At 45.6% G+C, this 71,309-nt stretch overlaps 6 protein-coding genes and 1 pseudogene across 6 annotated transcripts; 3 read left to right on the top strand and 4 right to left on the bottom strand.

Annotated features, from left to right (window-relative positions):
• The first annotated feature begins 24,156 nt into the window (after positions 1 to 24,156).
• On the top strand, positions 24,157 to 26,649 carry LOC109782745 (high mobility group B protein 13). Its single transcript, XM_020341363.4, has 7 exons — positions 24,157 to 24,754; positions 24,887 to 25,036; positions 25,129 to 25,524; positions 25,609 to 25,740; positions 25,822 to 25,926; positions 26,014 to 26,105; positions 26,210 to 26,649. Exons 1-7 carry the CDS (start codon positions 24,221 to 24,223, stop codon positions 26,418 to 26,420), a joined length of 1,620 nt encoding a protein of 539 aa, XP_020196952.1. The 5' UTR covers positions 24,157 to 24,220; the 3' UTR covers positions 26,421 to 26,649.
• Positions 26,650 to 27,626: 977 nt separating this feature from the next.
• Positions 27,627 to 30,834, top strand: LOC109782744 (CO(2)-response secreted protease). The gene is made up of 8 exons (XM_020341362.3): positions 27,627 to 27,887; positions 27,996 to 28,388; positions 28,470 to 29,001; positions 29,096 to 29,202; positions 29,332 to 29,574; positions 29,662 to 29,776; positions 29,863 to 30,070; positions 30,166 to 30,834. Exons 1-8 carry the CDS (start codon positions 27,712 to 27,714, stop codon positions 30,723 to 30,725), a joined length of 2,334 nt encoding a protein of 777 aa, XP_020196951.1. The 5' UTR covers positions 27,627 to 27,711; the 3' UTR covers positions 30,726 to 30,834.
• A 5,503-nt stretch (positions 30,835 to 36,337) lies between these two features.
• On the bottom strand, positions 36,338 to 45,340 carry LOC109782743 (uncharacterized; annotated as a pseudogene).
• Positions 45,341 to 50,462: 5,122 nt separating this feature from the next.
• On the bottom strand, positions 50,463 to 50,993 carry LOC141041254 (uncharacterized). The gene has a single exon (XM_073507380.1). The coding sequence runs from the start codon at positions 50,991 to 50,993 to the stop codon at positions 50,463 to 50,465; it is 531 nt and encodes a 176-aa protein (XP_073363481.1).
• Positions 50,994 to 56,017: 5,024 nt separating this feature from the next.
• LOC109782742 (uncharacterized) lies at positions 56,018 to 59,805 on the bottom strand. The gene is given in 6 exon segments (XM_045233607.1): positions 56,018 to 56,128; positions 57,946 to 58,382; positions 58,385 to 58,724; positions 58,832 to 58,971; positions 59,062 to 59,506; positions 59,737 to 59,805. Coding segments are annotated over 6 exon segments (1,542 nt in total).
• An 89-nt stretch (positions 59,806 to 59,894) lies between these two features.
• LOC109782741 (uncharacterized) lies at positions 59,895 to 61,493 on the top strand. The gene is made up of 3 exons (XM_045233606.2): positions 59,895 to 59,975; positions 60,043 to 60,228; positions 60,590 to 61,493. The coding sequence occupies exons 1-3, from the start codon at positions 59,895 to 59,897 to the stop codon at positions 61,259 to 61,261; spliced, it is 939 nt and encodes a 312-aa protein (XP_045089541.2). The 3' UTR covers positions 61,262 to 61,493.
• A 644-nt stretch (positions 61,494 to 62,137) lies between these two features.
• LOC141041253 (uncharacterized) lies at positions 62,138 to 63,663 on the bottom strand. The gene is made up of 3 exons (XM_073507379.1): positions 63,646 to 63,663; positions 62,642 to 63,531; positions 62,138 to 62,486 (listed from the first exon to the last, which is right to left on the bottom strand). Exons 1-3 carry the CDS (start codon positions 63,661 to 63,663, stop codon positions 62,138 to 62,140), a joined length of 1,257 nt encoding a protein of 418 aa, XP_073363480.1.
• Between the last annotated feature and the right edge of the window lie 7,646 nt (positions 63,664 to 71,309).

The raw sequence follows: 71,309 nt of genomic DNA, 5'->3' as shown, positions 1-71,309 counted from the left end.
GCACTCCAAGTCTCCCGTATTGCTTTCTTTCCGAAAATAACTTTTCCGAAGGTTTCATTCCGTTTGGACTCCGTTTGATATTCCTTTTTTGCGAAACACTGAAACAAGGGAAAAAACAGAAATTGGCACTGGGCTCTGGGTCAATAGGTTAGTCCCAAAAGTAATATAAAAGTGCATAGTAAAGCCCATAAAACATCCAAAATGGATAATATAATAGCATGGAACAATAAAAAATTATAGATACGTTGGAGACGTATCAGCATCCCCAAGCTTAATTCCTGCTCGTCCTCAAGTAGGTAAATGATAAAAACAGAATTTTTGATGTGGAATGCTATCTAACATAATTATCAATGTAATCTTCTTTATTGTGGCAAGAATATTCAGATCCATAAGATTCAAAACAAAAGTTTAATATTGACATGAAAACAATAATACTTCAAGCATACTAACAAAGCAATCATTTCTTCTCAAAATAACATGGCCAAAGCAAGCTATCCCTACAAAATCATATAGTCTGGTTATGCTCTATCTTCATCACACAAAATATTTAAATCATGCACAACCCCGATGACAAGCCAAGCAATTGTTTCATACTTTTGATGTTCTCAAACTTTTTCAATCTTCATGCAATACATGAGTGTGAGCCATGGACATAGCACTATAGGTGGAATAGAATGGTGGTTGTGGAGAGGACAAAAAGGAGAAGATAGTCTCACATCAACTAGGCGTATCGACGGGCTATGGAGATGCCCATCAATAGATATCAATGTGAGTGAGTAGGGATTGCCATGCAACGGATGCACTAGAGCTATAAGTATATGAAAGCTCAACGAAAGAAACTAAGTGGGTGTGCATCCAGCTCGCTTGCTCACGAAGACCTAGGGCATTTTGAGGAAGCCCATCATTGGAATATACAAGCCAAGTTCTATAATGAAAATTTCCCACTAGTATATGAAAGTGACAACATAGGAGACTCTCTATCATGAAGATCATGGTGCTACTTTGAAGCACAAGTGTGGTAAAAGGATAGTAGCATTGTCCCTTCTCTCTTTTTCTCTCATTTTTTTTAATTTTTTTATTTGGGCCTTCTCTTTTTTTTATGGCCTCTTTTTTTTCTTTTTTTCTGTCCGGAGTCTCATCCCGACTTGTGGGGGAATCATAGTCTCCATCATCCTTTCCTCACTTGGGACAATGCTCTAATAATGATAATCATCACACTTTTATTTACTTACAACACAATAATTACAACTCAATACTTAGAACAAGTATGACTCTATATGAATGCCTCCGACGGTGTATCGAGATATGCAATGACTCATGAGTGACATGTATGAAAGAATTACGAAAGGTGGCTTTGCCACAAATACGATGTCAACTACATGATCATGCAAAGCAATATGACAATGATGGAGCGTGTCATAATAAACGGAACGGTGGAAAGTTGCATGGCAATATATCTCGGAATGGCTATGGAAATGCCATAATAGGTAGGTATGGTGGCTGTTTTGAGGAAGATATATGGTGGGTGTATGATACCGGCGAAAGGTGCGCGGTATTTAGAGAGGCTAGCAATGGTGGAAGGGTGAGAGTGCGTATAATCCATGGACTCAACATTAGTCATAAAGAACTCACATACTTATTGCAAAAATCTATTAGTTATTGAAACAAAGTACTACGTGCATGCTCCTAGGGGGATAGATTGGTAGGAAAAGACCATCGCTCGTCCCCGACCGCCACTCATAAGGAGGATAATCAATAAATAAATCATGCTCCGACTTCATCACATAACGGTTCACCATACGTGCATGCTACGGGAATCACAAACTTTAGAACAAGTATTTCTCAAATTCACAACTACTCAACTAGCATGACTCTAATATTACCATCCTCATATCTCAAAACAATCATAAGGAATCAAACTTCTCATAGTATTCAATGCACTTTATATGATAGTTTTTATTATATCCCTCTTGGATGCCCATCATATTAGGACTAAATTCATAGCCAAAGCAAATTACCATGCTATTTAGGACTCTCAAAATAATATAAGTGAAGCATGAGAGTTCATCTTTTCTTCAAAATATAACCACCGCCGTGCTCTAAAAAGATATAAGTGAAGCAGTAGAGCAAATGACAAACTACTCCGAAAGATATAAGTGAAGATCAATGAGTAGTTGAATAATTGAAGACTCTCTAACATTTAAGAATTTCAGATCTTGATACTTTATTCAAACAGCAAGCAAAACAAAACAAAATAAAATGACGCTCCAAGCAAAACACATATCATGTGGTGAATAAAAATATAGCTCCAAGTAAAGTTGCCGATGAACGAAGACGAAAGAGGGGATGCCATCCGGGGCATCCCCAAGCTTAGGCTTTTGGTTATCCTTGAATATTACCTTGGGGTGCCTTGGGCATACCCAAGCTTAGGCTCTTGCCACTCCTTATTCCATAGTCCATCGAATCTTTACCCAAAACTTGAAAACTTCACAACACAAAACTTAACAGAAGATCTCGTGAGCTCCGTTAGCGAAAGAAAACAAAACACCACTTCAAGGTACTGTAATGAACTCATTCTTTATTTGTATTGGTGTTAAATATACTGTATTCCAACTTCTCTATGGTTTATAAACTATTTTACTAGCCATAGATTCATCAAAATAAGCAAACAACACATAGAAAACAGAATCTGTCAAAAACAGAACAGTCTGTAGTAATCTGTATCAAACGTATACTTCTGGAACTCCACAAATTCTACCAAAATAGGAAGGCCTAGATAATTTGTTTATTGATCTGCTGAAATTGGAATCAGTATTTTATCACGTTCTGGTGATTTTTAACAATTGTTTTCGTGAACAGAAAGTTTCTGGAATTTTCAGCAAGATCACATAACTATAATCCAAGAAGATCCTATAGGTCTTACTTGGCACAAACACTAATTAAAACACAAAACCACATCTAAACAGAAGCTAGATGGATTATTTATTCCTAAACAGAACCAAAAAGCAAGAAACTAAAATAAAATTGGGTTGCCTCCCAACAAGCGCTAACGTTTAACGCCCCTAGCTAGGCATGATGATTTCAATGATGCTCACATAAGAGATAAGAATTGAAACATAAAGAGAGCATTATGAAGAATATGAAAAGCATATTTAAATCTAACCCACTTCCTATGCATAGGGATTTTGTGAGCAAACAACTTATGGGAACAATAATCAACTAGCATAGGAAGGAAAAACAAGCATAACTTTAAAACTTTGAGCACATAGAGAGGAAACTTGAAATTATTGTAATTCCTACAAGCATATATTCCTCCCTCGTAATAATTTTCAGTAGCATCATGAATGAATTCAACAATATAACCAGCACCTAAAGCATTCTTTTCATGATCTACAAGCATAGAAAATTTACTACTCCCTACATAAGCAAATTTCTTCTCATGAATAGTAGTGGGAGCAAACTTAACAAAATAACTATCATGTGAAGCATAATCCACTTGAAAATTAAAATCATGATGACAAGTTTCATGGTTATGTTTATTCTTTATAGCATACGTGTCATCACAATAATCATCATAAATAGGAGGCATGCTTTCATCATAATAAATTTGCTCATCAAAACTTGGGGGACTAAACATATCATCTTCATCAAACATAGCATCCCCAAGCTTGTGGCTTTGCATATCATTAGCATCATGGGTATTCAAAGAATTCATACTAACAACATTGCAATCATGCTCATCATTCAAATATTTAGTGCCAAACATTCTAATGCATTCTTCCTCTAGCAATTGAGCACAATTATCAGAATCCTTATTTTCGCGGAAGACATTAAAAAGATGAAGCATATGAGGCACCCTCAATTCCATTTTTTTGTAGTTTTCCTTTATAGACTAAACTAGTGATAAAACAAGAAACTAAAAGATACAATTGCAAGATCTAAAGATATACCTTCAAGCACTAACCTCCCCGGCAACGGCGCCAGAAACTGCTTGATGTCTACTACGCAACCTTCTTCTTGTAGACGTTGTTGGGCCTCCAAGTGCAGAGGTTTGTAGGACAGTAGCAAATTTCCCTCAAGTGGATGACCTAAGGTTTATCAATCCGTGTGAGGCGTAGGATGAAGATGGTCTCTCTCAAACAACCCTGCAACCAAATAACAAAGAGTCTCTTGTGTCCCCAACACACCCAATACAATGGTAAATTGTATAGGTGCACTAGTTCGGCGAAGAGATGGTGATACAAGTGCAATATGGATGGTAGATATAGGTTTTTGTAATCTGAAAATATAAAAACAGCAAGGTAACAAGTGGTAAAAGTGAGCGTAAACGGTATTGCAATGCTAGGAAACAAGGCCTAGGGTTCATACTTTCACTAGTGCAAGTTCTCTCAACAATAATAACATAATTGGATCATATAACTATCCCTCAACATGCAACAAAGAGTCACTCCAAAGTCACTAATAGCGGAGAACAAACGAGGAGATTATGGTAGGGTACGAAACCACCTCAAAGTTATTCTTTCCGATCAATCCATTGGGCTATTCCTATAAGTGTCACAAACAGCCCTAGAGTTCGTAGTAAAATAACACCTTAAGACACACATCAACCAAAACCCTAATGTCACCTAGATACTCCAATGTCACCTCAAGTATCCGTGGGTATGATTATACGATATGTATCACACAATCTCAGATTCATCTATTCAAACCAACACAAAGTACTTCAAAGAGTGCCCCAAAGTTTCTACCGGAGAGTCAAGACCAAAACGTTTGCCAACCCCTATGCATAGGTTCATGGGCGGAACCCGCAAGTTGATCACCAAAACATACATCAAGTGAATCAATAGAATACCCCATTGTCACCACGGGTATCCCACGCAAGACATACATCAAGTGTTCTCAAATCCTTAAAGACTCAATCCGATAAGATAACTTCAAAGGGGAAACTCAATCCATTACAAGAGAGTAGAGGGGGAGAAACATCATAAGATCCAACTACAATAGCAAAGCTCGCGATACATCAAGATCGTATCACCTCAAGAACACGAGTGAGAGAGAGAGAGATCAAACACATAGCTACTGGTACATACCCTCAGCCCCGAGGGTGAACTACTCCCTCCTTGTCATGGAGAGCGCCGGGATGATGAAGATGGCCACCGGTGAGGGATCCCCCCCTCCGGCAGGGTGCCGGAACAGGGTCCCGATTGGTTTTTGGTGGCTACAGAGGCTTGCGGCGGCGGAACTCCCGATCTATTCTGTTCCCCGATGGTTTTAGGGTATATTGGTATATATAGGAGGAAGAAATACGTCAGGGGAGCCACGAGGGGCCCACGAGGGTGGAGGGCGCACCTAGGGGGGTGGGCGCGCCCCCCTGCCTCGTGCCTTCCTCGTTGATTCCCTGACGTGCACACCAAGTCTCCCGTATAGCTTTCTTTCCAAAAATAACTTTTCCAAAGGTTTCATTCCGTTTGGACTCCGTTTGATATTCCTTTTCTGCGAAACACTGAAACAAGGGAAAAAACAGAAACTGGCACTAGGCTCTGGGTCAATAGGTTAGTCCCAAAAGTATTATAAAAGTGCATAGTAAAGCCCATAAAACATCCAAGATGGATAATATAATAGCATGGTACAATCAAAAATTATAGATACGTTGGAGACGTATCACTTAGCTTAAAGCGCCAGGCCAATCCGGTAAATCTTTTAATATTTTCAAGGTATACCCTTCACCTGCATATTTTGAGGAAGGATTCTAAGCTCTTCTACCCACTCTGTTAAGCCTGGATCGAGGTGGCGGGGCAGATTAACTGTCCAGCTCCGCTTCCTGAGGAGAAAGAATTCCCACTTCTGACCAAGATGTTGTTTCCGACGCCTTATGACGTGCCGGAGAAGAAGGCCAGGAAAGCGGCCAAGGGGACCAGGAGTGGCCTTCGCCGGAAAGGAGCTTCGGACGCGATGTCCGGAGGCGAGACTCACTTTTCGTCCGCCGAAGATGACAACAGAGAGGAGGAAGAAGAAGATGATGACTCCCCACCTGAAGCGGGGAGGAAAAAGAGGGCGGCCTCCAAGAACCTGGAGGCAAAGGCACCCAAAAGGGGAAAAGGCTCCCCCGCGGATAACTCCTCATGGGATGTCGATAGCAGTTCGGAGTGGCCTTCCAGGGCCAAGCCTTGAGCTAAATAGTAAGTATCAAGAATCCTTACGCGCGCCCGAACATCCGTCCTTTCTGCCTTGCAATGTTTAAGTCGTGTTATTGCAGTCCGGCTCAGGACAGCTCTCCGCTATCTTCATCAGAAGGGTCGCTGGACCCAAAGGAGAGGGCCAGCATGTCGCCGCCGCCCTCTTACTCCCCCTCGGCCAAGGGTGATGACGAGGAGGCATCTCAAAGGGCCTCCTTCGACCGGGGGAAGACTCCGGAGATCGTTAGGGCGGCATGTTGGGGAACGTAGTAATTTCAAAAAAATTCCTACGCACACGCAAGATCATGGTGATGCATAGCAACGAGAGGGGAGAGTGTGTCCACGTACCCTCATAGACCGAAAGCGTAAGCGTTAGCACAATGCAGTTGATGTAGTCATACGTCTTCACGATCCGACTGATCAAGTACCGAACGCACGGCACCTACGAGTTCAGCACACGTTCAACTCGATGACGTCCCTCGAACTCCGATCCAGCCGAGCTTTGAGGGAGAGTTCCGTTAGCACGACGGCGTGGTGACGATGATGATGTTCTACCGATGCAGGGCTTCGCCTAAGCACCGCTACGATATGACCGAGGTGGATTATGGTGGAGGGGGGCACCGTACACGGCTAAGAGATCCAAGGGATCAATTGTTGTGTCTCTAGGGGGTGCCTCCCTCCCCGTATATAAAGGAGTGGAGGAGGGGGAGGGGCCGGCCACCCTTGGCGCGCCCCATGAGGAGTCCTACTCCCACCGGGAGTAGGAGTCCCCCCTTCCATGTTGGAGTAGGAGAGGAGAGGGAAGGAGAGAGAGGGGAAAGGAAAGGGGGCGCCGCCCCCCTCCTTGTCCAATTCGGACTTGGGGGGAGGGGCGCGCGGCTGCCCCTTGGCCGCCTCTCCTCTTCCACCACTTGGGCCCATGAGGCCCAATAACCTCCGGGGGGTTCCGGTAACCCCCGGTACTCCGGTATATATCCGATAACCCCTGGAACCATTCCGGTGTCCGAATATAGTCGTCCAATATATCAATCTTCATGTCTCGGCCATTTCGAGACTCCTCGTCATGTCCGTGATCACATCTGGGACTCCGAACTACCTTCGGTACATCAAAACACATAAACTCATAATATAACCGTCATCGAACTTTAAGCGTGCGGACCCTACGGGTTCGAGAACTATGTAGACATGACCGAGACACGTCTCCGGTCAATAACCAATAGCGGAACCTGGATGCTCATATTGGCTCCCACATATTCTACGAAGATCTTTATCGGTCAAACCGCATAACAACATACGTTGTTCCCTTTGTCATCGGTATGTTACTTGCCCGAGATTCGATCGTCGGTATCTACCTAGTTCAATCTCGTTACCGGCAAGTCTCTTTACTCGTTCCGTAATACATCATCCCGCAACTAACTCATTAGTTGCAATGCTTGCAAGGCTTAAGTGATGTGCATTACTGAGTGGTCCCAGAGATACCTCTCCGACAATCGGAGTGAGAAATCCTAATCTCGAAATATGCCAACCCAACAAGTACCTTCGGAGACACCTGTAGAGCACCTTTATAATCACCCAGTTACGTTGTGACGTTTGGTAGCACACAAAGTGTTCCTCTGGTAAACGGGAGTTGCATAATCTCATAGTCATAGGAACATGTATAAGTCATGAAGAAAGCAATAGCAACATACTAAACGATCAAGTGCTAAGCTAACAGAATGGGTCAAGTCAATCACATCATTCTCCTAATGATGTGATCCCATTAATCAAATGAAAACTCTTTGTCTATGGCTAGGAAACATAACCATCTTTGATTAACGAGCTAGTCAAGTAGAGGCATACTAGTGACACTCTGTTTGTCTATGTATTCACACATGTATCATGTTTTCGGTTAATACAATTCTAGCATGAATAATAAACATTTATCATGATATAAGGAAATAAATAATAACTTTATCATTACCTCTAGGGCATATTTCCTTCAGTCTCCCACTTGCACTAGAGTCAATAATCTAGATTACATAGTAATGATTCTAACACCCATGGAGTCTTGGTGTTGATCATGTTTTGCTCGTGGAAGAGGCTTAGTCAACGGGTCTGCAACATTCAGATCCGTATGTATCTTGCAAATCTCTATGTCTCCCACCTGGACTTAATCCTGCATGGAGTTGAAGCGTCTCTTTATGTGCTTGGTTCTCTTGTGAAATCTGGATTCCTTTGCCAAAGCAATTGCACCAGTATTGTCACAAAAGATTTTCATTGGACCCGATGCACTAGGTATGACACCTAGATCGGATATGAACTCCTTCATCCAGACTCCTTCATTTGCTGCTTTCGAAGCAGCTATGTACTCCGCTTCACATGTAGATCCCGCTACGACGCTTTGTTTAGAACTGCACCAACTGACAGCTCCACCATTTAATATAAACACATATCCGGTTTGCGATTTAGAATCGTCCGGATCAGTGTTAAAGCTTGCATCGACGTAACCATTTACGACGAGCTCTTTGTCACCTCCATAACCGAGAAACATATCCTTAGTCCTTCTCAAGTACTTCAGGATGTTCTTGACCGCTGTCCAGTGATCCACTCCTGGATTACTTTGGTACCTCCCTGCTAAACTAATAGCAAGGCACACATCAGGTCTGGTACACAGCATTGCATACATGATAGAGCCTATGGCTGAAGCATAGGGAACCCTTTCTTTGCTTGATCCATTTTGAACTTCTTCAAAACTTTGTCAAGGTATGTGCTTTGTGAAAGTCCTATTAAGCGTCTTGATCTATCTCTATAGATCTTGATGCCCAATATATAAGCAACTTCACCGAGGTCCTTCATTGAAAAACTCTTATTCAAATATCCCTTTATGCTATCCAGAAATTCTATATCATTTCCGATCAATAATATGTCATCCACATATAATATCAGAAATGCTACAGAGCTCCCACTCACTTTCTTGTAAATACAGGCTTCTCCAAAAGTCTGTATAAAACCATATGCTTTGATCACACTATCAAAACGTTTATTCCAACTCCGAGAGGCTTGCACCAGTCCATAAATGGATCGCTGGAGCTTGCACACTTTGTTAGCTTCCTTTGGATCGAGAAAACCTTCCGGTTGCATCATATACAACTCTTCTTCCAGAAATCCGTTCAGGAATGCAGTTTTGACATCCATTTGCCAAATTTCATAATCATAAAATGCGGCAATTGCTAACATGATTCGGACAGACTTAAGCATTGCTACGGGTGAGAAAGTCTCATCGTAGTCAACCCCTTGAACTTGTCGAAAACCTTTTGCAACAAGTCGAGCTTTATAGACAGTAACATTACCGTCAGCGTCAGTATTCTTCTTGAAGATCCATTTATTCTCGATGGCTTGCCGATCATCGGGCAAGTCAACCAAAGTGCACACTTTGTTCTCATACATGGATCCCATCTCAGATTTCATGGCCTCAAGCCATTTTTCGGAATCTGGGCTCACCATCGCTTCTTCATAGTTTGTAGGTTCGTCATGGTCCAGTAACATAACCTCCAGAACAGGATTACCGTACCACTCTGGTCCGGATCTTACTCTGGTTGACCTACGAGGTTCAGTAACAACTTGATCTGAAGTTTCATGATGATCATCATTAACTTCCACATTAATTGGTATAGACGTCACAGGAACCGGTTTCTGTGATGAACTACTTTCCAATAAGGGAGCAGGTACAATTACCTCATCAAGTTCTACTTTCCTGCCACTCACTTCTTTCGAGAGAAACTCCTTCTCTAGAAAGGATCCATTCTTGGCAACGAATGTCTTGCCTTCGGATCTGTGACAGAAGGTGTACCCAACAGTTTCCTTTGGGTATCCTATGAAGACACATTTCTCCGACTTGGGTTCGAGCTTATCAGGTTGAAGCTTTTTCACATAAGCATCGCAGCCCCAAACTTTAAGAAACAACAACTTTGGTTTCTTACCAAACCACAGTTCATAAGGCGTCGTCTCAACGGATTTTGATGGTGTCCTATTTAACGTGAATGCGGCCGTCTCTAAAGCATAACCCCAAAACGATAGCGGTAAATCAGTAAGAGACATCATAGATCGCACCATATCTAGTAAAGTACGATTACGACGTTCGGACACACCATTACGCTGTGGTGTTCCGGGTGGCGTGAGTTGCGAAACTATTCCGCATTGTTTCAAATGTAGACCAAACTCGTAACTCAAATATTCTCCTCCACGATCAGATCGTAGAAACTTTGTTTTCTTGTTACGATGATTTTCAACTTCACTCTGAAATTCTTTGAACTTTTCAAATGTTTCAGACTTATGTTTCATTAAGTAGATATACTCATATCTGCTTAAATCATCTGTGAAGGTGAGAAAATAACGATACCCGCCGCGAGCCTCAACATTCATTGGACCACATACATTAGTATGTATGATCTCCAATAAATCAGTTGCTCGCTCCATAGTTCCGGAGAACGGCGTTTTAGTCATCTTCCATGAGGCATGGTTTGCAAGTACCAAGTGATTCCAAAAGTCCATCAGTATGGAGTTTCTTCATGCGCTTTACACCAATATGACCCAAACGGCAGTGCCACAAATAAGTTGCACTATCATTATCAACTCTGCATCTTTTGGCTTCAACATTATGAATATGTGTATCACTACTATCGAGATTCATCAAAAATAGACCACTCTTCAAGGGTGCATGACCATAAAAGATATTACTCATATAAATAGAACAACCATTATTATCTGATTTAAATGAATAACTGTCTCGCATCAAACAAGATCCAGATATAATGTTCATGCTCAACGCTGGCACCAAATAACAATTATTTAGGTCTAATACTAATCCCGAAGGTAGATGTAGAGGTAGCGTGCCGACGGCGATCACATCGACTTTGGAACCGTTTCCCACGCGCATCGTCACCTCGTCCTTAGCCAGTGTCCGCTTAATCTGTAGTCCCTGTTTTGAGTTGCAAATATTTGCAACAGAACCAGTATCAAATACCCAGGTGCTACTGCGAGCTCTGGTAAGGTACACATCAATAACATGTATATCACATATACCTTTGTTCACCTTGCCATCCTTCTTATCCGCCAAATACTTGGGGCAGTTTCGCTTCCAGTGACCAGTCTGCTTGCAGTAGAAGCAATCAGTCTCAGGCTTAGGTCCAGACTTGGGTTTCTTCTCCTGAGCAGCAACTTGTTTGTTGTTCTTCTTGAAGTTCCCCTTCTTCTTCCCTTTGCCCTTTTTCTTGAAACTGGTGGTCTTATTGACCATCAACACTTGATGCTCTTTCTTGATTTCTTCCTCCGCAGCCTTTAGCATTGCGAAGAGCTCAGGAATTGTCTTATCCATCCCTTGCATGTTATAGTTCATCACAAAGCTCTTGTAGCTTGGTGGCAATGATTGAAGAATTCTGTCAATGACGCTATCATCCGGAAGATTAACTCCCAGTTGAATCAAGTGATTGTTATACCCAGACATTCTGAGTGTATGCTCACTGACAGAACTATTCTCCTCCATCTTGTAGCTGTAGAACTTATTGGAGACTTCATATCTCTCAATCCGGGCATTTGCTTGAAATATTAACTTCAACTCCTGGAACATCTCATATGCTCCATGACGTTCAAAACGTCGTTGAAGTCCCGGTTCTAAGCCGTAAAGCATGGCACACTGAACTATCGAGTAGTCATCAGCTTTGCTCTGCCAGACGTTCATAACATCTGGTGTTGCTCCTGCAGCAGGTTTGGCACCTAGCGGTGCTTCCAGGACATAATTCTTCTGTGCAGCAATGAGGATAATCCTCAAGTTACGGACCCAGTCTGTGTAATTGCTACCATCATCTTTCAACTTTGCTTTCTCAAGGAACGCATTAAAATTCAACGGAATAACAGCACGAGCCATCTATCTACAACAAACATAGACATGCAAAATACTATCAGGTACTAAGTTCATGATAAATTTAAGTTCAATTAATCATATTACTTAAGAACTCCCACTTAGATAGACATCCCTCTAATCATCTAAGTGATCACGTGATCCAAATCAACTAAACCATAACCGATCATCACGTGAAATGGAGTAGTTTTCAATGGTGAACATCACTATATTGATCATATCTACTATATGATTCATGCTCGACCTTTCGGTCTCAGTGTTCCGAGGCCATATCTGCATATGCTAGGCTCGTCAAGTTTAACCTGAGTATTTCTGCATGTGCAAAACTGGCTTGCACCTGTTGTAGATGGACGTAGAGCTTATCACACCCGATCATCACGTGGTGTCTGGGCACGACGAACTTTGGCAACGGTGCATACTCAGGGAGAACACTTTTATCTTGAAATTTAGTGAGAGATTATCTTATAATGCTACCGTCAATCAAAGCAAGATAAGATGCATAAAAGATAAACATCACATGCAATCAATATAAGTGATATGATATGGCCATCATCATCTTGTGCTTGTGATCTCCATCTCCGAAGCACCATCATGATCACCATTGTCACCGGTGCGACACCTTGATCTCCATCGTAGCATCGTTGTCGTCTTGCCAACTATTGCTTCTACGACTATCGCTACCGCTTAGTGATAAAGTAAAGCAATTACAGGGCGATTGTATTGCATACAATAAAGCGACAACCATATGGCTCCTGCCAATTGCCGATAACTCGGTTACAAAACATGATCATCTCATACAATAAAATATAGCATCATGCCTTGACCATATCACATCACAACATGCCCTGCAAAAACAAGTTAGACGTCTTGTACTTTGTTGCTGCAAGTTTTACGTGGCTGCTACGGGCTGAGCAAGAACCGTTCTTACCTACGCATCAAAACTACAACGATAGTTCGTCAAGTTAGTGCTGTTTTAACCTTCTCAAGGACCAGGCGTAGCCACACTCGGTTCAACTAAAGTTGGAGAAATTGACACCCGCCAGCCACCTGTGTGCAAAGCACGTCGGTAGAACCAGTCTCGCGTAAGCGTACACGTAATGTCAGTCCGGGCTGCTTCATCCAACAATACCGCCGAACCAAAGTATGACATGCTAGTAAGCAGTATGACTTGTATCGCCCACAACTCACTTGTGTTCTACTTGTGCATATAACATCAACGCATAAAACCTGGCTCGGATGCCACTGTTGGGGAACTTAGTAATTTCAAAAAAAATCCTACGCACACGCAACATCATGGTGATGCATAGCAATGAGAGGGGAGAGTGTGTCCATGTACCCTTGTAGACCGAAAGCGAAAGCGTTAGCACAACACGGTTGATGTAGTCGTACGTCTTCACGATCCGACCGATCATGTACCGAACGCACGGCACCTCCGAGTTCAGCACACGTTCAACTCGATGACGTCCCTCGAACTCCGATCCAGCCGAGCTTTGAGGGAGAGTTCCGTCAGCACGACGGCGTGGTGACGATGATGATGTTCTACCGACGCAGGGCTTCGCCTAAGCACCGCTACGATATGACCGAGGTGGATTATGGTGGAGGGGGGCACCGCACACGGCTAAGAGATCCAAGGGATCAATTGTTGTGTCTCTAGGGGGTGCCTCCCTCCCCGTATATAAAGGAGTAGAGGAGGGGGAGGGGCTGGCCACCCTTGGCGCGCCCCATGAGGAGTCCTACTCCCACCGGGAGTAGGACTCCCCCCCTTCCATGTTGGAGTAGGAGAGGAGAGGGAAGGAGACAGAGGGGGAAAGGAAAGGGGGGCGCCGCCCCCTCCTTGTCCAATTCGGACTTGGGGGGGAGGGGCGCGCGGCTGCCCCTTGGCCGCCTCTCCTCTTCCACCACTTGGGCCCATGAGGCCCAATAACCTCCGGGGGGTCCGGTAACCCCCGGTACTCCGGTATATATCCGATAACCCCCGGAACCATTCCGGTGTCCGAATATAGTCGTCCAATATATCAATCTTCATGTCTCGACCATTTCGAGACTCCTCGTCATGTCCGTGATCACATTCGGGACTCCGAACTACCTTTGGTACATCAAAACACATAAACTCATAATATAACTGTCATCGAACTTTAAGCGTGCGGACCCTACGGGTTCGAGAACTATGTAGACATGACCGAGACACGTCTCCGGTCAATAACCAATAGCGGAACCTGGATGCTCATATTGGCTCCCACATATTCTACGAAGATCTTTATCGGTCAAACCGCATAACAACATACGTTGTTCCCTTTGTCATCGGTATGTTACTTGCCCGAGATTCGATCGTCGGTATCTCAATACCTAGTTTAATCTCGTTACCGGCAAGTCTCTTTACTCGTTCCGTAATACATCATCCCGCAACTAACTCATTAGTTGCAATGCTTGCAAGGCTTAAGTGATGTGCATTACCGAGAGGGCCCAGAGATACCTCTCCGACAATCGGAGTGACAAATCCTAATCTCGAAATACGCCAACCCAACAAGTACCTTCGGAGACACTTGTAGAGCACCTTTATAATCACCCAGTTACGTTGTGACGTTTGGTAGCACACAAAGTGTTCCTCCGGTAAACGGGAGTTGCATAATCTCATAGTCATAGGAACATGTATAAGTCATGAAGAAAGCAATAGCAACATACTAAACGATCAAGTGCTAAGCTAACAGAATGGGTCAAGTCAATCACATCATTCTCCTAATGATGTGATCCCATTAATAAAATGACAACTCTTTGTCTATGGCTAGGAAACATAACCATCTTTGATTAACGAGCTAGTCAAGTAGAGGCATACTAGTGACACTCTGTTTGTCTATGTATTCACACATGTATCATGTTTCCGGTTAATACAATTCTAGCATGAATAATAAACATTTATCATGATATAAGGAAATAAATAATAACTTTATTATTGCCTCTAGGGCATATTTCCTTCACGGCGCCCCAGGATGACTCCCGGAGTGCCGGATACGTGGGGCAAAAAGCCCCTACGGAGACGGACGGTGCGGGCCGAGTTCTAGTCGACCCTCAACCGGATTCTATTCCGGAGACCTATACAGCTCCGGAGTCCGGCAAACGGCCCTTCCCAAAAGGAGGGGATGTGCTACCAGTGTCCTCTGTCCAACCAGTGGCGCCGGATCATCTACTAGAAGCGCTGCAAGGTGCCTCCATCGTGGATGAGCACCGCGCCCATACGGGTACGGTGGTTGAAAAGGTTCGGTCCGTCAAAAACGGGCGGACCGAAGCCTGTGCTAGCCTTCTAGCAGGTTTTGAGGTGAGCACATGATTGTAAGAAGAATATCACAACGTAGACAGTAGCCCCTGATGCTTTGTTCGGTGTCCGGAAAGAAAAGCCGAACAGAGGATCAAAATTAATTTTCGCAGGAGTGTAACATAAAGTGTCTATGTGAATGAGCAAGCCTCGTTGCGGGCTGCTACCGCTCAAACTGCGGAGGTCTCTGGACTGAAGCAGAAACTAGAGCGGGTCGAGGAAGAGCTCGGCCGCGTGAAGAAGCAGCTGCAGGATAGCGAAGGTATGCAGTAACCTGCGTGTATACTGAAGAGTAAATTGTTCAAGCTAACTAAAGTGTCATGAACTTTGTTAGGGGCCACGACCGAGGTGGCTGCCATAAAAAAGGTGTTAGCCGAGGCAGAGGACAAGGTGGCCAAGGAGCGCACCACGCGCGAGAAGCGCGAGGCCCAGGTGGGCGAGGCGCAGCAACAGCTCCAGGGCGCGATCGAGAGATTTGAGTCCTTGGAGCGTGATTGTAAGGCACAAGAGTCCGAACTGGCGAAGGTCTGCCAGAGCACACAGGATGCACGAGCCGAAGCCCAGAACGCCCTCCAGGAAATTCAGGCGGCCAAGGAGATTACGGCGGGTAAGTCTTTCACCGTGCGGGGCACGTATATAAAGAAACATTCCTTGTTCTTATCCGAATTTGGGTTTTCCAGGGGCGTTTACGGATCTGCCGCGCAGCGTATACGATGCTGCCGAGTATTATAGAGCCTAAGAAGGGATGTCCATGGAGAAGCTGTTCTGGTCCCAATATCTTGGACCCGAACATCCGGTACCCTTCAGCGACCAGCTGAATGTTGGGAATCGTTGCAGAATTTTAAAATTTTCTACGCATCACCAAGATCCATCTATGGAGTTTACTAGCAACGAGGGGAAAGGAGTGCATCTACATACCCATGTAGATCGCGAGCGGAAGCGTTCAAGTGAACGGGGTTGATGGAGTCGTACTCGTCGTGATCCAAATCACCGATGACCGAGCGCCGAACGGACGGCACCTCCGCGTTCAACACACGTACAGAGCAGCGACGTCTCCTCCTTCTTGATCCAGCAAGGGGAAGGAGAGGTTGATGGAGATCCAGCAGCACGACGGCGTGGTGGTGGAAGTAGCGAGGATCCCGGCAGGGCTTCGCCAAGCGCAAGCGGGAGGGAGAGGTGTCACGGGAGGGAGAGGGAGGCGCCAGGGGCTAGGGTACAGCAGCCCTCCCTCTCCCCCCCCTTTATATAGGCCCCCTGGGGGGGCCGGCCCCTGGGATCCCATCTACAGGGGGGCGGCGGCCAAGGGGGGGAAACTTCCCCCCCAAGTCAGGTGGGGCGCCCCCCACCCCCAGGGTTTCCAACCCTAGGCGCAGGGGGAGGCCCATGGGGGGTGCACCAGCCCACCAGGGGCTGGTTCCCCTCCCACTTCAGCCCATGGGGCCCTCCGGGATAGGTGGCCCCACCCGGTGGACCCCCGGGACCCTTCCGGTGGTCCCGGTACAATACCGATAACCCCCGAAACTTTCCCGGTGGCCGAAACTTGACTTCCTATATATAATTCTTCACCTCCAGACCATTCCGGAACTCCTCGTGACATCCGGGATCTCATCCGGGACTCCGAACAACTTTTGGGTTTCCGCATACTAATATCTCTACAACCCTAGCGTCACCGAACCTTAAGTGTGTAGACCCTACGGGTTCGGGAGACATGCAGACATGACCGAGACACCTCTCCGGTCAATAAACAATAGCGGGATCTGGATAACCATGTTGGCTCCCACATGTTCCACGATGATCTCATCGGATGAACCACGATGTCGAGGATTCAATCAATCCCATATACAATTCCCTTTGTCAATCGGTACGTTACTTGCCCGAGATTCGATCGTCGGTATCCCAATACCTTGTTCAATCTCGTTACCGGCAAGTCACTTTACTCGTACCGTAATGCATGATCCCGTGGCTAACTCCTTAGTCACATTGAGCTCATTATGATGATGCATTACCGAGTGGGCCCAGAGATACCTCTCCGTCATACGGAGTGACAAATCCCAGTCTCGATCCGTGCCAACCCAACAGACACTTTCGGAGATACCCGTAGTGTACCTTTATAGTCACCCAGTTACGTTGTGACGTTTGGCACACCCAAAGCACTCCTACGGTATCCGGGAGTTGCACGATCTCATGGTCTAAGGAAATGATACTTGACATTGGAAAAGCTCTAGCAAATGAACTACACGATCTTTGAGCTATGCTTAGGATTGGGTCTTGTCCATCACATCCTTCTCCTAATGATGTGATCCCGTTATCAATGACATCCAATGTCCATAGTCAGGAAACCATGACTATCTATTGATCAACGAGCTAGTCAACTAGAGGCTCACTAGGGACATGTTGTGGTCTATGTATTCACACATGTATTACGATTTTCGGATAACACAATTATAGCATGAACAATAGACAATTATCATGAACAAGGAAATATAATAATAACCATTTTATTATTGCCTCTAGGGCATATTTCCAACAGTCTCCCACTTGCACTAGAGTCAATAATCTAGTTACATTGTGATGAATCGAACACCCATAGAGTTCTGGTGCTGATCATGTTTTGCTCTAGGGAGAGGTTTAGTCAACGGATCTGCTACATTCAGGTCCGTATGTACTTTACAAATATCTATGTCTCCATTTTGAACACTTTCACGAATGGAGTTGAAGCGACGCTTGATATGCCTGGTCTTCCTGTGAAACCTGGGCTCCTTGGCAAGGGCAATAGCTCCAGTGTTGTCACAGAAGAGAGTCATCGGGCCCGACGCATTGGGAATCACCCCCAGGTCGGTAATGAACTCCTTCATCCAGATTGCTTCTTGCGCCGCCTCTGAGGCCGCCATGTACTCCGCTTCACATGTAGATCCCGCCACGACGCTTTGCTTGCAACTGCACCAGCTTACTGCCCCTCCATTCAAAATATACACGTATCCGGTTTGTGACTTCGAGTCATCCAGATCTGTGTCAAAGCTAGCGTCGACGTAACCCTTTACGACGAGCTCTTCATCACCTCCATAAACGAGAAACATATCCTTAGTCCTTTTCAGGTACTTCAGGATATTCTTGACCGCTGTCCAGTGTTCCATGCCGGGATTACTTTGGTACCTTCCTACCAAACTTACGGCAAGGTTTACATCAGGTCTGGTACACAGCATGGCATACATAATAGACCCTATGGCCGAGGCATAGGGGATGACACTCATCTTTTCTCTATCTTCTGCCGTGGTCGGGCATTGAGCCATGCTCAATTGCACACCATGCAATACAGGCAAGAACCCTTCTTGGACTGATCCATATTGAACTTCTTCAATATCTTGTCAAGGTACGTACTATGTGAAAGACCAATGAGGCGTCTTGACCTATCTCTATAGATCTTGATGCCTAATATATAAGCAGCTTCTCCAAGGTCCTTCATTGAAAAACACTTATTCAAGTAGGCCTTTATACTTTCCAAGAATTCTATATCATTTCCCATCAATAGTATGTCATCCACATATAATAAGAGAAATGCTACAGAGCTCCCACTCACTTTCTTGTAAACACAGGCTTCTCCATAAGTCTATCTAAACCCAAACGCTTTGATCATCTCATCAAATCGAATGTTCCAACTCCGAGATGCTTGCACCAGCCCATAGATGGAGCGCTGGAGCTTGCATACCTTGTTAGCATTCTTAGGATCGACAAAACCTTCCGGCTGCATCATATACAATTCTTCCTTAAGAAAGCCGTTAAGGAATGCCGTTTGGACGTCCATTTGCCATATCTCATAATCATAGAATGCGGCAATTGCTAACATGATTCGGACGGACTTCAGCTTCGCTACGGGTGAGAAAGTCTCATCGTAGTCAACCCCTTGAACTTGTCGATAACCCTTAGCGACAAGTCGAGCCTTATAGATGGTCACGTTACCATCCGCGTCTGTCTTCTTCTTAAAGATCCATTTATTTTCTATGGCTCGCCGATCATCAGGCAAGTCAGTCAAAGTCCATACTTCGTTTTCATGCATGGATCCAATCTCGGATTGCATGGCTTCAAGCCATTTGTTGGAATCCGGGCCCGCCATCGCTTCTTCATAGTTCGAAGGTTCACCGTTGTCTAACAACATGATTTCCAGGACAGGGTTGCCGTACCACTCTGGTGCGGAACGTGTCCTTGTGGACCTACGAAGTTCAGCAGTAACTTGATCTGAAGCTTCATGATCATCATCATTAACTTCCTCCCCAATTGGTGCAGGCACCACAGGAACATCTTCCCGCGCTGCGCTACTTTCCGGTTCGAAAGGGGTGACTATCACCTCATCAAGTTCCACTTTCCTCCCACTCACTTCTTTCGAGAGAAACTCTTTCTCTAGAAAGGACCCGTTCTTGGCAACAAAGATCTTGCCTTCGGATCTGAGGTAGAAGGTATACCCAATGGTTTCCTTAGGGTATCCTATGAAGACGCATTTTTCCGACTTGGGTTCGAGCTTTTCAGGTTGAAGTTTCTTGACATAAGCATCGCATCCCCAAACTTTTAGAAACGACAGCTTAGGTTTCTTCCCAAACCATAATTCATACGGTGTCGTCTCAACGGATTTCGACGGAGCCCTATTTAAAGTGAATGCGGCAGTCTCTAAAGCATAGCCCCAAAACGAGAGCGGTAGATCGGTAAGAGACATCATAGATCGCACCATATCCAATAGAGTGCGATTACGACGTTCGGACACACCATTTCGCTGAGGTGTTCCAGGCGGCGTGAGTTGTGAAACAATTCCACATTTCCTTAAGTGTGTACCAAATTCGTGACTTAAATATTCCCCTCCACGATCTGATCGCAGGAACTTTATTTTTCTGTCACGTTGATTCTCAACCTCACTCTGAAATTCCTTGAACTTTTCAAATGTTTCAGACTTGTGTTTCATTAGGTAGACATACCCATATCTACTTAAATCATCAGTGAGAGTGAGAACATAACGATGGCCTCCGCGAGCCTCAACACTCATTGGACCGCACACATCGGTATGTATGATTTCCAATAAGTTGGTTGCTCGCTCCATTGTTCCGGAGAACGGAGCCTTGGTCATCTTACCCATGAGGCATGGTTCGCACGTGTCAAATGATTCGTAATCAAAAGACTCCAAAAGTCCATCTGCATGGAGCTTCTTCATGCGTTTGACACCAATGTGACCAAGGCGGCAGTGCCACAAGTATGTGGGACTATCGTTATCAACTTTACATCTTTTGGTATTCACACTATGAATATGTGTAACATCACGTTCGAGATTCATTAAGAATAAACCATTGACCAGCGGGGCATGACCATAAAACATATCTCTCATATAAATAGAACAACCATTATTCTCGGATTTAAATGAGTAGCCATCTCGAATTAAACGAGATCCAGGTACAATGTTCATGCTGAAAGCTGGCACTAAATAACAATTATTGAGGTTTAAAACTAATCCCGTAGGTAAATGTAGAGGTAGCGTGCCGACGGCGATCACATCGACCTTGGAACCATTCCCGACGCGCATCGTCACCTCGTCCTTCGCCAGTCTCCGCTTATTCCACAGCTCCTGTTTTGAGTTACAAATATGAGCAACCGCACCGGTATCAAATACCCAGGAGCTACTACGAGTACTGGTAAGGTACACATCAATTACATGTATATCACATATACCTTTGGTGTTGCCGGCCTTCTTGTCCGCTAAGTATTTGGGGCAGTTCCGCTTCCAGCGACCACTTCCCTTGCAATAAAAGCACTCAGTCTCAGGCTTGGGTCCATTCTTTGACTTCTTCCCGGCAACTGGCTTACCGGGCGCGGCAACTCCCTTGCCGTCCTTCTTGAAGTTCTTCTTACCCTTGCCTTTCTCGAACTTAGTGGTTTTATTCACCATCAACACTTGATGTTCCTTTTTGATCTCCACCTCCGCTGATTTCAGCATTGAATATACCTCAGGAATGGTCTTTTCCATCCCCTACATATTGAAGTTCATCACAAAGCTCTTGTAGCTTGGTGGAAGCGACTGAAGGATTCTGTCAATGACCGCGTCATCCGGGAGATTAACTCCCAGCTGAGACAAGCGGTTGTGTAACCCAGACATTCTGAGTATGTGCTCACTGACAGAACTATTTTCCTCCATTTTACAACTGAAGAACTTGTCAGAGACTTCATATCTCTCGACCCGTGCATGAGCTTGGAAAACCATTTTCAGCTCTTTGAACATTTCATATGCTCCATATTTCTCAAAACGCTTTTGGAGCCCCGGTTCTAAGCTGTAAAGCATGCCACACTGAACGAGGGAGTAATCATAACGTCTAGGTTCTCTGGGATGGGTGCTTCACCTAGCGGTGCTTCTAGGACATAATCTTTCTTGGCAGCTATGAGGATGATCCTCAGGTTCCGGACCCAGTCCGTATAGTTGCTGCCATCATCTTTCAGCTTGGTTTTCTCTAGGAACGCGTTGAAGTTGAGGGCAACGTGGGCCATTTGATCTACAAGACATATTGTAAAGATTTTAGACTAAGTTCATGATAATTAAGTTCATCTAATCAAATTATTCAATGAACTCCCACTCAGATAGACATCCCTCTAGTCATCTAAGTGAAACATGATCCGAGTCAACTAGGCCGTGTCCGATCATCACGTGAGACGGACTAGTCAAGATCGGTGAACATCTCCATGTTGATCGTATCTTCTATACGACTCATGCTCGACCTTTCGGTCTTCCGTGTTCCGGGGCCATGTCTGTACATGCTAGGCTCGTCAAGTCAACCTCCTAATGATGTGATCCCGTTATCAAATGGCAACACATGTCTATGGTTAGAAAACCTTAACCATCTTTGATCAACGAGCTAGTCTAGTAGAGGCTTACTAGGGACACAGTATTTATTTATGTATTCACACATGTATTTAAGTTTCCGATCAATATAATTCTATCATGAATAATAAACCTTTATCATGATTTAGGAAATATAATAATAACCATTTTATTATTGCCTCTAGGGCATATTTCCATCATCATATATTGTTGCAAACGGTGGATGAGTTCATAGATCACCAAGCGGGTGCATGGGATGAAGATCTGATTAGAAATTTATTCTTATCCATTGGTGTCGAAAAAAACTTTTGAATCCCTCTCAGCCCACTTATGAAGGATGATTTTGTTGTCTGGAACAAAACAAAATAGTTTCCCTTCACTGTCTGGTCGGCATAATATGTTGAATGGGGCCATCGGTACAGTGTTAGAGGATGGACAAGGTGCAATGGAAACGAACACCGTATGGGAGATTCTATGGGATCTCAAGTTACCAAGTAAAATTAATATTTTTCCTTTGAAAATCTTTGCATGGAATTATTCCAGGATTGGATGTGTTAGCAAGTAAGCACATTAAAACATCATTTTTGCTAAAGCACATCTAGATGTGTTCTAAGTATTGTAGATCAAAATCCTATGTCATTGATTTTATACTAAGATTCGTGCAAGCATTATCTTTTGTCTATTTTCTTTTTTCTTTCTAGTTTGATTGAGTCACTTAGATGCGCAATAACTAGGACAGACCCTTAAACATCTCCACAATGTGGATGGGAAGCTGAGGATATTCTCCATCTACTCCCTCCGTCCCATAATGTAAGACGTATTTTGACACTAGTGTAGTGTGAAAAAACGTCTTACATTATGGGACGGAGGGAGTAATATTTACTTGTGGCCGTGCAAGAGAGGTATGGAGGGGCTTCGGCCTGCTGGATGAAGTGAACATGCTGCAAATTGTTGGTTGATCTGGTTATATGTGGTCCTTGAAGAAGCGCTAAGGAAAAATTGGCAGTTGCCGCCGGTGTTGGCCAATCTTGGAGTTCGTGGAAACGTTTGTCGTTGCGGCATCGTATATATGGTGGCGATGACGACAACTGATGAAAGGGTGAAAGTGTTGCTTCTACCACTAGCACAACCTTTTCTATTCAAGCACTCGCTGCAAATTTTGAGAGAGCACCTTCGACAGCTATACCACATGGAATAATATGGACAAAGCCACCTCCTGGTACGTGTAAACTCAATGTAGATGCGGCGTTCTTCGAGAATGGCTCAGGTGGAGCAGGTGCTATTCTGAGAAACTACCGAGGAGAAGCAAGCAATGTCAGGTGCATATTGGGAGCTTGATCACCTAATGGATGCAGCCACGACAGAGGCTACTGCTCTTTTAAAGGGGTTGCATCTTATTGAAACTCTGGAATGTTCTCCAACAATTATCGACACTGACTATTCAAAAATTAACAAAGCGTGCGGCGGTGACATTGAGATTATGAAACCAAATGCATCATGATGGAAAGCTTTCATATTATTCGTACCCTTGGCACGATTCTTGACGTACAACCCAGCTAGATTTGCTGTTGATTCTAGTTCCTCTTTTGCTTGGGATGGTGATCCTCCCAGTTATCCTCCTAGTTTAATTTCGCAAGACATTTGACCGATGGAATTGTTTTCCTTATGCAGTAAAGTGAGCCATGAAGGCTTTCCATCAAAAGAAAAAGTAAAAACACCGTGTAAATTTATGGATTTCCTGTGCAATTGACACCTTTTACGCCAATGGTTCTGCTATTTCGAATTGGGCCATTGGAGTACAGTAGATTGGAAGCCGCGTCCCTTCGTCACCGCTGAGCCGCACACGTCACCTTCCTAGCTAACGAGCATTCAAAATTCAAAATTTGTGACCGTTAACCCCTTAATCCCTTATAAAAGCACACGGATCAGATCACCGGCCAATCCATCCCCATCACCGCACGCATCCACATCTCTCTCCTCGGATCGATCCCATGGCGACCGTGGCGGCCGGGAGCAGGAGGAGCGGCCGGAGCCGCAAGCCCCTCGCGCCGGTGCTCGACAACGACGCCAACATCTCCGCCGGAAGGGCCGACCTCGCCGCCGCCCTCACCCCGCAGCCGCACAAGGCCAAGAGAACGTCGCCCAAGATGCAAAAGGCGGAGGCGTCCCCGGTAGCCGACGAGACGATGGGAACGCCTCCCGCCCAGGACGACGCCGCCGACGTCTCCCTTGGGAAGGCGGATGTCGCCACGGCACCCGCCTCGACACAGAAGGCGAAGAGGGCGTCGTCCAAGGGCGGCAAGGCCAAGGGTGCGACGCCGTCGATGGCCGACGAGCTGACGGAGCTGCAGGGGATGCTAGAGAGGCTGCGGCTGGAGAAGGAGAAGGCGGAGGAGATGGTGCGGGAGCGGGACGAGGTCATCCGGCAGAAGGAGGAGGAGATCGAGACCAAGGGCAAGCAGCAGGAGCGCCTCCAGGCCGAGCTCAAGAAGATGCAGCGCGTCAAGGTGTTCGAGCCCACCATGGTATGAACCTGCAACGATCTGCTTCACTTTGTTTTTCGTTTGTAATATCTGTACATGCGTCCTCTTACCTGGCAGATTGCATTCTCTGTGATTAGTTTGGATTGAATCTGTCTGATCTGAATTGGACTGCAGAACCTTCCTCTCGTCCAGTCTCTTCTCGGCAAGGACCAGGAAGGAGATGACAAAGGCAAGAGGAAGAAGAAGGGAAAAGGCAAGGCCGGCAATGAGAGGAAGAAGCCAGCACCGGCGTACATTCTGTGGTGCAAAGACCAGTGGGCGGAGGTGCGAACCTTGAGAATTGAAACCAAACATCAAATGTTTTCTCTGTCTCCTTGCCTGTCAGGTGTTTGATGAAATATCTACCGTCTTTTCAGATCAAGAAGAGCCCCGATGCAGACTTCAAGGAGGTCTCGAACGCTCTGGGCGCCAAATGGAAGACCCTGAGCAACGAGGAGAAGCAGCCGTACGAGGAGAGGTACCGGCAGGAGAAGGAGGCCTACCTGCAGGTGGTCGGCCAGGAGAAGCGCGAGGCCGAGGCCATGAAGCTGCTCGACGAAGAGCAGATGCGCTGGACGGCGAAAGAGCTGCTGGAGCAGTACCTCAAGTTCAGGCAGGAGGCCGAGGAGGGAGACGGCAACAGCAAGAAGGCAAAGAACAAGAGGAAGAAGGAGAAGGATCCCTCCAAGCCGAAGCAGCCCATGTCGGCCTACTTCCTCTACTCGCAGGAGAGGCGTGCCGCGCTGGCCGCCGAGAAGAAGAGTGTGCCTGAGGTAATGGACTGGCTGTTGGGCTGTCTCTCTATATAGTTTCAGTTTGTCTGTTGGTCTGATGAAAGAATTTTGGTGCTCTCGCAGATTGGTAAGATCACAGGGGAAGAGTGGAAGGGCATGACGGAGGCTCAGAAGGCTCCTTACGAGGAGGCTGCGAGGAAGCAGAAGGAGGGATACCAGAAGCAGATGGAGGTGTACAAGCAGAAGAAGCTTGAGGTGTGGAAATTGTTTGGTTGCAGAGTATTAATATTGTATAAAAGAAATGAAGGTATCTAATGTGGTGTAGTACTTTATCAGGAAAACGCGAGCTTAGAGAAGGAAGAAGAGGAGCAGAAGAAAATCCTCAAGCAGGAGGCTCTGCAGCTTCTTAGGAAGAAGGAGAAGGCAGACAACATCATCAAGGTATCTATCCCCAAGTTCCAGATGGAATATCCATCAGCATGGCCGTCATGTAAATTGCTTCGTGCGATTGATTTTGTTTTTGATCAGAAAACCAAAGAGAAGCGTCAGAGGAAGAAGCAGCAGCAGAACGCCGACCCGAACAGGCCCAAGAGGCCCGCGTCTTCCTTCCTGCTCTTCAGGTTTGGAATGCGTTTCTTCTTCCTGTCAACATAAACTCTGTACGCAATTCAATTCAAAATTGTGCCATGGCTAACAAACTGTTGCATTTTCTTTTCAATTGCAGCAAGGAGGCTAGGAAGCAGCTGGCGGAGGAGCGCCCCGGGGTGAACAACACGACGCTGAGCGCGCTCATCTCGGTGAAGTGGAAGGATCTGAGCGGCGCGGAGAAGAAGGTGTGGAGCGAGAAAGCGGCCCAGGGGATGGCGGCGTACAAGAGGGAAATGGACGAGTACACCAAAGCTCACACCTCCGCCTCCTCATCACTTGTTGCTTAGGGTGCTGTGTTGTCGCGGTGCCACTAGGTTCAACTGTTACTTGAGTTGAACTATGAACACTCAAGGATTCTCGTCTCTGAATCCTGACTGAGGGAAGATGTAGCCAAATAGACCTCTAGTACTGGAGTGAGGTTATTTTCTGTGTCCTGCATGCATGGTTGTTGCAGCAAACTGCATAATGCAAAATGCTTGGGAAAATTTCGACAACTCCATTGGAGCCGGGTTAAAATCGTCCGAGTTTACATCAGTTGTACAAGTACAAAAGAAGCTTTTGCTCCCATCCCATGTACTACCCTACTTTGGTACCGGCCTTCCAGGCAGGATGATGCAACAAGACACATAAATCGCATCAAATACCTTGAACATGATCGTTTTGAGCTTTGCATTTTCCATTTGAAGGAACTGCCACACTGTATTCTCAACTCGCCACGAGATTACATTACAACAGAGTGCCGGCAGTTAGTGGCAGTGGCATTGAAAACTGATTCAGGCTTCATCTTACATCAGTGACTCTGGTACATCTTGATAGCAAGTTAACGTCCGATTTCTGACGATTTAGGCAAGCCAGCCGCATTAACCCGCAAAAGTGCTCGGTGGATAGCGCGGTGAACTGCCGCTGCCCGCCTCCACTACTCATTACCGGGGCGGTGGTGGAGAGCAGAGTGTAAAAACTGATTTGGCTCCAGTGCCTGCCCGCTCTTCGCTTGCCTTGCCGTGCTGATCACTTGTAGGTAAAATATAGTACATATACTTCTATCAAGGCAAGCACGACTCCACTGGCACGTCACTACGCGTCTAGTCTTCTTCTTGCGAATCACTACCTGTCTGCCTAGATGTACCACGATCGATAGGATTGGGCAAATACGTCTCGTCTGCGGTAGTTTTTATGGGCATGCACGCGGAAAGTTGCCCTATCCTGTTCCAGCTCCAGCCTGAACCACGCATTGCCACTTCCTTCCAGTCGAGATAAGGTGACCAGTGAGGATATCACACCGAGCGAGCACTACCTTCCACTCCGGTTAACGCAGGCAGGCAGGCAGGCGCGCGTGGGAAATCAGAAATGCATGCGCCCTATCTGTACTATACTACTGCTAGGTAATGCACGCGCCGTCACGGCCCACCATCGACCCATCTCCACCGCAACTCATGGCCACGATCGAGCTCGCGTGTCCTATAAATGGTGCAACTCATGGCGGGGCAGTGCACATTGCAAGGACGCAAGTGACTTATTACACAGCGTTGAACTGACAGAACTAACGAGCAGTAGATACGTCATAGATAGGACACGGCCATGTGGTTCCCGCTCTGCTTCGTCGTCGTCGTCGCTCTTCTGGTCGCTCCGGGAGGGTGCCAGGGCGACAAGGGGAGCCAGGTGTACGTGGTGTACATGGGCGCCGTGCCGCCACGGACCTCGCCTGACTTCCTCCGCCAGAGCCACCTCCGCCTCGTCGGCACCATTCTCAAGAGGTGCGCATGCAGCTCCGCCTCTACGCATGCTTAAAGATTCAGTTAAAAAATGTCTGTCAATATTCAAAAAGTAAATCGCACGGCGTTTGATTTGATATGCATCCGCAGGGGAAAGCTGGCGCAGAGCGTAGTGGTGCAGCAGTACAAGCACGGCTTCTCAGGGTTCGCGGCGCGGCTGTCCAAGGACGAGGCCGCCGCGCTCAGGCACAAGCCCGGCGTCGTCTCCGTGTTCGCCGACCCCGTGTACCAGCTCCACACCACCAGGTCCTGGGACTTCCTGCAGCAGACGGACGTGAAGATCGACTCGGCTAAGCGCCGCTCGCCCAGACCCACGGCGGCGTCGACGTCGGCGCCGACCACGGACACCATCATCGGCCTCCTGGACTCCGGCATCTGGCCCGAGTCCCCCAGCTTCGACGACGCCGGCTTCGGACCCGTCCCCAGCAAGTGGAAGGGCGTCTGCATGGCCGGCGACGACTTCAACACCTCCAACTGCAACAAGTGAGTCACACACCGATACTGTTCTAACTCGCGTACGTGACATGTGTCATCATTTTTGATTAATTTTGCGGTGCACTGCAGGAAGTTGATCGGAGCAAGATACTACGATCTCGGCGAGGTGGACGGCGGCCGGACCCGGAGCAGCGGCGGCTCGCCGCGAGACGCGGCGGGGCACGGGACGCACACGTCGTCCACGGCGGCCGGGAACGCGGTGACCGGCGCCTCGTACTACGGGCTGGCCCAGGGGACCGCCAAGGGGGGATCCGCCGCGTCGAGGGTGGCCATGTACCGCGTCTGCTCGGACGAAGGCTGCGCCGGGTCGGCCATCCTCGCCGGCTTCGACGACGCCATCGGCGACGGCGTGGACGTCATCTCGGTCTCCCTCGGCGCGTCGCCCTACTTCTCTCCGGATTTCTCCGAGGACCCGATCGCCATCGGCTCGTTTCACGCCGTGGCCAAGGGGGTCATGGTGGTGTGCTCGGCGGGCAACGCCGGGCCGGAGGCGTCCACGGTGGTGAACGCGGCGCCGTGGATCATGACGGTCGCGGCCACGACCATCGACCGCGACTTCGAGTCGGACGTCGTGTTGGGTGGGAATAGCAGCGCTGTCAAGGTACTATACATGCCTTGATTTTGTTTTTGCAGTAGCATTTCTAGGTTCCTCAAAATGAAATTTAACTCTATTTTTATTGGTCGTGTCAATGCAGGGTGGGGCTATAAACTTCTCCAACCTGGACAAATCCCCGAAGTACCCGTTGATCGCAGGTGCATCAGCAAAGTCTAGTTCGGCTTCTAGCACTTCTGACTCAGCAAGGTACACACATACATGAACCAATTAAGCACCAAAGGACCATATGCAATACCCATGATTTTATAATTTCAAATAAACAGATAAATTTGAATAAAAGTCTCATGTATGCCTTGCTCCAATGATTTGGTGTAGTCACTGTGAGCCCGGCACCCTGGATGCCGGCAAGATCAAAGGCAAGATCGTGCTGTGCAACCACTCGCAGAGCGACACGTCCAAGATGGTGAAGGCCGACGAGCTCCAGAGCGCCGGGGCGGTGGGATGCATCCTGGTGAACGACTTCGGGAGGGCGGTCACCACCGCCTACCTCGACTTCCCCGTCACGGAGGTCACCTCCGCCGCCGCGGCCGACCTTCACAAGTACATTGCCTCCACAAGGTACGCACGAATTTGTATGCACCGACCATCTTCCAATTAAGCTCACTCTCAATGCACGTCAAGCTCACTTTGAATGTATGAAATTAGCGAGCCCGTGGCGACGATCACGCCAACGATCACCGTGACGGAGTACAAGCCGGCGCCCGTCGTGGCCTACTTCTCCTCTAGGGGCCCGTCATCGCAAACCGGCAACATCCTCAAGGTTGAGTTCAGCCTAAACCGGCCCTTGGCCAGGTGATCGATATTGTGTTGTGTATGCAGACTAACGCGTCCATGTCGTATATGCAGCCGGACGTGGCTGCGCCGGGGGTGAACATCCTCGCGTCGTGGATCCCAACGACGTCACTTCCGGCCGGCCAGAAGCAGCCGTCGCAGTTCAACCTCGTCTCCGGGACGTCCATGGCCTGCCCCCACGTCGCCGGGGCCGCGGCCACCGTCAAGGCCTGGAACCCGACGTGGAGCCCGGCGGCCATCCGGTCAGCCATCATGACAGCAGGTATAGAATCAAACGAACTGACAGATTAATCGTGTCCAGGCCAGGCCTGGGGCTCAAAGTCTGAATTTCGACCGTGTCTACCGTGTGGCATGCAGCAACTCAGCTGAACAACGACAAGGCTCCGATGACGACGGACGCGGGGACGGCGGCGACGCCGTTCGACTACGGCGCGGGGCAGGTGAACCCGACCGGCGCGCTGGACCCCGGGCTGGTGTACGACCTCGCGGCGGACGACTACCTGAGCTTCCTCTGCAACTACGGCTACGGCGCGTCCCAGATCAAGCTCATCACCTCCCCTCCGGCCGCCTTCAGCTGCGCCGGCAACGCGAGCAAGGATCTCATCTCCGACCTCAACTACCCGTCGATCGCCGTCACGGGGCTCGGCGCCGGCGCCAGCAGGACAGTGACCCGTGAGGTCACCAACGTCGGAGCGCAGGAAGACGCCACCTATACCGTCGCCGTCAGCGCGCCGGCCGGTCTGGATGTGAAGGTCGTGCCCAGCAAGCTCCAGTTCACCAGCAGCGTGAAGAAGCTGGCTTTCCAGGTCACCTTCTCAGGCAAGAACACAGGGGCCAAGGCCGCCCTGACAGGATCCATAACATGGTCAGATGGGAAACATACAGTCCATAGCCCATTCGCAGTCAGCAGCAGCTGAAACGTGAAATCTATGTATGTACTACAAGATGAGACCTGTATATCTCTCGTCTAGCTATACGTACAATGTAGTAGCACCAAGTTGCTGGCATTCTGGTCATGCAGTTTCATGATCAACTCAAACTATAATGGATAAAGCGCTCTCGGAAGTCGGACCAACTCACAATTGTGTAACATAATCCATAAATGTTTAAAAAAACATACTATTGTGTAACATCTTTATCCAAAAAATACAATTGTGTATCATAAACATAATGAAGACCTAGCTAGTATGCTGATAATGAAGACCTTGCTACCGAGCACTTGTGAAGCCCCTCCTCCCCTTCAGACCTGGCAGCGACACGACCAGTGGAGCTCCATCGATCTCATCGGTGTTGGACACGTGGATGTGTCACTAGTAGAAAATGGGGCTTTTGTCCCGGTTGGTAAGGGCTTTTGAACCGGGACTAAAGGGTCGTTACTAATGCCTTCCCCTTTTAGTCCCGGTTCTTACACGAACCGGGACTAAAGGCCGTCCACGTGGACGCAGCCTGGAGCTCCACCTTTAGTCCCGGTTGGTGTTACCAACCCGGACTAAAGGAAATTTTATGATATTTTTTTAAAAAAATAAAAAAAAATTGCGATTTTTTTTTATTTTTAAATTTCTGAATTATTTTAACCTCTAATCTCTAATCACCACCCCTCATCACTGCTCAATTTATTCTCTAATCTCTAATCACCCCTCATCATTCCAAATCATCTAACTTTCCGGACGGTCACCCATCCTCTCACTACTCCAGCCTGAGCACGCTTAACTTCCGGGTTCTATTCTCCCTCGTTTCCAAGTCTGCACTTGTTGTTTTCCTGACAATAGTAAGATGTCAATTCTATTAACCCTCAGGAATTTAGCTTGAGCATGAAGTGACACATTTCACTGTTTGAGTTTGAAACTATTGTTTTAAAAAACAATAATTATTTAGTAACACTAATATTTCTGGAATAATTAGTTTGACCATTGTTTGACCACTGTTTGACCACAGTTGACCAGATTTGACCAAAATTCAAAAAAACTGAAATAATTATTTAGTAACACTAATATTCTAGAATAATTAGTTTGACCATTGTTTGACCACAATTTGACCACAATTTGAATTTTTTTGCCTCTCCAGATCTTAAAAGCCCCGTATCTTTCGAGTAGATGATTTTTCATATAAAAAACTTTTTCATCCGAGTTCGTATGCAAAAGTTATGCCCATTTTAAGAAATTCCAGAGAGATTTTGCAAATAAAGTCGAAATTCATATTTGTTAATTTTCCCAACAACTAGACCACATATCACATGGGAAACTTATTTTATTTTATTTTTTCGACATTTCCATCATTTTCTTTTGTTTTTTCTAAAACTGAAAAGGTGGTCCGGGGGGGTAGAGTTTGATGGGCCCTTTAATAGCAAAAAGAATTTTCATAAAGAATGTTTTTGTTAGACATTTTAATAGCAAAAAGCATTATCATAAATATTTTTTTGTTAGAAACTAAAATAACAAAATCTGTTTTTGAATAGAATCATAAAACACAGTAATAACAAAATCAAAGAATTCAAATTTGAAAACTAATGGCACTAACAGAAAGTTTATAATTTTTGTGACCTAAAAGCAAAAAGAATTAAAAAATAAAATTTAATAAAATAAATAAAAATAGCAACAGTAAGTATTTTGTTGTAAGTAGAAACAAAATAAAATAAATAAAGCAACAAAGAAAAAAAAGTGCCATCTACTGGGCCACCACGGCCTGGATACGACTAGAAACCCAACCATGGGCCAGGATTCAGGCCCGCAGGTGGCCCAGTAGGCCCACAGGCACACAGTGTACGGTTAGGCCCGAAAGCCTGCAATTGAGAGGAGCTCGAGAGGGTGGGCGCAACAGCGCTTATAAACCACTCTCGAGCTCTCTCAACTAGCGAGGTGGGACTAAACTTTGGCCGCGACGCGGGCAGCACATGTCCTTTGGTCCCGGTTGGTGGCACCAACCGGGACTAAAGGACTAACCTTTAGTCCCGGTTGGTGCCACCAACCGGTACTAATGAGCATCGCACCCTTTAGTCCCGGTTCGTGGCACCAACCGGGACTAAAGGGCCCAGGTGAACCGGGACTAATGCCTTAGCCGCACGAACCGGGACCAATGCTCACATTAGTCCCGGTTCATGACTGAACCGGGACTAATGTGAATATTACCCTGTGACGAAAGCCCTGTTTTGTACTAGTGTGTGGACATCGTAGCCACTGTTGGCTGCCTCGCAGGTCTCAACTCCGACATGATTCTGCTCTATCGCGCGCTTGTGGGTCTCGGCAACAGGCAGCCAGATTTATGCACCTCCTTCTCCGCTGACGAGGAGGTTGACGACGTAGAGGAGCTGGCCCCGTTGACGTCACCGGTTGCCAACTGCTCGTTGGCATGCTTTGTCTCGTCTCCTTTGTCTTCCCTTTGAAGTGAGCATCGTCCAATCGAGCTTCATGTGAGCACTCGATGGAATCCACACTTCCCTCCAAGGCTTCTTAGAGTGGATCTTTGGCGATGATATTTTTTCGCTTTTTTTTTGCCTCGACATTATTATGTAATGTGTGGTGTTGTAGTCCGCTCCTGTGGCATAGTCGAGCAACTTGCAGGGCTGATTGGTCTGGGTTTTGAGCTTTCTGGAGCGAGCAGGGGCTGCCTCTTGTGCGAGTTGTGTTGCAGATCGCTCATGTGTCGTGTCCTCTTGGTGATGCCAGTGTTGGCTTCACGGAGGACATTAGAACGGAGCCATATGATTTTTTAATCCCCCGTGCTAGGGCTAATTCATCGTTGCTGCCTGCCTTGCCCTCAATGTAGTCACTCTTTAATTGTGAGGACCGCTCCATGGGTCTTGGCTCCGGTGCTGCAAATCATGCCTGGGATTCAGGAGCTATGTGGGAACCCTGCTTCGCTTCTATCAGTGGAGGATCTTGACGTGGACTTGCTTGTGACCTCTATTGTGTCTTTGGTACCCACACCATCCCTAGCCAGCATTCGCTTACGAGGAGTGTGCTACTTATGATGCTTTTGGTACTTATTCACCAGATTCCATTAGGCATGTGGCTTCTGTGGTTGATGATGATGCACGGCTTGTGTGTTGCCGCCTGTTCTCGGGCCCGCTTCATCTCTAAGATTGGCGATTTTCCTCGCCAGCTTGGATGCTGCTAACCATGGATCCCGCATGACAATTGGTGCCTCTTGAAGGAGAAAGCAAATCAGGGGCAAAGTAAGATGGGTGTCACTACCACCCGATCTAACTACATGAAGGAGAAATAAAACAAGAACAAAATCATGACGGGTAGGAATTTGGATTTTTTCCATGCACGGGAGGTCTCATGCATGGATTAGGCAACTGATTATTTTAGGTTGCACCTGTATACAACTTTTAGCAGACACGAATTTTGTCATTCATCCAACCTCTCATGCCTTTTAATTTTATCTTAAAATTTATATCTATTTTATCTTTTGAACCGAAAGTCCAAATTAAGTTTCGTTTGCATATTAGTGTTTGTTGCAATGAGTACTTTCAAATAAGGCTAATTTTCAATACATCTAGACACCTTTTTAAAATTTTACCAAGTTTCAAATATTCTTGATAGTCGCAATATTAAGTTTTATGAAGTTTTACTACATTTCATTTGTTTTTTTAGAAACTTACTAAAGTTTATAAAACTTGACAAAACGTTGGAGCTCCACGTGGTTTTAAGTTTCAGTTCTGAAACTTACTGATTTTATCGTTCATTTCTATTAATTTGAGAGGTTGAAAATTAGCGAAAATTTAAAAACGTACCATAACATATTCAAAATTGGTCTTATTCAAATATCTCGTCACAAGGAACACAAATATTTGAACAAAACTTAATTTGGACTTTCAACGCAGAAGATATAATAGATTCAAATTTGAAGATGAAATGAGAAAGTATGGGAGATGGGGGAGAGGGGGGGGCGAAGCATGCAAGTAGGGCTGGGCGTTCGGTTAATATGGTTATTACGGTTCGGTTTATTCGGTTTTTTATAATTTCAGTTTTGGAGAAATGGCAACTGAAATAATCACACAGAAATTAGCCACCGAACCATATTAACCATAATATATCGGTTCGGTTTATTCGGTTAACCGGAAAACCGAAGTACATGCACCAATCAAAGCCACGCCTTATGAGTGGCTATTTGCATTGCACAAACTACAAATAATAATGACAAGAGCTAGCAACCTTAACAGAAAATATGATAGTCAAAATGTCACATCATTGGGTGTAACGACAGTATAAATGGATAGTGAACAAAGTCTCACGTACGGACATATAACAAATAGTCTCACTTATGTAGCAGCAAAAGCAAATAGCATAGTTCTTATTTTCTCACACACAAGTGGAGGGAAATCAAACAAAAGGCTATCAAATAGCTGACTGGTGACAAAAACGTGAATAAATGGGACTTCATCACAGGAACAAGACTTCAAGATCTCAGATATGCAGTACTACTTCCATGTCTTCATACTGCACATGTACACAAGATCCATGGATAGAAATCGTATAAATACTTGCTGATACACTAGCTCGTGACAGCCGTTTCATGCAAAACAATATTAAAATATTCCTAGTAGTAGTAGATCAATCTAATCACTTGCATGGAGTCACGTTACGTAGTGTACCAGCTACTTGTTTTGAGATTTCACAGATTAATTAGAACTGGAGAAGCTAGCGGAACAAAAGGACTGCAGAACGCCGACTCGCCGGAGCCGACTCGATGAGTAGCTGATCGTGCGTCTAGGGATTGGAGAGGAGAGGGCGCCGCCTAACGAAAGGATGTATGGGCTATGATTAGGGTTTCGCGGACGTGTGAACGTGTGGTGATTATGTATCTACATTAGTTGGGCCGAAGGACAAATGGGCTGCGCTCAACCGCTCACAAGTCATAGCCACAGTTACGTACAGGTACAGGGCACGGGCGTACGGCCATCTTAAATAATAGCGGTTTCTTCGCTGATATCGGTTTGTGACCGCAGGAAACCGAAGTTGCACCGAACACCGAATAGAAAACGAAACTGCCACCGAACCATAAAACCATACACCGAATAAACACATAAATCGGTTAAATCGGTTTGGTTTTCCGATTTTCGGTGTGACTGTGCCCACCCCTACATGCAAGCATCATGCATGATTGCATGGGAATCTCCAACAAAATGGAGAGCTGAAACATCCACAGAATATACCATGCAGGGGTGAATTGCTTTCTCTGAAGGATAGCACTAAATGGAAGGCTTGTTCAGTTACTTGATCGATGTCTCTCAGCCTTCTACGTGGTCTACGTGGATTTGGTTGTGCTCATTATCTTTGTTGATTTGGTTGTGCTGTATGTATTTACCTAGCCTGCTGTATCACTTAACTATGGTCCTGAATATAATGTGTGTGCCTGCTTTTTGAGAAAAAGTGCCCATCACAGTATTGGTGCGTCTTAATTATGCTAGCATTAATATAACTCCAAAGTTCAAACTCATATTCAACAAGGGTATTGGGATATAAAATTAGTAGTAGGAAAATATTTCTTGTTCTTATTCTGCAATGGTAGAGCAACGTAGTGGCTTCTAATATAGACCGAAGCTCTGGTGATGCAGCTTCTTCATATTCTTGGGAGCAGGCTCCTTGGGAGGCAGAAGCGCAGTGCTGAGAGCTTTGCGAGTCACCAAGGCAGCTTTAAGTAACCCCATAACCTGTTACAAAATCAGCAAATTTAGCGGATCAGAGGCTGGCAACTTTTATGATCGTCAGACGAAATGCATATATTGATAGAAATACCAACCTGGGGTTTTGTGAGAGCGAGCTCTTTCTCCACAAGGTCCTTTCTCTGAACCTTGGCTTCACTAATAACCCCTAGACTGCTTGCTAAGGACAGAGGAAGAACATGTAGATTGTCAGTAACCATGAAACTCTGAGGCCCCTGCTTGACATATGCTTCTCCAGTGCCACTTTCTTCTCCCTTTGGTAGTTTTGGGTCACACTCAAAAAGGCTTGCTTTCTTTACATCAGCGCTGCAATTTTTATATACCAGTCCGTAACCGGAAACATAACCCTGTTCGTGACAACGGGCAAGATCCCTGAAACCGCCGATCTTGAAGCACTTGATGCAGCCATCGATATCTTGCTTATATGGAGATAGTTCTTCAACCTGAAGCATCTTACTAGTGCCGCAACCGAAGAAGGGTGGCAGGTTTGGGTACAGTAGCGTGATCTGGCATCCTGGCCTCAAGAATCCTTCAGCACATCCATCTATGCTACTGTAAAGATTGTCAACACATCCTTTTGATGTGCATTTCCCATACCTTTTCACTATGGATCCCAGTGGTATGCTCAGCAATCCCAAGAGAAGATCCACAAAATCGGCACCAGCTTCAGCATACAACACAGATGAATTGTCCCTAATCTGAAGAACTTTAATCTTAACATTGTTTAGCGTGTGCTCAGCATCGTTTTCTTGTTGAGGATGCAGGTTACCGGGGAGAATATCTGCGACTGAATCGTCAGGCGCCATGGCAAGATCAAAATAGTGACCAGTGAAAGGGTTCTTCGACGTTAATGATCTCTTGAGCAGGCTAATCATCTGTAGCAAATATATCATATCTAAGTCAAATAGTACAGTAATAGTTTTAGGCAAACTACAGCAAATTTAAAGTTTCAGAGTAATAGTTAACATCTAAGTCAAATACTAGTAATTTCAGGAAAAGTGCAGTAAATTAGAAGTTTCAGAGTATTGCTAAAAAAATGTTGCGTCAAAAGGAGTACCGCTCAAAAACAGAGTTGAGATAGACAAACCTTGTCTGAACTAAGTTGGAGAGTCCTCTGCTCAAGACTGGAGAGATCCTGAACTTCAAACTTGTCCAAAATGGATAACATGAGAGACGTTGAGGCTGGAGCCACATGGAAATCATCGGTGACGATGAACTTCACGTCCTCTTTGACGAAAACACCGACATCAGAATCACCACCACTGGCAGCGCTGGTGCTACCATCATTCTCCGGCCTCTGGCCGGCGAGCTGGAACATGGCCTTGCCGCATTTGCAGACAGCGCCGCGGACGGAGCTGAAGGCGCCTTCACCATACGCGCAGCAGCTCGTGTCAGCGCAAACATAGACCTCCCCGTGCTTGGTGTCGTCAACTCTGACCTTGAGTTGACAGCACTGCTTCGCCGCAGCGTTGATGGGACTGAGAAGCATCGTCTTGCAGGCCTCAGTTCTGAAGAGGCGAAGTAGGGAGCCCCTCCACGCTCTTGTAGAGCTCGTCCAGGCACCTGGCCTGGGACTGCTTGCCGAGGAGGCGAACGACGGTGCCGAGAGGCAGCGTGAGGAAGCCGAAGAGCACGTCGACGAACTCCCTGCCGGACTCCGCGAAGACCACCCTGCTATTCTCCCCGTCCACGAAAAAATGCCGTCTTGGGGATATGTTGTGCGGCCCAAGCGGCAGGAGGTTGCGGAAACCTGAAGCGGCAGATGGATCGCCTGGACTTCGTGTGCAGAATTGAATTGGTCCTGCAGTTTCCCACTCCTTCATTTTCCACATGAAGTTAGGGTGTTTAAGAGTGGAGTGGATATGAATAATGCAACCTCATTGAGACAAGTACTGGACGAATATTGTGCTAGTTCGGGACAGTTAGTCAGTGAAGAAAAAAGCAGTATATTTTTCAGTCCAAATGTTGATATTGATGTGAAAGCTGAGATGTGTGCAGAATTAAATATTATGACAAAGGCAATTTCAGATAAATACTTGGGCCTCCCTGCTATGGTAGGCCTAGATAGAAGTGACAGTTTCACCCACCTTGTGGAAAGGATTGTCAACAGACTGAAGGGGTGGAAAGAGAAACTCCTCTCTATGGGGGGCAAAGAAATTCTACTTAAGGTTGTGATTCAGTCTATTCCTGTTTTTGCCATGGCTGTTTTCAATATTCCCAAAAAAATATGTAAAGAGATCACAGATGCAATGTCAGGTTTCTGGTGGGGTGACACGGAGGAGGAGAAGAAAATGCATTGGCTAGCATGGTGGAAAATGTGTTTCCCAAAAGATAAAGGGGGTATGGGGTTTAGGGACCTTCATGCTTTTAACCTAGCAATGTTGGCAAAACAGAGTTGGAGAATGATCACCAACCCAGAAACATTGTGTGCACAAGTCTTGAGAGCAAAGTACTTTCTGGATGGGAATTTATTAAAGGCCGGTCCAAAAAAGGGATCATCCTATACTTGGCAGAGTATTGTTGCTGGGTTACAAACTTTCAGGAGAGGATATATTTGGAGAGTTGGATCAGGAGAGAAAATAAATATCTGGGAAGATCACTGGGTGCCAAGTAGTCCCACAAGAATGGTCTATACAAGGAAAGGTAACACTGTTCTTAGAACAGTGGATGAACTCATTGATCCATACACAGGATCATGGGACGAACAGTTGATAAGAAGCATTTTTATAATAGTTGATGCGGAAAGAATTTTGAGAATTCCTCTCTCAGAACATTTGCAGGAAGACTTTGTGGTGTGGCACAGGACCAAATCTTTTACATTCTCAGTTCGTTCAGCTTATTACACAGAATGGGAGCACCAATTTGGTTCCCGCAGTATCACTACTGTGGGGTCAGCTGGTACTAATCCGGTCTGGGCTGTGATTTGGAAACTCAAAGTCCCTAGCAAGGTTAAAATATACATGTGGCGGGCTCTGCGTGGAGTGATCCCAGACATGGGGGTTTTGGCACACAGGCACATCAAAGTGTCTCCCCAATGCCCTATTTGTCAACAAGAAGCGGAAGACATTCGTCACCTGCTTTTCACATGTATGCGCGCACAAACAGTATGGTCTGCCCTTGGTATTTCGGACTTGATAGATAGAGCTTTGGCTGTTGATCGTTCTGGAATCTGGATCTGTGGTGCTTGAAGAACTATTAAGATGGCCGAAGCAGAAATCTCCGGTCCTCGGACAACTTGGTTTTCAAGAAACTGTGGCCGTTGGTGCCTGGTACATTTGGTGGGAGAGAAGAGAGGCCTTGAAAGGAGTTAGCATCAAGACTCCGGCGAGCTCAGCTTTTTCAATCCATGCAATTACAGCAAATCATGCAGGACACTTGCCAAAGGAGTCCGTGGAGAGGGTTACATGGAGTAAACCACCCGTCGGCATGTACAAGGTAAACACTGATGCCTCCTTTTTTGAGGATGGATCGGGTGCAGTTGCAGCAGTGGTCCGAAACTCCAGAGGGCAAGTTGTGGCGGGTGAAGCAGAACCTGTACAAACTTCTGATACAACCTCGGCGGAAGCTCTAGCTCTTCAGCGTGGTCTACAGCTGGTTCATCGATTAGGCTGTTCAAAGGTGATCATTGAATCGGATTGCATGGAGATCATTGAAGCTTGCAATGGGGTGACGGAGGTTAGAGCACCATACTCAGCTATAATGGCGGATTGTTTCCAGCTTGCACACGAAATTTCAGATCTTAGATTTGTTTTCTGTCCTAGGGATGCTAATCGCTTGGCACATACAGTAGCTAGACATGCTTACGATTCTAAGCTCGTTTTGTCTTGGGAGGATGAGCCCCCCCCCCCTCCCCCCCCCCCCCCCCCCCCCCCCCCCGTTTTTATCCTACCGCATGTACTCAGCGATGCAACTTTCTCGATCTTTGAATAAAGTGTTGAACTGGCTTCCCTTAAAAAAAATGAGTGGAGTGGATCAGTTACCTTATCGGAAGTTTACTTAATGTCTGCTGTAATATGTCAACTTGCAAATTAGCAACACAGCCTCCAAAAAAAAACAGAACTTGAGGGTCATTTGATTTTTCTTTTCTCAAGGTACTCACAATGCGTTGTCACTTAACTCGTTTTCTTAGAGCATCTTTATGATTCCCTAAAAGGTGTTAGAGGAGTAAAGTTTTGGTTTTGCTTCTTTAAACGGCACCTAATTGATCCCCTATCGCCCTTAGAGTAGTAATTTTTTTACTCCGGAGCCATCCCGACTCTCAAATATACTCAGCCACCCGCCCGTAGAGTAAAAGTTTTGCCCTCCGTCAACTATCCTTTGCCTGCACCGACACCCGCTACCTCCGCTGACCTCCTGTCCACTCCAAGACGCACGCCGGTCGTTGTCGTGCCGGAATTAAGCTCTACTGCCGCTGCACGCCGGTCTTTGATGCTCTAAAATTAAGCCTCAACATCAAAGGGAAGGGGAATTAAGCTTTCTTTGATGTAATATCATAAAGAATGTTATTATTATTTGATATCAATAAAGATAGCTATGATGGGCTTCCCTGAAAAAAGGTGCAACATTAGCACATCCCACTCCAATGCATACCACAACACCGTATGGAGAAAATTGACCTTAATCAACTTAACAAAAAGGTCTAGTACAAAATAGATCCTAATCAGTCTTAAAACATGCATATGTCTCGATGTATTGTAAACTTCATCTCGGCACTTAAGGATGCACATGGCATGATAGAAATTTAAAAAAAGGCATCACGGTAAATGAATATGAAATGGGAGAAGAGAGATGTAGAGAATTATTTTATTTAACACACTACAAACATTTAAGTATCTAACGTAAAAAATGGCATACCCAGTTGTTCCTCAGGTTGCAGTACAAGAATAATATGTGAGAACCAAACGTCACAACATAAATGGGTGATTATAAAGGTGCTCTACAGGTGTCTCCAAAGGTACTTGTTGGGTTGGCGTATTTCGAGATTAGGATTTGTCACTCCGATTGTCGGAGAGGTATCTCTGGGCCCACTCGGTAATGCACATCAATATAAGCCTTGCAAGCATTGTGACTAATGAGTTAGTTGCGGGATGATGTATTACGGAACGAGTAAAGAGACTTGCCGGTAACGAGATTGAACTAGGTATCGAGATACCGACGATCAAATCTCGGGCAAGTAACATACCGGTGACAAAGGGAACAACGTATGTTGTTATGCGGTCTGACCGACAAAGATCTTCGTAGAATATGTGGGAGCCAATATGGGCATCCAGGTCCCGCTATTGGTTATTGACCGGAGACGTGTCTCGGTCATGTCTACATAGTTCTCGAACCCGTAGGGTCCGCACGCTTAACGTTACGATGACAGTTTTATTGAGTTTTGATGTACCGAAGGAGTTCGGAGTCTCGGATGAGATCGGGGATATGACGAGGAGTCTCGAAATGGTCGAGACGTAAAGATCGATATATTGGACGACTATATTCGGACTTCGGAAAGGTTCCGAGTGATTCGGGTATTTTTTGGAGTACCGGAGAGTTACGGGAATTCGTATTGGGCCTTAATGGGCCATACGGGAAAGGAGAGAAAGGCCTCAAAAGGTGGTCGCACCCCTCCCCATGGTCTGGTCCGAATTGGACTAGGGAAGGGGGGCGCACCCTTCCTTCTTTCTCCTTCCCCCTTCCCTTCTCCTACTCCCACAAGGAAAGGAGGAGTCCTACTCCCGGTGGGAGTAGGACTCCCCCCTATGGCGCGCCTCTCCCCTTGGCCGGCTGCCTCCCCCTTGCTCCTTTATATACGGGGGCAGGGGGCACCCCAGAGACACAACAATTGATCCTTGAGATCTCTTAGCCGTGTGCGGTGCCCCCCTCCACCAAAGTACACCTCGATAATACCGTTGCGGAGCTTAGGCGAAGCCCTGCGTCGGTGGAACATCATCATCGTCACCACGCCGTCGTGCTGACGAAACTCTCCCTCAACACTCGGCTGGATCGGAGTTCGAGGGACGTCATCGAGCTGAACGTGTGTAGAACTCGGAGGTGCCGTGCGTTCGGTACTTGATCGGTCGGATCATGAAGACGTACGACTACATCAACCGCGTTGTGATAACGCTTCCGCTTTCGGTCTACGAGGGTACGTTGACAACACTCTCCCCTCTCGTTGCTATGCATCACCATGATCTTGCGTGTGCGTAGGAATTTTTTTGAAATTACTACGTTCCCCAACACCTAGGCGGTACGAGTGCTTCGGTGAGGAATCAACTTGTGATTTGCCCCTAGAGAGTTTGTGAAGGTTTGGAGGCCGCCTCAAGGTCTACCACTAGTGGTTGAGAAATGTCTGGTGTTGTCTCAAAGGGAGAATAGGGCGATCATTCGTGGCATTGGTGTGCCTTTGTGGTAACATCCACCTCTCTAACGGTGACTAGCTTCCCTTCAAGGAAGTGAACATTGTGATACAGGCACAACTTGTGGTTTACTTTGGTCTCTTGACCTTGCATTCACTATATATTGTTGTGCTCATTATGTTGTGTTGGCCAGTTCACTCAAAGAGATTATTTAGGCCTACATTTTATATTTCGCAATTCATACTTGCTCCTATTGATATATCTTGTGATTAGTGTGAATTGCTAACTTGTGTCATACACTTCCATATCTTGTGATATTGCTCAAGTAAGTTTGTGTAACTTATTTGTGATTGTTAGTATATTTAGGATTTGTGCTTGAAAAGTATCCTCTTAGTTTATTTTCGCATCAGGATAAAGCCAAATTCGTAGAAGTTTTTAAAACACTTATTCACCCCTCTAGGCGACATCATGGTCCTTTTAATTGGTATCAGAGCAATGTCTCTCTTTATTAGGCTTCACCGCCTAGAGAGTATCGATGTCGACTGGTGATTTAGTGCACAACAACACTTTTGATTTTGATGGCACAAATTATCACCTATGGAGAATTCTCATGCTTTGTCACTTTTGGGCTATGGGCCCAAATGCTTTGTGAATTGTTCTTGTAGGAATTTCTATTGTAAAGCACGGTCCTTCTCCGTCTATTAGGGATAAGTATCTTGATTGTGATGCTTCTCTTATCATTCATCAAGCTATATCCTTTGAAGTGTTTAAGGTAGTCACAACTTGCAAATCGGCTCATTAGACTTGGACCAAACTTGAAGATATATATGGTGGGACCAATCTTGATGAAGATAATATTCTTTGGGAGGAGTTAATGGAGGAGTTCTCTACATTTTTAAATTATGAAGAGCTTTTTGCTGCTTCCACCTCCAATTACTTGGACACTCCATCATCTTTCTCTTCGCCAGAAATATCTTCTGATGATGGTGTTAAGCTCATTATTGATAATCATGCAGAGAAACTGCCTTTAATGGTTGTTTCCGAGCGGCTTTATGACTATATGAGCCACCAAGGCAAACCGGGTGGCAAAAGCTTCCTCTGTGAGTTTAAACATGTCATTAATTAAAGCAATAGGTCTAATTTGGCGGATATTATTAGCACCTTTGACCTTGTGAATAAGGGAGTGAATCACGTAGTTTAGAGTTTAATATCAATCGTGCCTAGGCAAAAACCCATGATAATCTTGTATTTTAGAGGTTGTACCTCAGAATTTCTTAACGACGACACCAAAAAGCCGTCTGGGCTTCAGAGCCGAACTGGAGGAGGAAGAGGCCAACCGGCTAGATGGTAATAGTAGTAATTTGCAGATCCAGGTTCAACGGGTTTATGATATGCGTACGATTTAGCATACGAACATCCATAGTCCACGGTTTCTCTACCAAAAGAGAACATTCATGGTCCATGTTCAACAAGAGGCTAAAATCACTTCGGCAAGCGTATAATTTTTCTTCCTCTTATTCATCTGATGAACTGCAAGAGTAGGTCTCGTAGCCGTAGCACTAGTGACACGGCTTCTTATTCTCGAGGCAGAAACACAAAGGTGAGAGCTTTGCGAGTTACCAAGGCAGCTTTCAGCAGCTCCAGAACCTAAAAGTTCAGTAACACTTTTACAGTTAGAGAACCTGGGGTTTTATGATCCGAGAGAGTTTTATGATTTGTGGTCTACTGTGAAAGAGAATCACAACCTGGGGTTTTGTGAGAGCGATTTCTTTCTCCACGAGGTCCTTTCTCTGAGTCTTGGCTACACTGACAACCTGCAGAGTGCTTGCCAAGGACAGAGGAAGAACTTGCAGATCATCGGTCACCATAAATTTCCGAGGCTCCCGCTTCACATACCCTTCTCCACTGTCACGTTCTCCATTTGGTGATTTTGGATCGCGTCCAAGATGGTCTGTGGTTCTTGCATTTTCTGGGAAATATTAATGAGGACGACTAGGATGCCGAAATTCCTGATGAAAATAATCAGTATACGCAGTTAGCTTCCTTACGTGGATCCTGTTCTTCAGCTTGAAGCAACTTACTAGTGCTGCAACCAAAGAAGGGTGCCAACTTTGGGGACATTAGCGAGATCCGGCTTTCTGATCTCATGCATTCTTGAGCACTACCATCTATATATGTTGCCGTACAGATTGTCAACACATCCTTTTGAAGCGCACTTGCCATATGTCTTCATGATGGATCCAAGTGGTATGCAAAGTAGGCCAAAGAGAAGGTCCACAAAATTGGCACCAACTTCTGCATACAGCACCGATGAGTTGTTCTTCGTCTGAAGAACCTTTATCTTGACATCGTTCAGGTTGGGATCGGCATCATTTCCTTGTTCAGGATACATGTTCTCGGTGAGAATATCAATGGCGGAATCATCGGACGCGATAGCAGTATCGAAGTAGTGAGCAGTTAAAGCGTTGTTGGACGTTAATGATCTCTTAAGCAGGCTAATCATCTGTAACAGATGGATCACACACATGTCACGTACGAGTTCTACGCCAAGTAGAATATTTTGCAAGTGTCGGCTCATATTGTTGAATATATAAACAGAGTAGCTGTTTTTGCAAAAAAAACTCAGTGTAGAGGCCTACTGGAAGGGCAATACAGCTAGTAGAAGAGCTCTTGTGTACTCGGGCTATAGTAACAAAAATATTTCAAAGGCTACTGAAGGTATGGTGGTCAAAGTAACCAAAGCTGCGAGTGATCTCATTGTGAAAGAGAAAGGTGCTGCATCGTCTTTCCTGGCGACTGGAGGTCCAGTCCAGGGAGGCCACTCGCTCGGCCAGGAGGGCCGGGGGCAAGGACCTTCTCTGCCGGTGCCCGTAGGAGCTGCCTCGGGTCAGGTGGACCTGGATCACGGGCCACTCGAGCGCGCTAGCCTTGGCCAGGAGGGCCAAGGATTGGCGGCCAGAAGGGTGCACACCAAGGGGGCGCTGCAGGTTGACCAGGAGGGTCGTTTTCCTGTAGCGTCCCTACACTCCATGCGGGGTGGTGATCATGGTCAGGTGGACCAGAATGCATCACTGTACGCCCTTGCACCCCCTACTAGCGAAGGCCAGGAGGGCCAAGCGCTAGTGGGGGGAGCGGCTACCACCACGGCTGCTGTACCTGACCAGGCGGGCCAGGACATGTTGCATCAGGGGAATAGTACTTCCCCAATCAGGTCTGTTGCGGCTATGGCTGCGTACCAGCCTAACCTGGTCGGCCAGGAGGGTAGGGAGGCTCTGCAGTGGGGTGATCAACTCCTCTTTCGCCCGGGGGTGCTGGAGGCGCTGTCGGGGGCTGTTGCTGCAAGACTTGCTACAAAAAATACCACTGACACCCCTATTTACACTTTCAATGCTACAAAGAACTCCATGCAAGGAAAGACAAAAGGAAAGGGCAGAAAAGGAAAGAAGGGAGGAGGAGTTGGGAGTTCAGAGGAAGCACGCAAGAACATTATAGGTAAAAAAGAAGCCTCTATGAAGCTCCAGCAACTGGTAGTGAGCTAGATTTCTCTTTTGAGAAAACCATGGATTGCTATGAGCGTATTTTGTATGGGGACATAAATGTATCTTCTAAGCGTGTATGTACGGATAGAGTGGAAGCTGTGAGAGATGGAAATGGGGTGGTTACTCACGTATCAAAAGAAGTTGAGGAGAAAGAAGAGGCTCCGGGGCAGCAGAGAAGGGAGTCGGTTGGATATGATGGTGCATCGGCGGCCTCCGAAGAGGAGGTACGCCGAGCCAAATGAGAATCATCGGATGGAACTACCATGGGATGATCTCTCCCACGGCGGTTCGCGATCTCTTGGATCTACAGGAGCGTACCAAAGCAGAGCTAATTTTCCTTTCAGAATCTCACTTAAATAAATGTAAAGCTGATGAGCTTCGTCTATTTTTTAAATTTCGATTCGATGTTTGTAGTTGAGAGCGATAAACGGGCGGGCGGCCTTGTCTTGTTTTATCAGAATATGAATAAAGTTGAGTTGAACTATGTGTCAAATAATTTTATTGATGTTCTTTTTATGAATGAGAATACTTTACAGTGGCGTTTAACGGGTTTTTATGGACACCCCAAGTGGAGTGACCGTGCTTTGTCATGGGATGATATTCGAAACTTGTATAAGAAAGGCGATCACCCATGGGTAGTTTTAGGAGATTTTAATGAAATTTTGCTCTCATCAGAGAAAGAGGGAGGGAATGCGAGACCAAATGTGATGATGAGAGATTTTCGAAATTGTTTGGGAGATTGTGGACTAGCAGATATGGGATGTATGGGTGACTTATTTACATGGAGGAGGGGCGAAATCAGGGAAAGACTGGACCGAGCGGTCTGTAATGTGGATTGGGCGAATAAATTCCCTCGAGCGGCGGTTATAAACGAAGAACATGTACACTCAGACCATCGCCCTATTATTTTAGACACGGAATATTTTGACAATAATATTTTTTACCGCTCAAAAAGTCGAAGGAAACAATTTGAAGCTCGATGGCTGAAAGAAGAGACGGTTACGGAAGTTGTATGTACAGCTTGGGAAAAAGCGAAGATGTTGGGCATAGGGCCGTCTCTCGCTGATCGTACAAGAGCGGTACATGCAGATTTGCACACTTGGGATCGTGATATCCTCAAGGGTCCGAAAAAAATAATCAATAAACTAAAAAAAGATTTAGAAAAATTACGGAGAGGGACTGTGAATGTTAACTCTCTTGCACGTCAAAAGGAGACTATTGTATTGATTGAAAATTTATTGGAACAAGAGGAGATACACTGGCTACAACGGGGTCGAGCAAACTGGTTATTGCATAGTGACCGCAATACTTCTTTTTTCCATAACGCCGCAACAGCTAGAAAGAAGAGAAATCAGATAAAAAAATTGCTTGACGATAATGGGGTTTGGGTAAAAGACACGGAGATGAAGAATCATATTCTGGGATATTTTTCTAACATGTTTACTTCAGAAGTTAATCAACCGAACCATGAGGTCCTCTCCCTTGTAAAAAGGAAAGTAACAAATGAGATGAATAGGGCTCTCCTTGCCCCCTACACGGCCGAAGAGGTTAGGAAGGCACTCTTTGACATTGGTGATTTAAAGGCGCCGGGGCCAGATGGCCTTCACGCCATTTTTTACAAGAGATTTTGGGCTATGTTAGGGGATGATTTGACTGAAGAGGTTCTCAAAGCGGTGAATACCTGTACTATACCTGATGGTTGGAATGATACTACAATAGTAATGATCCCAAAAGTTAACTCCCGAGAAAAGGTAACTCAATTTAGACCAATCTGTTTATGCAATATGGTGTATAAGGTCATTTCAAAGATGATTGTTGCTCGTCTGAAGACAATCCTCCCAGATATTATTAGCCCTACCCAAAGTGCCTTTGTGCCTGGAAGAATGATTATAGATAAAATCTTAGTGGCTTATGAATGTTTTCATAAAATATAAAATAAAAGGACCGGTAAAGAGGGCATGTGTGCAATCAAACTGGACATGCACAAAGCATATGACCAAGTGGAGTGACTTTTTTTAAAGGAAATCATTGTGCGACTAGGTTTTCAGCAGGATTGGGTGAATTTAATTATGCAATGTGTGTCCTCGATGGAATATCGGGTTCGTTTTAACACGGAAGAAACAGAGAGCTTCAAACCATCTAGAGGACTGAGGCAGGGGGACCCTCTCTCCCCATATCTAATTTTGTTATGTACGGAAGACCTGACTGCACTCTTAGCTAATGCAGAGGAGAATGGAGTTAGCAAAGATGCCCCATCTATTTCAAATCTCCTCTTCGTGGACGATTCACTTATCCTGATGCAAGCTAATTCGATGAACGCGGAGGCGTTGAAATCAGTTTTGGATGCTTATTGTGCTGCTTCGGGGCAAATGGTGAGTGTTGAAAAATCTAATAATTTTTTTAGTCCCAACACGAAAGTGGAAGATAAGGCGCATATATGTACTATTCTGAACATTATGACTGAAGCTCTCAATGACAAATATTTGAGTCTGCCTTCAAATGTGGCATGGTGGAAGATGTGTGTATCAAAAGACCAAGAAGGAATGGGTTTTCGAGACATACATTGTTTCAATCTGGCCTTGTTAGCCAAACAAGCGTGGCGCGTGCTTGATAATCCTGATTCCCTATGTGCCACCATTTTGAGAGCTAAATATTTTCCGGATGGAGATTTAATGAATGCGAGTCTGAAAAAAGGATCTTCTTTCACTTGGCAAAGCATTATGGCCGGAGTGGATTCTCTCAAAAAAGATTGTATTTGGAGAGTTGGTAATGGACAGAATATTGATATTTGGAGAGATGCATGGATCCCGAATGGGGCCAATAGGAAAATTATCACTCCTAGAAGAGGGCAGCTTCTAACAAAAGTTACTGATCTTATAGATCCAATCAACAATTGCTGGGATGAAGATTTGGTAAGACAAACGTTGTGGCCAATTGATGTCCAGAGGGTGCTTACGATCCCCCTCCCCACGCATAACATGTCGGATTTCATGGCTTGGAGTTTTACAAGAATGGACTGTTCACGGTTCGTTCTGCTTATCTGGAGGAATGGAAACGCAACATGGGAGGAAATTGCAACAATCAGATGGCATGGGAGGAACAAGTGTCAATACTATTTGGAGCAAGATTTGGAAATTATCTTGTCCAGCAAAAGTGAAGATCTTTATTTGGCGTACCTTACATGGAACCCTCCCATGTCGTATTACACTTGCTAATAGACATACGAAAGTTTCGCCCACCTGCCCATCATGTTCGAACGGGCATGAAGATACTAAACACTTATTATTTTTGTGTCAAAAGGCAAAAGAGGTGTGGAAGAAACTGGGATTGCACGAAGCCATTAAAAAAGCTTGCGCGGTCGATCGTGCGGGGGAGGCAGTACTTGAATTTCTACTTCTTATGCCAGAACACGAGCTATCTACAGTGGGCATACAGAATGTTCGCGAATGATCGCTATAACAGCCTGGTATTTATGGTGGGAAAGACGTTCGCTAGTCCATCATGGGAAGACCCAAGATGCATATCAAATTTCCATGGGAGTCCGTGCTATAACAACAAACTATGTTATTGCCCAATCCTCCAAGGCAACAAATAGAATAGAGGGATGGACGAGACCCCCTCTAGGTTTTGTGAAATTAAATGTCGATGCTTCTTTCGATCAAGACATGCTTAGAGGCACAGTGGGAGCTGTACTTAGAGATGATAAAGGAAGATTTATTGTTGGAGGAAATTGGAAGATGGATTGGTCTGCAAATGTCTTAACAGCGGAAGCCATGGCACTACGTTTTGGCTTATTACTTGCACAAAAGGCGGAAGCAACCGACTTGTTGTTAACTCCGACAATATGAAAGTAATTGACGCGATGAAGAATGGAGGACATACAACGGGAGCGGCGGCAGCTGTGTTTGATGATTGTTATTTTATGGCTTGTGATTTTTCGTTAGTTAGATTTGAACATTGTAATAGGAAGGCAAATAAAGTAGGCTCATGAAATTGCTAGAGTAGCTAAATTTTCTGAGACAAGGGATTGGTTTGAGGAACCTTTGAACGATATTGTAAATTTTCTTATAGACGATGTAACCATTATTACTAATAAATAAAGAGGATGTTTTACTTTGCAAAAAAAGAAAGGTGGAGAGTCCTCTGCTCAAGACTGGAGGGATCCTGCACATCGAACTTGTCGAAAAGGGACAGCATGAGAGACGTCGATGCCGGTGCCACATGGAAATCATCGGTGACGATGAACTTCACGTCTCCCTTGACAAAAACCCCGGCATCGGAACCAGCAGCAGCTGCAGCAGAGCTCCCCGGCCTCTCCCCGTCGCGCTTGGTGCCGTCGACTCTGACACTGAGTTGACAGCATTGCTGCGCGGCAGCGTTGATGGGCTTGAGCAGCATCGCCTTGCAGGCTCCAGTTCTGAAGAAATCGGCGGAGAGTCCCTTCACGCTCTTGTACAGCTCGTCGAGGCGTCCGACCTGCGACTGCTTGCCGAGGAGGCGAACGACGGTGCCGAGAGGCAGCGTGAGGAAGCCGAAGAGCACATCGACGAACTCCTTGCCGGACTCCGCGAAGATCACCCTGCTCCTCTCCTTGTCCACGAAAACCTTCACCTCGATCGTCGGATCTACTCTCGCCGCCATGGTGGAGGTGATCCGGTGAAGCGCGCGTGTTGCAGAGCGTCGTCTTGGGGATTAAATATGGAGAATGTGCTGTGCAGCCCAAACGGCAAGCATTACGAGTAGTGAAGTCGGGGCAGTTCTTTGTCGGAATTAGACTTGATGATTTTGATGATGGCACTCATTCTTCGAATTGTTTCCCACCGGGGGAGTGGAAAGGGTTCGTCCATCTAGCGTTACGAATTTTAACGGTTTTGCTAATGAACAGGTGCCTGATTTTTTTCTTTGTCTCAGTCACTTTTGTGTGTGCATATGTGCGCGCGCGTGTGCGTATGTGTGTGTGCATGTGCCTGCGTCTATGCACGTGTGCCCATGTTTGTGTCTACGCGCGCGCGGAACCAGTTAACGGTGACGGTTAATCTTGAACTTAAATGTAGGTTTCTAGGTATAATGCATCAGCTGCTCGTTCTGGCGGCGGCAATGGTTATTCGGTTGTTCATGGACCTCGATGTAATTTTTATTATGTTTGAAGTGCTTTGTACTTCCGATGGCTCTTTATAATATATCAGATAATTTCGCAAAAAAAGTATAATATAAATATATACAGTAAAAATTTATATAATTTGTGCATAAATCATTCTCTGGACAGCGCACTGCAAATGACTCTTTCTATTGGTCGAGAGGAGTGGAGAGAAATGAAGAGTGCTGTCATGGTGTAGCCAACAATCATCCGGTATGGTTTCAACCTTACATAGATGCAAACAATTAGTCGAAATTGCCTGCTGGAAAAGTAGATTGTACTACATTAGTGAACTTACAAATCTTATCTCAAAATTTTGTGGAAGGAAAGGTGAACCAGATTCCATCTAGATATAATTCTAGAATGGTCCTTCACAGATTTGTTTATTTTAAAGCAGCAGACGCTTCTCTTGTTTTTTTTAATCAAACAGAGGGGACAAGATACATGCTATTTGCACTACTACACTTCAGGTTTTCAAAACATTTCCAACTGGACAAATCAATTACATATAAGACAATGTCATACTTATGTTACATTCAGATCAAAATTTAATCTGCCAATGGATTGAAATTTGAAACCTTAAGTCATGTATCTAAGTAGCTTATGCCTGGATTAGTCTACTTTTGGAAAGTGTCTGCTAATTGAAATTTAAATATTTAAATAAATGAGAAATTCAGTAGTGATATTCATTCATTGGATAGTCTATGGATCAATTGGAGCAAACACTAATGAAAGGGAATAGGGGACCAAGGGATCCGGAACATTCCAATGGGTACAGAATTCCATTGAGCTTTGGAGGCTGCAACAATGGATGTCGGCGAAGCGAGGCATAGATAAAACAGTCGGTATTTATTAATATATGAATGGAAACCATATTCTCGAAAGAAGTTTTTGCCATGTTATATGTATAAAGCAACAACTAAATAAAGTACACTACCGAATAATACAAGATGATGAGGAAGCCCTTATACCATGTCAAACCCAAGATAGCTCGATCACAGAGGACACATGTGACTATGCTACTGGAAAAAAGTACATGAAGGACTGATTACAACTCCGCGCTACACCCTGTAACACCTAAGCTACTCGACAACGCCCCCATGAGGGAGAATGCCGCAAAGCATCACCGTTGCTGAGTCCACAACAGACAAAGGTTTTCACCCGAAACCCAACCATAGAGAGGAGCACCACGACAACGTCTTCAAGAAAAGAGCAGAGCCCTCGAGCATCACCATCATCGGCGACAAAACGTGAAGCTTTCGCTCGGCAGTTCCCCATGCCACCACAAGGCCTCCAGGACAAGCACGACGAGATTAGAACTCCAGACCGGATTGAGGCATGCTGCCAGAGACAGAGAGTGCCTGAGCCATCCGTCGCTCCACCTCGCCACACAACCATGAGGGAAAGTCACCACCTCCGTCATGGTGCCTGCCAGAGAGCCAACCATGCGGACCACCATACGAGGTTGCTGCCCCGCCATCCATGTCTAAAACACCACCACCTGACCACACCATGGTGCACTTACCACGATAGGAGGAGTAAAAGGTGTCTCCTTTCAATCCAAGCCCCGTTAAACGTCTCAAACGTATCTATAATTTTTTATTGTTTCATGCAATTATAATATCAATTTCGAATACTTTTTATAACAATTTTATTATTTTTCCTGGACTAACCTATTAATTCAGTGCACAAAGCCAGTTGTTATTTTTTTGCATGTTTTTGACTTATCAAGAAATCAATATCTACGAAGCTCAAAATACCGTGGGGATTTACGGTGATTTTTCAAAGTATAGAAGATTCTTGAAAGTACCGGCAGGAGCTAGGGACTACACCACGTGACCAAGCCAGGTGGCCAGGGGCCCACTCACATGAGGTGGCCGTGTGGGGCCACCTAGCACCGCCTTATGTTGGTTCCTTCGCCCATAAATCCAATTTTCTCAAAACCATCCATACCATTTTTTCGCTGCTGCAAGTTCCTGTTTTGGGGAGATCCAATCTGCAGGCTTGTTTCGGAGCCATCTTCGTCACCTTGCAGCCACCATGAACATGTATAAGTAGTTTCCTTATGACCTTAGGGTCCATACTAGTAGCTATAGAGTGTGCTCTCTCCCTTGTGATTCTCCTTATGACCTTTAGGGTCCATACTAGTAGCTACAGAGCGTCCTCTCTCCCTTGTGATTCAATACGTCAGGCTTCTTCATCAACGTGCTGCCTCTATAACCATGTGTGAGTAGTTCCTTTAGGACCTTATGGTCCATAGCAGTAGCTAGATAGCATCCTCTGTCGAGGGTATCCCGGATATGGGAATTTGCGGACAGCGCGGACAAAGTGGGGATCCGGTTCGGTGGCTTTTTTCCTTTTCTCTCCTGTCCAGGCAGTGACCGGGCTGTCTATCCAGACATTTTGGGAGGATTTGAGTGGTCCGGAACCGTCGGCTTCCTCACTAGTGCAGAACCAAGCTATAGCACCGGTTCGTAAGGCCATTTAGTGTCAGTTCTGTAACCGGCACTAAAGGGTGGGGACTAAAGGCCTCCCCTTTAGTACCGGTTCTGCACGAACCGCCGCTAAAGGGCCACCACATGGCACGAGCCAGCGCCAGGGGAGGGGAGCACTTTAGTATCGGTTGGTAACACCAACCGGTACTAAAGGATTTTTTTGATTTTTTTTTTAAATAAAGAAAAAACAGCCCACCTACTGGGCCGACACGGCCTGCATACGACTAGAAACCCAACCTCTAGTTGGGCCAGGATGCAGGCCCATACGGCCCAGTAGGCCCCACAGGGCAGAAGACTTGCAATAGGCCCACAAAGGCCTGCTTAGAGAGGAGCTCGACATGGTAGCCGCGGCGGGGCTTATAAACCAGTGTGAGCTCCTCTCAACTAGCAAGGTGGGACTAAACATTGTGCACGGCGGGTGGCAGTGCACCCCTTTAGTACCGGTTGGTGGCACGAGCCCATACTAAAGGGGAGGTCTTTAGTACCGGTTGGAGCCACCAACCGTACTAAAGGCCACCACCTCTTTAGTACCGGTTCGTGGCACGAACTGGTACTAAAGGTTCGCCACGAACCGGTACTAATGAGCGCCGCCCGCCTAGCCGTTGGAACCGACACTAATGGTCACATTAGTGCCGGCTCAAATACAAACCAGGACTAATGAGCTGAACATTAGGCCCGCCACGAACCGGTACTAAAGGTTCGCCACGAACCGGTACTAATGAGCGCCGCCCGCCTAGCCGTTGGAACCGACACTAATGGTCACATTAGTGCCGGCTCAAATACAAACCGGGACTAATGAGATGAACATTAGGCCCTTTTTCTACTAGTGCCTCCAGCGTGCTCTCCGCGTTGCCATGCTCTATGCTGACCACAACCGATCTTCTCGGTCCAACCCAAGTTGGAGTGTCTTTGGTCCGGTCCCTGAAAACAGGGCCGGCAGCATGGTCTGTCCGGTTCAATCCAAACGGCAGCTTGGTCAAGGACTAGACCGGCCCAGACAGTGGCCTTATCAGGTAGCATCCAACTTACCTGCACCTCTAAGCATTTGCAGATACATATATGGTAATTGGTTGAGCTGCGTGTCAAATAGGTTGCGGGATTTGGTCCTAACTGGAGCATCCGTTCTATGTTGGGCCGAATGGCTTTGTCCTAATGACATTTGTTGTTTTTAAAAATTATTATCAAGTCTATTGTGCATGTTATGTACTTATGTATACAATGGCTTCATATTATACTTTGTACTAGAAGCGTATGTGCGCTTCACCGCGTCGTTTGCCTCCGAGCATCTCTAGTAATCTTACTCATTTTTAGTGTGTTTATATAATGTTGTGGCTATTGTTTTTAAGTAGATGGATCATCCTAAGATTACGTCAGTGTTCCTTGTATTAGCAGAGCACGGGTCAGCCACATCCACAAGAACAAAGGCATGGCCAACAGAGGAACAATGAAATCGAAGGCTCCGACCAACAAATGCAGAGCAACAACAACAACAGAAAAAAACCATGAGACATCACCACCAATAAAGAGACATGTCACAACGCCAGAACGAACCATAGCACCCCCGCATCAGCACAATAACCATAAACCCAAAATCCACCAAATCGAAACGGAAACACGTCGCCCAGAACCCACCGACCAAACACCTCATCAACAATGGATTTCAGGAGTCAGGATGACATGACCCCTTCTCCTGGCCTATCCCTAAACCGAAATAAAAGAAGGATCGCAACGGAAGGGAAAACAAAGGATGGTCGATAAAATAATCGAAATGGAGTCGCATGACACAAAGCAGTTCTTGAGATGTTGGTGGCCTCGCTGATGTAGATGTGGAACCCAACCTTAAAAGTTGGGTATACGTGTTGACTTAGAATGTATAAAAACTTCCATTTTCAGAAGAAATTTGGTGACACCACATTGTTCAAAATATGTTAAAAGTTCAAGTTCAAGGAGGGGAATTAGGACATACAAGTACAATTGAGCATACGAATTTTCAGAGTCCAAGTTGAACAAGGGGAATCACGATTTCGTGATTCCTAATATAGGCCGGTGCTGAGGTGAGGCAGCTTCTTCTTGTTCTTCGGAGGCAGAAGCACCGAGCTGAGAGCTTTTGGAGTCACCAAGGCGGCTTTCAGTAGCTCCGTCAGCTACAATAAAAAAAGAGTCAATTACACCGGTGGTGCTTGAACTTGGCGTGAACGGTCACTTCGGTGCTAGAACTTGCGGTATACATCGAACTAGTGTAATAACTTGGCTCCAGCGTGCAAATACGGTGCAAATCTCGGTTGTGTACGCCCGAGCCACTGACTAGGCGCGCCAACATGGCGGTCCCGCAGTCAGGACGGCAAAGAGAGGGAGTGTGGCCAGTTTTTTTAAACCTCCTAGAGTTTTTTTCTCATAAAAAACCTTATTGAAGTTGGAAAGGTGGCATTTCAATTTTTTTACGACTCTATTATCGGTGGGTCCCGTGTGTGCATACTAAACAAGAAAAAAGGAGGCTTGGCCTCTCGAGCGTGTGACCCTTGGTTAGGTCACAGTTGGTCCTGGCCGCTATACCATTCACCTATTAACAACTTCACATGGATAGTTTTTTTTAGAAACACTTCAACATGGATAGTTAGGTTAATTTAGTCGAATAGAGGCGCTTGTGGGGCTGAAATGGACTGCCGTCAGTACGGCCCATTTGCTCCTGCTTGTTTTATTTAGATATTTGTAGGTATTTAAATTCTAATCTCTTAATAAAAATAATCTTTCAATTTTCATGAAGTATAAATATTGTTATACATACTAACAAAATAAATTACTTTTCTAAAATGTTAACATATAATTTTAAAAAAATATATATATATGTAAAATAATATTTGTGCAATTATAAAAATATTTGTATAATAAGAAATACAAATATTTTTAGCATTACAATTCATAAATGTTATTTTAATTGTACAAACATTTCAATAATCATACGCATATTTGTATAATTCGATGTTTGTATAATTAAAAAATAGGTAGTTTAAGATTTAAAATGTTAATACGAATATTCAGTCGTGCTAATATTTAAATTAGATAATTGTTTTCAATATAAGTCCGAAGTGAATATTCATAAATATTTAGTAAATGTTTATATTCATCAGTTTGAATAATTTAAATATAGCTGCAACTCTATACTTTTTTATATTCATTAAACATTTTAAGTGCCCGCATTTACTAAACAATTTATATAATACATGTCTGTTTAAAAACTTTTATGTACTAATCATCATTTGTATGTATAATATTTATCACACATAAATGTTTTGCACTTTATTTTTATTACTTACGTTTTACAATTATTTCAAAAAGAACTAGCGCGTGTAAAATGGGCCGCACTATCTGCAGCCAATTTGAGCCCCAAATGCATCATCTTTATACTACTTTTCTTTTTCCAAATACCCTTATATACTACATTACCGACTGTTATACTTGTTGAACATCCGGGAGCAGATGTTGCCGTGGCTATGAGGGTGTGCGTCCTAGCAGTAGTTGGCGTGTTCGAATGTAGAGGCCTAAGATTTTTTCTTTTAGTTTTCACGTCAGCACCTACTTGTCATACAGCAAAAAGGAAAAAAAAACATCTACCACGTGAACATGGTCTTTTTTGTGAGAAATAAATTTTTTGAGGGGTTTTTGTTGCCAAGAAAACAGGCCACACACTTCAAGTCGACTTGACAGCGGGCCCCATGCCACGCTGGCATGCCAAGTCAGCGTTGACTTCCTATCCATACGCGATTAGGACCGTATTTGCACAACCAAGCCAAGTTATTGCACCAGTTCAATGTATGCCACAAGTTCTAGCACTAAAGTGATCGTTTACGCCAAGTTCAAGCACCACCGGTGTAATTGACTCTAAAAAAATCAACAATACCACCTACTGTTTGCAAATCAAAGGATAACAACATGGCAGAACATTTTTGGCAAAGATAGTAACCTGAGGTTTTGCGAGGCTGAATTCTTTCTCCGCAAGATCATTTGACTGAATCTTGGCCTCACAAACAACTTGTATAGTGTTCTCCAAGGATAGTGGAAGAATATGCAGATTATCAGTCACCATGAAGTTCTGAGGGCCTTGCTTGACATACCCTTTACCCTTGTCACTTCCTCCCTTTGGGGATTTTGGATCACATTCACAGAGGTTTGTGGTCTTTGCAGTGTCACGGCAATTCACATAATTGCCATGTCGATCTTTCGCGTGACAGTTGACATGCTTGGGAAAACCTAATGTCTTGATGCACTTGAAGCATGCCTTGATTTGTTGCTTCCTTGGAGCTGATTCTTCAGCTTGCACTATCTTGGTAGCGCAGGAAGTAAAGAAAGGCGCCAGCTTTGGTGATAGCAACAGGCTCTAGTATTGTTCTCTGGGCATCCTTTAGCACTTCCATCTATACTACTGTACAGATTACCGATGCATCCAATTGATGGCCATGAACCATAAGTCTCAATGATGGATCCCAGTGGTACGGTCAGGAAGCCAAATAGGAGCTCGACGAAATCGTCATTAACTTCAGCATAGAGCAGCGATGAGTTGTTCGTCTGAAGAACTCTTATCTTCACATTGTCCAACTCATGCTCAGCATCATTTCCCTGCTTAGGATGTAAACTCTCCAGTAGCATCTCTAGGGCTAAAACATCATTTGAGATGGCAACATCAAAACAGTGACCAGTTAAAGGCTGCTTCGACGTCAATGATCTCTTGAGCAAGTTAGTCATCTGTAAAATTAAAAAGGGATTATAAGACAAATACACGGAATATTGCCGAGTTTTATAAAACAATAATTGGAATAATTAGCTAAAAAAACTGAGTTTGGATGACAAACCTCGACTGAACTGAGCTGGATCATCCTCTGCTCAAGACGGGAGGGATCCTCCACCCCAAACTTCTTAAAAAGTGACAACATGAGAGAAGTTGAGGCTGGTGCTACTTGGAGATCATCAGTCACGATAAACTTCAAGCATCCTTTGACAAAAACTCCATCTACAGAACCAGTAGCAAAAGTGATATCACAATTCTCCGGCCACTCTCCAGGGATCTGCCCCATGACTTTGCCGCATTTGCAGAGAGCACCGGGAACCGAGCTAAACGAGCCGTCGGCCTTGGCGCAACAGCTCGTGTTGCCGCAAACATAGACCTCCCTGTGCTTGGTGTCGTCGACTCTGACCTTGAGGTCGCAGCATTGCTTCGCCGCAGGGCTGATGGGCCTAAGCAGCATCGCCTTGCAGGCCTCGGTTCTGAAGAAGTCGGTGGAGAGCTCCTCCACGCTCTTGTAGATCTCGTCGAGGCATCCGACCTGGGACTGCTTGCCGAGGAGGCGAACAACGGTGCCGAGAGGCAGCGTGAGAAAGCCGAAGAGCACGTCGACGAACTCCTTGCCGGACTCGGCGAAGAGGACCCTATTCTTCTCCTTGTCCACGAAAAGCTTCAGCTCGACCGTCGGTTCTTCTTCCGTCCCCCATGGTGGAGAAGGTGATCGATGCGAGATGCGTGCTCTGGCCTGAAGAGTGGCGCCTTGGGGCTTAAATATGAGTTAATTGCACAGAAGTACGGCATCACATGCAGATTGGCACCACGATTGCTAATTTTTGCATGTCAGTACCATGATTGCTCCAGGTTTTTTCAAATAAGGCTAAAACACGTATTTATACGTATTGACGCTCGATCCGACAGCTCGGGCCCACCCGTCAGGTGCCACGCTGGCCAATCGGCGCGTGCCCGCGCGCTGACTAGGACGAGCTGGTGCGCTGCTGCTCTCCAACCCGGTCCGGTCGCACCAGCTCGCCCCCGCTGCACCATTCCCCTCCCCTCCTCCTCTCCTCACTCGTTTCCTCCGTCGCCGCCGCCCGCGTCCCGACTGCCGGCCGCCGCACCGCCCCGCCGACGCCATGGGTTTGGAGGACGAAAGCAGCAACGACCAGTCTAGCCTCCCGTACATGCATTCTTCCTCCACAGACGGTCTCAACGAGGTCAGTACAGTGAGTTTAGGGTTAGGGTTTCAGATTTGGGATTTCTTGATTTGGTTGATTTTGGTAGGTTTTGATTTGCCTAGTGTCTTTGTGCGAGCTTCTGCAGGTCCCTTTCAGCCTTGAAGATCCAGATTACAAGGGGCTTGAGCTGGATGTGATGTCTCCATGTGAGAAGCACGGCATGGCATCTGAGAGGCTTGTTGCTTTTGAAGGAACAGACACAGGCAGGCGGTTTTTAGCATGTGCACAGCCGGTATGGATTGTAGGCATAGTGATTTTTTTTCTTACTTTGTCAGTGCCATATTGAACTCTGTTTGCTGGAGTACTCTGCTTGCTGCCAACATTTTGGTTCATAGTGGCACTAGAGTAGCTTATTTAGGTCAAGCATGAGTATATTTTGCTGGAGTACAATGGCATAGTAATTTTGGTTAATAGTGGTACTAGAGTAGCTTAAAAATGGTAACTAACCTAGTCAGCCAGCTACTCAAGTGGCTGCTCCTCTTGTTAAATGTAGTGGTCTGATGCTAAATTTAGATATTCTTTTTGGCAACTGCAGTTATCTTGTGTAATTACTTGTTGTATGAACTATGTTGGTGTTGTTGTTGTTTTTGCAGGCAGGTAGCAATTGTGGCTTTGTTGAATGGGTTGATCACCAGTGGCCCCCAACAATGCAGAATGCATTGTTGAAGCTATGGGCAATGGTTGAAGATGCCAAAACTGCTAGGGTGAATGACAATCTTGAAAGTTCTTTCACTATCCACCATCTGACAGAAGAGAAGAACAAGCTGGAGGCCAACTATGACAAGCTAGTCCAAGATGTGCATGAGCTGATGAACTTCCAGGAAGATAAGGTGGTGGATTTCAGACATCTGCAGTCTGCCATTACATATCAGCAGGAGGTAAGAAAAGAACTGATTGATGATATGAAGGCACAGATGGCAAGTGAGATGGCAAAGAAAGATGCAGAGACCCAGAAACTTACTCAGAAGTATGAGCTGCTGCTCAACCTGACAAGAGCTCAAGCAACAGTCATTCAGAACTTGAAGTTGAACAAAATGAAAGAGAAGCAAGTGCTTACTGAAGCTAGTATGAATTTGGAGCTGAAGAATGCAGAGCTAACAAAGTGTCAGGAGAAGCTCACCCAAGAGAAGCTAGAGTTGAAGCTTCAGGTTGCTGATCTGCTTAAGGGAAATGAAAAGCATATTGAAGAGAAGTGGCAGTTAGAGTTTCAGAATGAAAAGTTGAAGGAGAAGTTCAGGGGGATTCAGGCCATCTCGGAGAAGTGAAGAAGATGAAAATGAGATTAGTGGCATTGCTGACCTTTTGGGAATGATGGTTGTGTAATGACCTAGCATCTAGGAACTAAGGTTGTGTACTGTATGCTTGTACTAATGGTGAACTATGGTTGTGTATGTATGTAGTAGTTATGCTATTCATCCTTTTGTGAGAAAAGGATGAACTATGCATTTGAAGTTGAACTCCTCTATGTATTGTGAACAATGGTTATGTATGGCTATAATGAGTTGAACTTCAGAAACTAATGTGTGCTATGATTGGTAGACATGGATCAGTTTCTTATTATGTATGGATATGCTGATTATGTAGATGGATATGTTGATGATGATACATTATGACAATGTTGCAGCAAACCACTCATGTCATACAAAATAAAAGAGGAACAAGACTGACTAAATCTCATTGCATCAGAAGATAACTTCACTGATCCATTACCACTTGATCCATTACAACTTGGCTTAAACTAGAGCAACTAAACGAGACAGTACATTGCATTTAGATTGGCTGCAACTAAACCAACTAACTAACTTAATATCTTGCCTGCAACTAAGCCAAGCACAAATATAGTGAAAAGAAACACATACATATCCAGTAGCAACATATTCAACATTCAGATAACCACCTCAAGTTCAACACATACATATCCAGTAGCAACACATACAAGTTCAACATTCAGATAACCACCTCAAGTTCAACACATACATATCCAGTAGCAACATATTCAACACCAAAATATGGTGCCCCAACTAGAGTACTCCACCTCAAGTTCAACATTACAATAACCAGTACTGGATTGTGCCAAATTATGCATCAAGTGGCAACAACACATCAACATCAGCATCAAGTTCAACCAAAATAACACCACATCATTTCAAATTACATGGCTCCTCTTCCTCTGCTAGCAGTGAAGTAGGACATCCATCCAGTGTGTGTACCATCAGTAGGAATGTCAGCATATTGCCTAGGGGCACTGAATGGCCTTGGAGCACCTCTTCCAGCTCCTCTTCCTCTGCCAGCTCCTCTTCCAGATGGTGGTGGTGTAGTAGAAGTAGCAGCTCCTCTTCCTCTGTCAGCTCCTCTTCCAGATGGTGGTGGTGTAGTAGAAGTAGCAGCTCCTCTTCCTCTGCCAGCTCCTCTGGCAGCAGCTCTTGGCTGTCTTGCTGTTGTTGTAGTAGAAGGACTAGCAGCTCTTGGTTGTGAGTTACTTGGAGTAGCCTTACAAAGAAAAGGAAAATAGTTAATAATGCTAGAAAGAAATGTACAAGAAATAGAGGAAAGATTTGTATATTTCAAGGTGAAAAATTATTACCACATGCTTATTCTTCCTCAAAGCTAGCTCAGGCTTCAACTGTTTAAGACAGTTTGTGTACCTATGCCCTTGGAGACCACAATTGCCACATGTTATGGTCCCCATTCTTGAAGTGTCTTTTGGCTTTGGTACTTCAAATTTGCCCTTGATCCTCTTTTCTTTCTTTCTTCCTCTCTTGATTTTGAATGCAGGTGGTTCTATGTCTGGACCAGGGGTCCTTGTCCAATCATGCTCACCAGGCACAGGAAAGATCATTGGTTCATAAGCTGCAACATAAAAATCTTTCTTGAAGAATTTGCTGACATAATCCTCTGGTTTCCTTTTAGCCTTGTTTATTGCAGAGATGGCATGGTTGCAAGGTATGCCACTAAGGTCCCACTTCCTGCATCCACAAGTCTCAAGTTCCAGGTTGACAGCATGTGTTTGCTGCCCACTTGTAACTTGCCATAAGTTGACCCCTGCCTGTATTGGCTTGCAATATCTGGCCCTCTCCTTCTCAACCTCTAGCTTCTCACTGTAATGAGGTGTTATATCCCATCTTGCTGCCTTTACACTCTCTCTGTTCCTATGCCACCTCACCATCTGCTTATCTATTATCCCATCACACATTGTCCTTATAGGTTTTCTCCTAACATCTAGAATGTACTTGTTGAACACCTCAGACAAGTTGTTCACTACCAAGTCAGTCTTGCAGTTTGTGTCAAATGCATGCCTTGCCCATGTTTTTTTTGGTATTGCAGTAAGCCACTCCCAAGCTTCCTCACTTTCAGCTCTAAGATCATTCATTGCAATATTAAATTTGTGTTCATTGTAGGCATAGCTAGCATTATCCATGCACTTCTTAAGATCTTCACCCCTAAACCCAGCATTTTGGAAATTTGCATATAAATGCCTAAGGCAGAATCTTTGGTTGCAATTTGGAAACACAGCATTCACTGCATTCAATAACCCCTGACACAAACAATTTAACAAGTCTAAGCTACAAGGTAAATAAATATGCACTAATGAAACTCTTAGCTATTGTTAACACTTGTGCAAAACAAAATGAAATGTGCAAACACATACCTTTTGTCTATCTGACATTATAGTATAAGGTCCATCTTGGGAATCGTAGCATAATTTTAAAATTTTCCTACGCTCACCAAGATGCATCTATGGAGTCTACTAGCAACGAGGGGAAGGGAGTGCATCTACGTACCGTTGTAGATCGCGAGCGGAAGCGTTCCAATGAACATGGATGACGGAGTCGTACTCGCCGTGATCCAAATCACCGATGACCGAGTGCCGAACGTACGGCACCTCCGCGTTCAACACACGTACGGTGCAGCGACGTCTCCTCCTTTCTTGATCCAGCAAGGGGGGAGGAGAGGTTGATGGAGATCCAACAGCACGACGGCGTGGTGGTGGATGTAGCGGCTCTCCGGCAGGGCTTCGCCGAGCTTCTGCGCGAGAGAGAGAGGTATTGCAGGGGAGGAGGGAGGCGCCAAAGGCTGTATAGTGTGCTGCCCTCCCTCCCCCCCTTTATATAGGCCCCCAAGGGGGGTGCGCAGCCCTAGGAGATGGGATCTCCAAGGGGGGGGCGGTGGCCAAGGGGGGAAGGGGTTGCCTTGCCCCCCAAGGCAAGGGGGAACTCCCCCCCAGGGTTCCCAACCCTAGGCGCATGGGGGGAGGCCCGAGGTGGCGCCCCAGCCCATTAGGGGCTGGTTCCCCTCCACTTTCAGCCCACGGGGCCCTCCGGGACAGGTGGCCCCACCCGGTGGACCCCCGGGACCCTTCCGGTGGTCCCGGTACAATACTGATAACCCCCGAAACTTTCCCGGTGGCCAAAACTGGACTTCCTATATATAATTCTTCACCTCCGGACCATTCCGGAACCTCTCGTGACGTCCGAGATCTCATCCGGGACTCCGAACAACTTTCGGGTTTCCGCATACATATATCTCTACAACCCTAGCGTCACCGGACCTTAAGTGTGTAGACCCTACGGGTTTGGGAGACATGCAGACATGACCGAGACGCCTCTCCGGTCAATAACCAACAGCGGGATCTGGATACCCATGTTGGCTCCCACATGTTCCATGATGATATCATCGGGTGAACCACGGTGTCGAGGATTCAATCAATCCGTATGCAATTCCCTTTGTCAATCGGTATGTTACTTGCCCGAGATTCGATCGTCGGTATCCCAATACCTTGTTCAATCTCGTTACCGGCAAGTCTCTTTACTCGTACCGCAATGCATGATCCCGTGACCAACGCCTTGGTCACATTGAGCTCATTATGATGATGCATTACCGAGTGGGCCCAGAGATACCTCTCCGTTTACACGGAGTGACAAATCCCAGTCTCGATCCGTGCCAACCCAACAGACACTTTCGGAGATACCCGTAATGCACCTTTATAGTCACCCAGTTATGTTGTGACGTTTGGCACACCCAAAGCACTCCTACGGTATCCGGGAGTTGCACGACCTCATGGTCTAAGGAAAAGATACTTGACATTGGAAAAGCTCTAGCAAACGAAACTACACGATCTTTTATGCTATGCTTAAGTTGGGTCTTGTCCATCACATCATTCTCCTAATGATGTGATCCCGTTATCAATGACATCCTATGTCCATAGTCAGGAAACCATGACTATCTGTTGATCAACGAGCTAGTCAACTAGAGGCTTACTAGGGACAGGTTGTGGTCTATGTATTCACACATGTATTACGATTTCCGGACAATACAATTATAGCATGAATAAAAGACTATTATCATGAACACAGAAATATAATAATAACCATTTATTATTGCCTCTAGGGCATATTTCCAACAGTCTCCCACTTGCACTAGAGTCAATAATCTAGTTACATTGTGATGAATCGAACACCCATTGCGTCCTGGTGTTGATCATGTTTTGCCCTAGGGAGAGGTTTAGTCAACGGATCTGCTACATTCAGGTCCGTGTGTACTTTACAAATATCTATGTCTCCATTTTGAACACTTTCACGAATGGAGTTGAAGCGACGCTTGATATGCCTGGTCTTCCTGTGAAACCTGGGCTCCTTCGCAAGGGCAATAGCTCCAGTGTTGTCACAGAAGAGAGTCATTGGGCCCGACGCATTGGGAATCACCCCTAGGTCGGTAATGAACTCCTTCATCCAGACTGCTTCCTGTGCTGCCTCCGAGGCTGCCATGTATTCCGCTTCACATGTAGATCCCGCCACGACGCTTTGCTTGCAACTGCACCAGCTTACTGCTCCTCTATTCAAAATATACACGTATCCGGTCTGTGACTTCGAGTCATCCGGATCTGTGTCGAAGCTAGCGTCGACGTAACCCTTTACGACGAGCTCTTCGTCACCTCCATAAACGAGAAACATATCCTTAGTCCTCTTCAGGTACTTCAGGATATTCTTGACCGTTGTCCAGTGTTCCTTGCCGGGATTACTTTGGTACCTTCCTACCAAACTTACGGCAAGGTTTACATCAGGTCTGGTACACAGCATGGCATACATAATAGACCCTATGGCCGAGGCATAGGGGATGACACTCATCTCTTCTATATCTTCTGCCGTGGTCGGGCATTGAGCCGTGCTCAATTGCACACCTTGCAATACAGGCAAGAACCCCTTCTTGGACTGATCCATACTGAACTTCTTCAATATCTTGTCAAGGTATGTACTCTGTGAAAGACCAATGAGGCGTCTTGATCTATCTCTATAGATCTTGATGCCTAATATGTAAGCAGCTTCTCCAAGGTCCTTCATTGAAAAACACTTATTCAAATAGGCCTTTATACTTTCCAAGAATTCTATATCATTTCCCATCAATAATATGTCATCCACATATAATATGAGAAATGCTACAGAGCTCCCACTCACTTTCTTGTAAACACAGGCTTCTCCATAAGTCTGTGTAAACCCAAACGCTTTGATCATCTCATCAAAGCGAATGTTCCAACTCCGAGATGCTTGCACCAGCCCATAGATTGAGCGCTGGAGCTTGCATACTTTGTTAGCATTCTTAGGATCGACAAAACCTTCCGGCTGCATCATATACAACTCTTCCTTAAGGAAGCCGTTAAGGAATGCCGTTTTGACGTCCATCTGCCATATCTCATAATCATAGTATGCGGCAATTGCTAACATGATTCGGACGGACTTCAGCTTCGCTACGGGTGAGAAAGTCTCATCGTAGTCAACCCCTTGAACTTGTCGATAACCCTTAGCGACAAGTCGAGCTTTGTAGATGGTCACATTACCATCTGCGTCCGTCTTCTTCTTAAAGTTCCATTTGTTTTCTATGGCTTGCCGCTCATCGGGCAAGTCAGTCAAAGTCCATACTTTGTTTTCATACATGGATTCTATCTCGGATTTCATGGCTTCTAGCCATTTGTCGGAATCCGGGCCCGCCATCGCTTCTTCATAGTTCGAAGGTTCATCGTTGTCTAACAACATGATTTCCAGGACAGGGTTGCCGTACCACTCTGGTGCGGAACGTGTCCTTGTGGACCTACGAAGTTCAGTAACTTGATCTGAAGTTTCATGATCATCATCATTAACTTCCTCCCCAGTCAGTGCAGGCACCACAGGAACATTTTCCCGCGCTGCGCTACTTTCCGGTTCGGAAGGGGTGACTATCACCTCATCAAGTTCCACTTTCCTCCCACTCAATTCTTTCGAGAGAAACTCCTTCTCTAGAAAGGACCCGTTCTTGGCAACGAAGATCTTGCCTTCGGATCTGAGGTAGAAGGTATACCCAATAGTTTCCTTAGGGTATCCTATGAAGACGCATTTTTCCGATTTGGGTTCGAGCTTTTCAGGTTGAAGTTTCTTGACATAAGCATCGCATCCCCAAACTTTTAGAAACGACAGCTTAGGTTTCTTCCCAAACCATAATTCATACGGTGTCATCTCAACGGATTTAGACGGTGCCCTATTTAAAGTGAATGCGGCAGTCTCTAAAGCATAACCCCAAAATGAGAGCGGTAAATCGGTAAGAGACATCATAGATCGCACCATATACAATAGAGTGCGATTACGACGTTCGGACACACCATTTCTCTGAGGTGTTCCAGGCGGCGTGAGTTGTGAAACTATTCCACATTTCCTTAAGTGTGTACCAAATTCGTGACTTAAATATTCTCCACCACGATCTGATCGTAAGAATTTTATTTTCCTGTCACGTTGATTCTCGACTTCACTCTGAAATTCCTTGAACTTTTCAAAGGTTTCAGACTTGTGTTTCATTAGGTAGACATACCCATATCTACTTAAATCATCAGTGAGAGTGAGAACATAACGATATCCTCCGCGAGCCTCAACACTCATTGGACCGCACACATCGGTATGTATGATTTCCAATAAGTTGGTTGCTCGCTTCATTGTTCCGGAGAACGGAGTCTTGGTCATCTTACCCATGAGGCATGGTTCGCACATGTCAAATGATTCGTAATCAAGAGACTCCAAAAGTCCATCTGCATGGAGCTTCTTCATGCGCTTGACACCAATGTGACCAAGGCGGCAGTGCCACAAGTATGTGGGACTATCGTCATCAACTTTACATCTTTTGGTATTCACACTATGAACATGTGTAACATCACGTTCGAGATTCATCAAAAATAAACCATTGACCAGCGGGGCATGACCATAAAACATATCTCTCAAATAAATAGAACAACCATTATTCTCAGATTTAAATGAGTAGCCATCTCGAATTAAACGAGATCCAGATACAATGTTCATGCTCAAAGCTGGCACTAAATAACAATTATTGAGGTTTATAACTAATCCCGTGGGTAGATGCAGAGGTAGCGTGCCGACGGCGATCACATCGACCTTGGAACCATTCCCGACGCGCATCCTCACCTCGTCTTTTGCCAGTCTCCGTTTATTCCGTAGTTCCTGATTTGAGTTACAAATATGAGCAACCGCACCGGTATCAAATACCCAGGAGCTACTACGAGTACTGGTAAGGTACACATCAATTACTTGTATATCACATATACCTTGGATGTTGCCGGCCTTCTTCTTGTCCGCTAAATATTTGGGGCAGTTCCGCTTCCAGTGACCACTTCCCTTGCAATAAAAGCACTCAGTCTCGGGCTTGGGTCCATTCTTTGACTTCTTCCCGGTAACTGGCTTACCGGGCGCGGCAACTCCCTTGCCGTCCTTCTTGAAGTTCTTCTTACCCTTGCCCCTTTTGAACTTAGTGGTTTTATTCACCATCAACACTTGATGTTCTTTTCTGATCTCTACCTCAGCTGATTTCAGCATTGAATATACCTCGGGAATGGTCTTTTCCATCCCCTGCATATTGTAGTTCATCACAAAGCTTTTGTAGCTTGGTGGAAGCGACTGAAGGATTCTGTCAATGACCGCGTCATCCGGGAGATTAACTCCCAGCTGAGACAAGCGGTTGTGCAACCCAGACATTCTGAGTATGTGCTCACTAACAGAATTGTTCTCTTCCATTTTACAGCTGAAGAACTTGTCGGAGACATCATATCTCTCGACCCGGGCATGAGCTTGAAAAACCAGTTTCAGCTCCTCGAACATCTCATATGCTCCATGTTTCTCAAAACACTTTTGGAGACCCGGTTCTAAGCTGTAAAGCATGCCGCACTGAACGAGGGAGTAATCATCAGCACGCTGCTGCCAAGCGTTCATAACGTCTTGGTTCTCAGGGATTGGTGCTTCACCTAGCGGTGCTTCTAAGACATAATCTTTCTTGGCTGCTATGAGGATGATCCTCAGGTTCCGGACCCAGTCCGTATAGTTGCTGCCATCATCTTTCAGCTTGGTTTTCTCTAGGAACGCGTTGAAATTGAGGACAACGTGGGCCATTTGATCTACAATACATAGTGTAAAGATTTTTAGACTAAGTTCATGATAATTAAGTTCATATAATCAAATTATTTAATGAACTCCCACTCAGATAGACATCCCTCTAGTTATCTAAGTGAAACATGATCCGAACTCAACTAGGCCGTGTCCGATCATCACGTGAGACGGACTAGTCAAGATCGGTGAACATCTCCATGTTGATTGTATCTTCTATACGACTCATGCTCGACCTTTCGGTCCTCCGTGTTCCGAGGCCATGTCTGTACATGCTAGGCTCGTCAAGTCAACCTAAGTGTATTGCGTGTGTTCCGAGGCCATGTCTGTACATGCTAGGCTCGTCAACACCCGTTGTATGCGAACGTAAGAATCTATCACACCCGATCATCACGTGGTGCTTCGAAACGACGAACCTTCGCAACGGTGCACAGTTAGGGTGAACACTTTCTTGAAATTATTATAAGGGATCATCCTACTTGCTACCGTCGTTCTAAGCAAATAAGATGCAAAAACATGATAAACATCACATGCAATCAAACAGTGACATGATATGGCCAATATCATCATGCTCCTTTGATCTCCATCTTCGGGGCACCATGATCATCTTCGTCACCGGCATGACACCATGATCTCCATCATCATGATCTCCATCATTGTGTCTTCATGAAGTTGTCACGCCAATGATTACTTCTACTTCTATGGCTAACCGTTTAGCAACAAAGTAAAGTAAATTACATGGCGTTATTCAATGACACGCAGGTCATGCAAAATAATAAAGACAACTCCTATGGCTCCTGCCGGTTGTCATACTCATCGACATGCAAGTCGTGATTCCTATTACAAGAATATGATCAATCTCATACATCACATATATCATTCATCACATCTTCTGGCCATATCATATCACATATATCACTTGCTGCAAAAACAAGTTAGACGTCCTCTAATTGTTGTTGCAAGTTTTTACGTGGTTTGTAGGTTTCTAGCAAGAACGATTTCTTACCTACGTATGACCACAACGTGATTTGCCAATTTCTATTTACCCTTCATAAGGACCCTTTTCATCGAATCCGTTCCGACTAAAGTAGGAGAGACAGACACCCGCTAGCCACCTTATGCAACTAGTGCATGTCAATCGGTGGAACCTGTCTCACGTAAGCGTACGTGTAAGGTCGGTCCGGGCCGCTTCATCCTACAATGCCGCCGAAACAAGAAACGACTAGTAGCGGCAAGAAGAATTGGCAACATCAACGCCCACAACTTCTTTGTGTTCTACTCGTGCATAGTAACTACGCATAGGCCTGGCTCATGATGCCACTGTTGGGAATCGTAGCATAATTTTAAAATTTTCCTACGCTCACCAAGATGCATCTATGGAGTCTACTAGCAACGAGGGGAAGGGAGTGCATCTACGTACCGTTGTAGATCGCGAGCGGAAGCGTTCCAATGAACGTGGATGACGGAGTCGTACTCGCCGTGATCCAAATCACCGATGACCGAGTGCCGAACGTACGGCACCTCCGCGTTCAACACACGTACGGTGCAGCGACGTCTCCTCCTTTCTTGATCCAGCAAGGGGGGAGGAGAGGTTGATGGAGATCCAACAGCACGACGGCGTGATGGTGGATGTAGCGGCTCTCCGGCAGGGCTTCGCCGAGCTTCTGCGCGAGAGAGAGAGGTATTGCAGGGGAGGAGGGAGGCGCCAAAGGCTGTAGTGTGCTGCCCTCCCTCCCCCCCTTTATATAGGCCCCCAAGGGGGTGCGCAGCCCTAGGAGATGGGATCTCCAAGGGGGGGGGCGGCGGCCAAGGAGGGAAGGGGTTGCCTTGCCCCCCAAGGCAAGGGGGAACTCCCCCCCCTAGGGTTCCCAACCCTAGGCGCATGGGGGGGAGGCCCAAGGTG

Source organism: Aegilops tauschii, chromosome 2 (genome assembly GCF_002575655.3).
Source record: "Aegilops tauschii subsp. strangulata cultivar AL8/78 chromosome 2, Aet v6.0, whole genome shotgun sequence".
Lineage (NCBI taxonomy): Eukaryota > Viridiplantae > Streptophyta > Magnoliopsida > Poales > Poaceae > Aegilops > Aegilops tauschii.
Note: the sequence above shows the minus strand (reverse complement) of the source record. Positions and strands in the feature narration are given on the sequence as shown.

Coding starts and splice junctions, on each gene's coding strand:
- LOC109782745 (XM_020341363.4), top strand. CDS start 24,221: ATGGCGACCGTGGCGGCCGGGAGCAGGAGGAGCGGCCGGAGCCGCAAG. Junction 25,037..25,128: donor GCAAAGACCAGTGGGCGGAG/GTGCGAACCTTG, acceptor CCGTCTTTTCAG/ATCAAGAAGAGCCCCGATGC. Junction 25,525..25,608: donor AGAAGAAGAGTGTGCCTGAG/GTAATGGACTGG, acceptor GTGCTCTCGCAG/ATTGGTAAGATCACAGGGGA.
- LOC109782744 (XM_020341362.3), top strand. CDS start 27,712: ATGTGGTTCCCGCTCTGCTTCGTCGTCGTCGTCGCTCTTCTGGTCGCT. Junction 27,888..27,995: donor GTCGGCACCATTCTCAAGAG/GTGCGCATGCAG, acceptor ATGCATCCGCAG/GGGAAAGCTGGCGCAGAGCG. Junction 29,002..29,095: donor GGAATAGCAGCGCTGTCAAG/GTACTATACATG, acceptor GTGTCAATGCAG/GGTGGGGCTATAAACTTCTC.
- LOC141041254 (XM_073507380.1), bottom strand. CDS start 50,993: ATGGCGGCGAGAGTAGATCCGACGATCGAGGTGAAGGTTTTCGTGGAC.
- LOC109782741 (XM_045233606.2), top strand. CDS start 59,895: ATGGGTTTGGAGGACGAAAGCAGCAACGACCAGTCTAGCCTCCCGTAC. Junction 59,976..60,042: donor CCACAGACGGTCTCAACGAG/GTCAGTACAGTG, acceptor TGATTTTGGTAG/GTTTTGATTTGCCTAGTGTC. Junction 60,229..60,589: donor TTTTAGCATGTGCACAGCCG/GTATGGATTGTA, acceptor TTGTTTTTGCAG/GCAGGTAGCAATTGTGGCTT.
- LOC141041253 (XM_073507379.1), bottom strand. Junction 62,487..62,641: donor TGTGGTCTCCAAGGGCATAG/GTACACAAACTG, acceptor TTTCTTTGTAAG/GCTACTCCAAGTAACTCACA.